Genomic DNA, 72,089 nt, shown 5'->3' on the forward strand with positions numbered 1-72,089 from the left:
AAGCAGTAGAATTCAAGTTCAGTTATCGATTTTTGAATTTTTAGCTGGCTTTGATGCCTTGACATGAGCTAGGACCTTTCGATCTTGCATGAAGGGAGGAATAGCAGCCACGTTGCACGGGAGAATGTGAAAAGTGTTCATATGTACTAAAATCCTGAGAAATTTGCTAGTTTTCGTCATTTGCTATCGAATCGATTTAATGTCAGATCGTCACATTCGCCGCTCTTCTCTCTGAAACGGTTACATTTATCGTGTGCAAAGCTATGTCGCGTGCTGCGGAATGCGGAGACACTAAAAGCACCATATTAGAACACAGAAGAAGCTTCTAAGTTAATGTAATAGCCAGTAAGTAGCAGTACAATTCAAGTTTAGTTATCGATTTTTGACTTTTTAGCCGCCTTTGATGCCTTGGACATGAGCTAGGACCTTTTTAATTTTGCATGAAGGGAGGAATATCAGCCACGTTGCTCGGGAGAATGATAAAAGTGTTCATATGTAGTAAAAAGCTAAGAAATCCGCCCCTTTTCTTCACTTGCTATCGAATCGACCTTATGTCAGTTGGTCACACTGGCCGCTCTTCTCTCTGAAACGGTTACATTTATTGTGTGTAAAACGATGTCGCGCGGTGCGGAATGCGGAGACACTAAAAGCACCATAGTAGAACACAGAAGAAGCTTCCAAGTTGATGTATTAGCCAGTAAGATGCAGTACAATTCAAGTTTTAGTTATCGATTATTGACTTATTAGCTAGTTTTGGTGCCTTGTCCATGAGCTGGGACCTTAAGATTTTGCATGAAAGGAGGTCTAGCAGCCGCGTTGCACTGGATAATGTGGAAAGTGTTTATATGTAGTAAAAACCAGAGAAATCCGTTCGTTTTCGTCATTTGCTATCGATTCTACTTTATGCCAGATCGTCACATTGGCTGCTCTTCTCTCTGAAACGGTTACATTTATCGTGTGCAAAGCTATGTCGCGTTCTGAGGTATGCGGAGACACTAAAGGCACCATAGTAGAACACAGAAGAAGCTTCTAAGTTGATGTAGTAGCCAGCAAGAAGCAATACAATTCAAGTTTTAATTACCGATAATTGAATTTTTTGCCGACTTTGGTGCCTTGTACATGAGTTAGTACCTTAAGATTTTGCATGAGGGGAGGTCTAGCAGACGCGTTGCATATGAAAATGTGAAAAGTGTTCATATGTAGTAAAAACCTGGGAAATACCCCCGTTTGCGTCATTTGCTATCGAATCGACTTAATGGCTGATCGCCACATTGGCCGCTCTTCTCTCTGAAACGGTTACATTCATCGTCTGCAAAGATAGGTCGCTTGCCGCGGTATGTGGCGACACAAAAGCAACATAGTATAACACAGAAGCACATTCTAAGAAGATGTAATCGCCAATAAGAAGCAGTACTATTCAAGATTTAGTAGTCGGTTATTCACTTATTTGCCACCTTTGGTACAATGGACATGACCGAAGACCTAAAGATTTTGCATGAAACGACGTCTGGAAACCACATTGCACGGGGGAATGTGGAAACTGTTCATATGTAGTAAAAACTTGAGAAAACCGCCCGCGTTCGTCATTTGCTACTGAATCTATTTTATTGCAACATCTTCACATTGGCCGCTTTTGTTTCTGAAACGGTTACATTTATCATCTGCAAAATTATGAAGTGTTTTCCGGTATGCTGAAAAAACTGAAAACATCATATTAGAACACAGTAAAAGCTTCTAAGAAGATGTAATCGCAAGTAAGAAGCAGTACTATTCAAGTTTTAGCTATCGGTTATTCACTTATTTTCCGCCTTTGGTACATTGGACATGTCCGACGACCTAAAGTTTTGCATGAAACGACGTCTGGAAACCACTTTGCACGGGGGAGTGTGGAAACTGTTCATATGTAGTAAAAACTACAGAAAACCGCCAGCTTTCGTCATTTGCTACCGAATCTATTTTATTGCCAGATCTTCACATTGGCCGCTTTTCTCTCTGACACAATTACATTTATCGTCTGAAAATTTATGTCGCGTATTGCAATATGAGGAAAAAACTGAAAAAATCATATTAGATCACAAAAAAGCTTCTAAGAAGATGTAATCGAAAGTACCAAGCAGAAATATACTGTTGACTTATTTGCCGGCTTTGGTGCAATGGGCATGAGCTAGGACCTTAAGATTTTTCATAATATTACGTCCGTACGCATCGTTGCACGCGAGAATGTCGAAAGTGTTCATATGTAGTAAAAACCTCAGAAATCCGCCCTCTTTCGTCATTTGCTATCGAATCTAATTAATTGCCAGATTTTCACATTGGCCGCTTTTCTTTCTGAAACGGTTACATTTATCGTCTGGAAATTTGTGCCACGTGTTTGCAATATGCGGAAAAATCTGAAAACATCATGATAGAACACAGAAAAAGCTTCTAAGAAGATGTAATCGAAAGTAGGAAGCAGTACTATTCACGTTTTAGCTATTGGTTATTTACTAATTTGCCGGCTTTGGTGCATTGGACATCAGTTTAAATGGCTCTGAGCACAATGGGACTCAACTGCTGAGATCATTAGTCCCCTACAACTTAGAACTACTTAAACCTAACTCACCTAAGGAGATCACACACATCCATGCCCCAGGCAGGATTCGAACCTGCGACCTTAGCAGTCGCACGGTTGGACATGAGCTAGGACCTTAAGATTTTGCATAAAAGTGCGTCTGTAGGCCACGTTGCACGGGAGAATGTGGAAAGTGTTCATATGTAGTAAAAACCTGAGGAATCCAATCGCTTTCGTCGTTTGCTATCGAATCGAAAGTATTACCAGATCTTCACATTGGCCGCTTTTCTCTCTGAAACAGTTACATTTATCGTCTGGAAATTTATGTCGCGTATTGCAATATGCGGAAAAAACTGAAAACATCTTATTAGAACACAAAAAAAGCTTCTAAGAAGATGTAATCGAAAGTAGCAAGCAGTACTATACTATTGACCTATTTGCCGGCTTTGGTGCATATGGCATGAGCTAGGACCTTAAGATTTTGCATAAAAGTACGTCCGTACGCCACGTTGCACGGGAGAATGTGGAAAGTGTTCATATGAATTAAAAACCTCAGAAATCCGCCCGCTTTCGTCATTTGCTATCGAATCGAATTATTTGCCAGATCTTCATATTGGCCGCTTTTATCTCTGAAACGGTTACTTTTATCGTCTGGAAATTTGTGTCACGTGTTTGCAATATGTGGAAAAAACTAAAAACATCATAATAGAACACAGAAAAAGCTTCCAAGAAGATGTAATCGAAAGTAGGAAGCAGTACTATTCAAGTTTAAGCGATCGGTTATTCACTTATTTGCGGCTTTGTTGCATTGGACATGAGCTAGGACCTTAGGATTTTGCATGAAATTACGTCTGTACGCCACGTTGCACGGGAGAATGTAGAAAGTGTTCATATGTAGTAAAAACCTGAGAAATCCGATCGCTTTCGTAATTTGCTATCGAATCGAATGTATTGCCAAATCTTCACATTGGCCGCTTTTCTCTTTGAAACAGTTACAGTTATCGTCTGGAAATTTATGTCGCGTATTGCAATATGCGGAAAAAACTGAAAACATCATATCAGAACACAAAAAAGCTTCTAAGAAGACGTAATCGAAAGTAGGAAGCAGTACTATTCAAGTTTTTGCTATCGGTTATTCACTTATTTGCAAGCTTTGGTGCATTGGACGTGAGCTATAACATTAAGATTTTGCATGAAAGTACGTCTGTACGCCACGTTGCACGGGAGAATGAGAAAGGTGTACATAATAGTAACAACATGAGAAATCCGCCAGTTTTCGTCATTTGCGTTCGAATCGACTTAATGCCAGATCGTAACATTGGCCGCTTTTCTCTCTGAAACGGTTACATTTATCGTATGCAAAATTATGTCGCGTGTAGCGGTATGCGGAAAAAACTGAAAACATTATATTAGAATACAGAAAAAGCTTCAAAAAAGATGTATTTGCCAGTAAGAAGCAGTACTATTCAAGTTTCAGTTATCGGTTTATTCACTTATTTTCCGGCTTTTGTGCATTGGACATGAGCTAGGACCTTAGGATTTTGCAAGAAAGTACGTCTGTACGAAACGTTGCACGGGAGAATGTGGAAAGTGTTCATATGTAGTAAAAACCTGAGAGATCCGCTCGCTTTCGTCATTTGCCATCGAATCGACTTGATGCCAGATCGTCACATTGGCCGCTTTTCTCTCTGAAACAGTTACATTTATCGTCTGGAAATGTATGTCGCGTATTGCAATATGCGGAAGAAACTGAAAACATCATATTAGAACACAAAAAAAGCTTCTAAGAAGATGTAATCGAAAGCAGCAAGCAGAACTAAACTATTGACTTATTTGCCGGCTTTGGTGCATTGAACATCAGTTCAAATGGCTCTGAGCACAATGGGACTCAACTGCTGAGGTCGTTAGTCCCCTAGAACTTAGAACTACTTAAACCTAACTCACCCAAGGAGATGACACACATCCATGCCCCATTCAGGATTCGAACCTGCGACCTTAGCAGTCGCACGGTTGGACATGAGCTAGGACCTTAAGATTTTGCATGAAAGTACGTCTGTACGCCACGTTGCACGGGAGAATGTGAAAAGTGTTCATATGTACTAACAACATGGGAAATCCGCCCGTTTTCGACATTTGCCATTGAATCGACTTATTGCCAGATCGTCATATTGGTTACTTTTCTCTCTGAAACGGTTACATTTATCGTTTGTAAAGTTATGTCGCGTGTTGGGGTGTGCGGAAAAAACTGAAAACATTATATTAGAAGACAGAAAAAGCTTCAAAGAAGATATAATCGAAAGTAGGAAGCAGTAATATACATGCTTTAGTTATCGGTTATTCACTTATTTGCCGCCTTGGTGCATTGGACATGAGCTAGGACCTTAAGATTATGCATGAGAGTACGTCTGTACGCCACGTTGCACGGGAGAATATAAAAAATGTTCATATGTAGTAACAACATGAGAAATCCGCCCGTTTTCGACATTTTCCATCGAATCGACTTAATGTCAGACCGTCATATTGGCCGCTTTTCTCTCTGAAACGGTACATTGGACATGAGCTAAGATCTTAAGATTTTGCATGAAAGTACGTCTGTACGCCACGTTGCACGGGAGAATGAGAAAAGCTTTCATATGTAGTAACACCATGAGAAATCCGCCCGTTTTCGTCATTTGCATAAGAATCGACTTAATGACAGATCGTCACACTGGTGGCTTTTCTCTCTGAAACGGTTACATTCATCGTATACAAAGTTATGTCGCTTGCCGCGGTATGCGCAGTCACTAAAAGCACTATAGTAGTCACAGAAGAAGCTTCTAAGAAGATGTTATCGGCTAGTAACAAGCAGTAGTAGTCAAGTTTTAGTTATCGGTTATTCACTTATTTGCCGGCTTTGGTACATTGGACTTGACCGACGACCTAAAGATTCAGCATGAAACGACGTCTGGAAACCACGTTGCACGGGAGAATGTGGAAACTGTTCATACGTAGTAAAAACTTCAGAAATCCGCCCGCTTTCGTCATTTGCTATCGAATCGACTTTATTGCCACATCTTCACATTGGCCGCTTTTCTCTCTGAAACGGTTACATTTATCGTCTGCAAAATTATGTCGCGTGTTGCGGTATGCGGAAAAAAATGAAAACATCCTATTAGAACACAGAAATATCTTCTAAGAAGATGTAATAGCCAGTAAGAAGCAGTACTATTCAAGTTTTAGTTATCGGTTATTCCCTTATTTGTCGGCTTTGGTGCATTGGACAAGAGCTAGGACCTTACGATTTTGCATAAAAGTACGTCTGTACGCCAGAATACATCATTTTCAGTTGTCAAACGGCTTCTAAAACCGAACTGTTCATTTGACAGCAAATTGTGTGATATCAAATGATCAATTAACCTTACATGCACAGCCTTTTCGGTAACTTTTGCAAACACTGATGGCATAGAAGTAGGTCTAAAATTAGCTACATTATCCCTTTCTCCCTTTTCATAAAGCGGCTTTACTGATGAGTACTTTAATCGGTCAGGAAACTGACCAGTTCTAAAGGAAAAATTGCAAATATGGCTAAATACAGGGCTAACATGTGCAGCACAGTACTTTAATATGCTGCTAGGCACTCCATCATATCCATGAGAGTCCTTAGTCTTCAGTGATATAGTTATTGACTCAATCTCTCTCTTGTTTGTATCACAGAGGAGTATTTCAGACGTCAATCTCAGAAAGGTATTTGCTAAGAAATTTGTATGATTTCCTGTTGGAACTAAATTTTTATTTAGCTTGATTGTGACTACTTCGAACATTTTGATATAATTCGCCCTATGTTTTACATGAAATCATTATCCCACTAGTCAGCCAACTGTGCTGTCTATTACTGCTAGTACCCCATTCAGAATGTTTTAATGGAAAACAACTCTCAAAGAGCATGAGAAATGTGCCATGGAAAGCATTGTATTTATCATCTGTATTATTGGCACTATAAACATCTTGCCACTCTTGTTCCTTGACAAGTTTTAAAAAACACTCTATTGCTTTTGGATTGACTTTCCTACGTTCTTTGTAACTAAATATGACATTGAGTTGAGTACAAAAACCTTTTAGTGTTAAAATTTGTGCATTATGGTCTGAAAGGCCATTCGCACTTTTACTAACAGGATGCCCATCTAGTATTGAGGAACGAATAAAAATATTGTCTATGACCGTGCAACTATTCGCCTGCACCCTAGTTTGAAAAAAAAACACAGTTGGCATCAGATCATATGAATTTAGGTGATCTACCAACATCATTTTTCTTGGGACCGAGTGAGGTGGCGCAGTGGTTAAGGCACTGGACTCACATTCGGGAGGACGACGGTTCAGTCCCGCGTTCAGCCATCTTGATTCAGGTTTTCCGTGATTTCCCTAAATCACTCCCGGCAAATTCTGGGTTAGTTCCTCTCAAAGGGCATGGCCGACTTCCTTCCCCATCCTTCCCTAATCCGATGAGACCAATGACATCGCTGTCTGGTCTCCTTCCCCAAACAACCCAACCCCCCTTTTTCTTGCACAATCATATACAAAATTAATATTGAAGTCCCCCACATATAACTACTTGCTGGTACTTCCTACAAAGTGAATCAAGAACCCTCTCTAGCTTAAGCAAAAATGCTCTGAAGTTGGAGTTAGAGGCCCTATAAACACAAGCAATTAGAAGTTGAGTTTCACTAAATTCAACAAATGCTGCACAACTTTCAAATATCTGTTCAGTGCAGTGTCGTGATAAGTCTATGGACTCAAATAACGTACTGTTTTTTATGTGCGGTGACACCTCCCCACCCCGCAAGAAACTCCTTGAGAAACAGCCAGCTAATATGTAGCCTGGTAAAGGAAGCCTATAAATTATCAATTTATTGAAGTGGTGCTCTGATATACAAATAATTTCAGCGTTAACATCTGTTAGCAGTTCACTAACTTTATCCCTAATAACTCTTATATTCTGATGAAATATGCCAATTCCTTCTCTACTTGGAAACATTACATCCTCTGGAGGAGAGCCCTTAGAGGCACGCCGGCCGCGGTGGTCTTGCGGTTCTAGGCGCTCAGTTCGGAACCGCGCGACTGCTACGGTCGCACGTTCGAATCCTGCCTCGGGCATGGATGTGTGTGATGTCCTTAGGTTAGTTAGGTTTAATTAGTTCTAAGTTCTAGGCGACTGATGACCCCATATGTTAATTTGCATAGTGCTCAGAGCCATTAGAACCATTTTTGAAACTTAGAAGCACTTCCTTTAAGCAGGTATACCAATCAGCTGACTTCAGTATTAAAAAGGTGCAGCTCTAACACCAACTACTACAGGAATTTTTCCATGAGTGACACCACTACCGCCACCACCACCCACTACACTGTCACCTATAAGCTTAGGTAGCCTCTCCTTCGCATACCTATTGAGGGGAAGGCCATGCCTAGTGAAACCCCATCTACTGATAGACCCAACTGGCACCACTGAGATGTGATCCATGCCCTCTCCCATCAGTGCACTCCCCAGCCCCACAATTACGCGCCCAACAGCCGCATTAAGGTGTGCCCGATCATTATGCTGAAACAGTTGCACGAAAAGCACATTAGTGCCACCAGTTTGAGTAGCTATCTTAACCAAGTCACCACTGACATCATACCCCCTGTCCCTATTGTGACTGCTCCCAGCACCACCCACTATCACTACCTGATCCTCCTTTGTAAAATTCTTACATAACTCCCCTATGCTTTCAGCCACCTGAGCCAACCCTGCATTAGGCTTCACAATGCTTGTGACCTGGTACTCACTCCACAAAACTTCTTGCAAATGCTGGCCCACACCTCTACCCGGTAACTACCTAGCAGCAGAACCTAGGCCTCCTAATTGCTGAGGACGGCTGCAAGTTACCTCCATATACAGCTACACGAGGCTCCTCTCCGCTCAACTTTGACAGTTTGTCGTATCTATTGCATGTATGCAAAGTAAAACTGTCTGACTACCTCCTTTTCCTATCTATCTTCTTGTCACCTGCCAGTTCTCATTCCCCAGCACCCTTCACCCTCCTCAACTTATCTAGTTCCTCCTTTGCGCATTGTAACTGCACCTGAAGGGCACAGATCTTACGCTCCTGCTCCTCTATTAACTTGTTTCTACTACAGATTCTACATTCCCAGGACAGGATCACCCTCAAATGACCACTGGCTTCCACACTGCATTCCCCCCAATGAAAATACTTTGAACAAATCCCACAGCGTAATCCACTACTCACAAACCTACGACATAGCCATCACTTCTCACTCACGATAAAATTTTACAGTTACTAAAAAAAACTATACGTCTACGTTACCAAAGTTCAGTTACAAAAGCAGCACTATTTAAGAACTAACAACTATGGTCTCGAAATTCTCTGTCTACTAAGAAAGCAGCTTCTTGTATTAACACTACTACAACACAGCCGATACCAATACCAGCAAAACTTCACAAAATTATTGGCTAAAACCAAAAAATTTAAACTAAACGCCAGTTGAAAACTAAAGCACGAAATTTACTAAACGACTTCAACACACTGAAAACTCTATAAAACACAGCGAGCGAACGATTACAAGAGTTTATTAAGTCATTATTTCGCCAAAAATGGCAAGCAACACCACTGCAATCTATTCAGTTTAATAACTGTATTACAGAGCACAAACAAGTTCGTCAGTACTTAACTTATAACCGCTACACATGCAGTGCACGCCGCAAAATGTAAACACACTGATGAGGCGCGAGGCTTAGACGAACCATGAAAGCACACTCACAAATAATAGACCGCTCGAGTCAATACCACAGGAAGAAAGACTGAGATAAATGAATATCCACAAATAATTTGCTTTTACGGCAAAAATAATAACACAAAAAAACTTTAAAATACGTAAATGAAGTCTAAAATTTATAAAACATTAACAAGCTATTTCAACAGCAGTGCAGCTCACGTGACGTCACACACATGATGATCTGCCCCCCCCCCCCTTTGGAAGGTGCCTATCTACCCCACCTTCGAAATATGCCTATCTATCCCCCTCAGAAGATATCTACCGAGCTACCCATCCATGGAAGATCTCTGTCAACCTGCACCTCCCCTCCCCCCTCAGATGATGTCTGTATACCTACACACACCCTTGGAATATGTCTGTCTACCTAAACCCCCTCCCCTTAGAATATGTATGACTACCTACCCCTCCCCACAGAATATGAATGTCTACCTACCCCACCCCTCGGGAGATGTCTGTGTACCTACCCCTCTCAGAAGATATCTACCTACACCTCCCACATCGGAAGATTTCATACTACCTCTACCCCATCGAAAGCTGTCTGTCTCTCATCGCCCCACCACATAATATGTAATTCTACCTACTTGCCTCCTTAGAAAATGTCAGTCTACGTGACTCTCCACAGGAGATGTCTATCTACCTGCCCCCTCAGCAGATGTCTGCCTACGTCACCCCCCTAAGGAAGATGTTTGTCCACCTACCTCACCCTGTGAAGATGTCTATCTACACCCCCACAAAAACTCTCTCACCACCTCGTAAGATGTCTATCACCCTGAAAGATGTCTCTCAACCCCCCCCCCCCCACACTAAGGAGATGTCGATCTACCTACCTGCCCTCTCGGAATTTGTCTGTCGACCTATCCCAACCCCTATTCAGCCCCCCACTCGGAAGTTGTTTACCCCTAAGATGTCTAGCGACCCCCAAACTTTGGAAGGTGTCTTCCAGCCCCTCAGGCGATGTCTGTCTACCCCCCCCCCCCCCTCAGAAGATGTCTGTCAGCATACCAACCACCCTGAAATTAGTCTGTCTACCTACCAACTGCCTCGGAATATATCTGTCTACCTCCCACCTCGGGAAATGTCTTCCAAACACAGTCTCAGAAGAGCCCAGTCTACCAACTGCCAAATTTCAACCCCCGGAAGATTTCTATCCAACCCCCCCCCCACTTGGAATATGTCTATCTACCTCCAGTCTCGGTAGCTATCTACACCCCCCTCTCAGAGAATCTCTAACACCACTCTCATAGGATGTCTGTCTACCTACCCTCACCACCATTCGAAGATGTCTACCCCTTGGAGGATGTCTACTCCACCTGGAATATGTCTGTCTACCCACGTTGGATGATGTCTGTCTATCTACTCAGCCCCCCTGGGAAGATGTCTGTTAAACTACCACCCCTTGGAATTTGTTTATCTATCATTACCTGCACAAAATATGTCCATCAACCTACAATCTCCTTCTGAAGATGTCTGTCTACCTACAGCTCCCGCTTGGAAGATGTCTGTCTACCTACAACCCCTCAGAAGACGTCTGTCTACCTATCTCCACATCAGAAAATGTCTGTCTCTCATCTCCCCACCCTTGGAATATGTCTGTCTACCTACACTCCCCATCGGAAATGTCTGTCTACCTAAGCTCCCTCAAACCATGTCCGATTAGCTATCCACCCCGGAAGATGTCTGTCTACCTACCCAACCATCAGAAGATGTCTGTCTACCTACCCCTCCCCCTCGGAAAATGTCTGTCTCTCATCCCCCTACCCTGAGTATATGTCTGTCTACTTACCTGCCCCCCTTGGAAAGATCTCTATATACCTAAACCCAGCCCTCAGAAGATGTATGACTACCTACCCCTCCCATTGGAAGATATATGTTTTCCAACCCTCCCTTCAGAATATTTCTGCCTACCTACCATCTATCACAAAGGTTGTCTGTCAGCCTACAATTCCTTACAGGTGTCTGTCTACATACCCACCCACACTCGGAAAAAGTTTGTCTACCTGCCACTCCTTAGGAAATGTCGGTTACCAAACCCCTTAGAAGATGTCTGTCTACCTATACACCTCTGATGACGACTGTCTACCTAACCCCACTCTGTAGATGCCTGTCAACCTACCCCCTTGGAATATGTCCGTCCTCCTACAACTCTTCAGAATATGTCTGCCTACCTACCCCCCTCTCGTAAGATATCTGTCTACATATCCCCCCCCCCCCCGCATGATCTGTCTACCTACCCCTTCCCCTGTCATAAGATGAATGTCTACCTAAACCCCTCAGAAGATGTATGCCTATCTACCCCCTTCAAATGATTCGATTTTATCCCTCCTGTGGGAGATATCTGTCTCCCTACCCCTACCTCTGAGGATATCTGTCTGCCTACCCCCCCTCCCGGAAGTTGTTAAACTACCACTCCTCTGGGAAGATATCTACTCCCACATCAGAGAATGTCCACACCCCTCTTGGAGGATGTCTGTATACCAAAACGCATACTTTGGAAGATGTCTCACCCCCTTTGAAAGATGTCTGTCTACAATGAACACCCCGCAGAAGATGTCTGTGTACTGAACTCACCCTCAGAATATATCTCCTCCTTACCTACCCCCCCCCCCCTCCCTTGGAATATGTCTGTCTACCTATCCATTTCCCATAAGAAGATGACTGTCTACCTTATTCCCCTCAGAAGGTGTATGTCTACATGCCACGCCTCGGAACATGTCTGCCTACCTAAAACCCTCGGAAGAGGTCCATCTACCTCGCATCTTGGAAGATATTTATTTACACCCCTCTAGGAAGATATCTACCCCTGTCTTGGAGGATGACTACCTCCCTCTCGGATGATGTCTACCCTCTCTCTGAAGATGTCTGTCTACATACCCTCCTCTCGAAAGATATTTCTTCTCCCTCAGATGATGTAAGTCTATCAACCCTCAAATGGAAAATGTCTGTCCTCCTAATCCCCCTCAGAAGATGTCAGTATACCTACCCACCTGTCTGTCTATGTACCCCCACTCCCATGATGTCTGTCTACCTCCCCCTTAGGTATATGTCTGTATACCTACACCCATTCGGAAGATGTCTGTATACCAAACACCCCTCTGAAGATGACTATCTACCTACCCTGCCTCAGAAGGTGTCAGTTTACCTAACCCTTCGTCGGAAGATGTCTGTCTACAAAACTTCACTGGGAGATGTCTGCCTACCTAACCCTGTCCATCATAATTGTCTGTTTACCAACACCTCTGCTTCGGAAGAGGTCTGTCTACCTACTTACACCCCTTGGAAGATGTCTCTCTACATCCCTCCAGTCATAAAGTATTGTCTACCAACCCATACTTCTGAATATGTCTGTCTACCTACCCCAGAAGATGATTGTCTAATTACCCCCTCATCTGAAGATGTCTGTCTACCTAGACCCCACTTGGAAAATGTATGTCTATGTACACCCCTCGGAAAATGTCTCCCTACACCCCCTCAGAAGATGTGTGTCTACCTACATGAACTTTTGTATGATATCTATCTATGACGCCCGCACTTGGAAGATGTTTGTCTACCTACCGCACCCATTGGAATATGTCTGTCTATGTACCCACCAACCATCGGAAGATGTATGTCCATCTACACATCCCCCTCAGAAGATGTCTGTCTACCTACACTCATCAGAAGATGTTGTCTACTTTCCACCATCGGAAAACGTCTCTCTACCTACTGCTCTTGGCAAATGTCATTCTACACCACCCCACTGAAGAGGTCAGTTTACCTACAACCCCCCAGAAGAAGTCTGTCTAACTCCCCCCCTCTCAAAAAATGTCTATAGTCACCCTGCCTCGGACAATGTCTCTCTGCCTACGCCCCATCATGGAAGATGTCAGTCTACCCACCCACCCATCAGAAGAAGGCTGTCTACAACCATCCCCTCACGTGATATGTCTGCCTACCAACCTCCTATTGGAAGATGTCTGGCTACCTACCCCACCCCACATCTGAAGATGTCTGTCTACCAACCCTCCACTTGGAAGATGTCTGTCCTCCTACAACCCCTCAGAAGATGTCAGTCTTCATAACCCCTCTCAGACGTTATCTGCCTAAATACCCCTCCTCGGATGGTTTCTGTCTACCTACACCCACAACCCGTCATAATATGAATGTTTACCTAAACCCCTCAGAATCTGTATATTTATCTACCACACCTTGAATGATTTGTCTCTATCTTATCCCTGTCTCGGAAGATGTCTGTCTCCCAACCCACCCCCTCTGAGGATGTCTGTATACCTACCCCCCCTTTCTCAAAAGTTGTCTGTCTACATTCACCACACATTTAAACATGTCTATCTATGTACTCCTCTGGGAAGATATGTATCTATTGCCGCCATGGAAGAAAAGTATCTCCCCCCTCTCGGAAGATGTCAATCTACCACTCCTCTCAGAAGATATACACTCCCCATCTGAGAATGTCTACATCCTCTCTCGTAGGATGTCTGTCTACCAAACTGCATCCTTTAGAAGGTGCTTCCCACCCCTTGGAAGATGTCTGTCTTCCAACACCCCCTCCCCCCCTTGGAAGATGTCTTTCTACCGCACCCAGACTCAGAAGATGTCTCCATACCTAACACTCCTCGGAAGATGTCTTTCTACCTACCCACCCCCATCAGAAGATGACTGTCGACGTTATCCCCCTCACAGAATGTCTAGGCCCCTCTCGGAGGATACTGTCTACCAAACTGCATCCTTTAGAAGATGTTTCCCACCCCTTGAAAGATATCTGTCTTCCAACACCCCCCCCTTGGAAGATGCCTGTCTACCGAATCCAGCCTCAGAAGATGTCTCCATACCTACCACCACTCGGAAGATGTCTGTCTACCCACCCACCCCGATCAGAAGATGACTGTCGACGTTATCCCCCTCAGAAGATGTCTGTCTACATACCCTCCCTCAGAAGATGTCTGCCTAGCTAAGACCAGTGGAAGATGTACAACTGCCTCCCATCTTGGAAGACATCTACTCCCCCTCTCGGAGGATGACTATCTCCCTCTCGGAGGATGACTACCTCCTCTCTGAAGATGTCCGTCTATGTACCCTCCCCTCAAAAGATGTCTCTCCCCCCTCAGATGATTTATGTCTACCAACCCCCACATGGAAAATGTCTGTCCTTCTAACCCCCTTGGATGATGTCTGTGTACCTACCCAACTGGAAGATGGCTGTCTACCTACCACCACTCGGGACATGTCTGTCTACCTTCCCCCTAGGTATATGTCTGTATACCTACACCCCTTCGGAAAATGTCTGTCTACCTACCCCATCACTTCAGAAGATGTAATTCTACTTACCACACATCGGAAAGTGTCAGTCTACCTATGCCCCACCCTCAGAAACTATCTGTCTACCTTGCCCCTTTGGAAGATGTCAGTTTACCAACCCCACTCAAAAGATGTCTGCTTACCTACTCTCCCATCCAAAGATGTCTTTCTACCTACCCCCTCTCGGAAGATTTTGTCTACCCTCTCTCTGAGATGTCATTCTACACCCACTTGGAAGATGCCTATCTAAACCCCTGGGATGAAATCCCTCCCTCTAAAAATGCCTACCTAAACCCTTCCACATCGGAAGATGCCAATCTAGCTCCCTTCAGCTGATGCCTACCAACACCCACCTCATAAGATTATCTATCCATACCTTCCTCGGAAGAGGTGTATCTACCCACACCTCAGAAGATGTCTATCCCCCAGGCGGATGTCTATAACTCACCTCATGAAAGATGCCTGTCTATCAACCCCCTCCTCTCAGAATATGTATGTCTACCTACCCCACCCCGTTAAGATTTCCATCTAGCCCCTCCTCTCAGAGAACATTTATCCTAGACTCAGAAGATTTCTACAGCCTTCCTTCATTTGGAATGTGTCTACTGCCCATTCTGTATATGTTTGTCTACCTCCAAATTCTAGGAAGATGTTTGTATGTCTGTCTACCTCACAAACTCGGGACAAGTCTATCTATCCCCACTATGGAAGAAATATATCTAAACCCCTCTCGGATTATGTCTATCTACCCTCCTTGCCAAAGATATCTACACCCCATCTTCGAGGAGCTCTATCCCCCCTTCATGAAAGATGCCTGTTTATCTACCCGAACCCATCAGAAGACGTAAGTGTACATACCATCACTCCCCACAGAAGATGTCTGTCTACTTACCGACATTTCTTGGAAGATGTCTGTCTACCGACCCCCCCCCCCAAACTTTGAAGATGTCTGACTACTCACCACCCCCCATGGAAGAATACTATCTCCCCCCTCCCAGAAGATGTCAATCTACTCTCCCCCTCGAAAATATCTCCCCCCCCCCAGAAAATGTCTACCTCCCCTATCTGGCCCCAATCGAAAAATGTCTCCCCCCTTGGAAAATGTCGGTCTACCAAGCCTCCCCCTTGAAGACGTATGACTAAGAAACAACCCCTCAGAAGATGTCTGTCTTACTACCCCTCCTTGGAATTGTTTGTCTACCATTATCACCACAGAAGCTGTCTCTCCCCCCTCTTGGAAGATGTCTGTCTACCTACCACCATTCAGAAGATGTCTGACCATGTACCCTGCTTTGGAATATGTCTGTCTACCTACCCCTCGTGGAAGATGTGTGTCTTCCTACCTCCCCACAGAAGATGTAGGTAAACAGATATCTTTCAAGAGGGAGTAGGTAGACAGACATCTTGCAAGGGAGTGGTATGTAGACAGAAATTACCAAGGGGTGGGGAATAATTAGACAGACTTCTTCCGAGGGGGGGGTAGGTATACATACATTTTCTGAGTGTTCGTAGGTAGACAATCTTCTGAGGGGGTAGGCAGAAAGGCACCTTTCGAGGGGGTTGGTAGACAGACATCTCCCATTGGTGGGTTGGTAGACAGCCATCTTCTGAGGGGTGTACTTAGACAGACATCATCTAGAGGGGTAAGTAGACCAACATCTTCCAAGGGGGGTAGGTAGACAGACATCTTCTGAGGGTGTAGGTAGACAGACATCCTCGGAGGATGGGGGCAGGGGGTAGGTAGATAGACATCATCTGTGGAGGTGTGGATAAACAGATATCTTCTGAGGGGTAGGTAGACAGACATTTACCGAGTTGTGTTGTAGGTAGACAGATATCTCCCAAAGGGGTGGGGGGGAGAAAGGTAGACAGAGACTTTCCTGGTGGGTGGTTTGAGAATCTCCTGATGGGGGGTTGGTAAACAGACTTCTTCTTAAGGGGGTAGGTACACAGACGTCTACTGTTGGTGCGGGACAAATAGACATAATTCTTCTGAGGCTGGGAATGATAGACATCTTCCGAAGGAGGGCACGTAGACAGACATGTTCCAAGTTGGGCAGACTGACAGACATCTTCCGGGGAGTAGAAAGACATAGATGTTCCAAGGGTGGTAGGTAGACAGACATCTTCTGTGGGGGAGTAGGTTGGCAGACGTCATCTTAGTTTGGGTATGTAGACAGACATCTTCCAAGGGGAGGGAGTATATAGGAAGATACCTTCTGAGGGGGATGATAGACATCTTATGGGAGTAGGTAAACAGACATAGTTGACAGACATATACATTCAGAGGGGGTAGTTAGGCAGACATCTTCTGAGTGGTGGAAAATAGACCACTTCCAAGGGGGAGGTAGGCATCTTCCTAAGTGAGTGGGCAGGTTGCCTGACATCTTCCATGGGGTAGGTAGCCAATCATCTTCCAAAGATGGGTTGGGTAGGCAGATATATTCAATGGGGGGTAGGTAGACAGACATCTTCTGAGATGGTGGTAGATAGACATTTCTGAGTTGGGGTAGAAAGGCATCGTCCAAGATGGGTAGATAGGAATCTTCCGTGCGTGGATGGGGTAGGTAGACAGACATTTTCGGAGAGGGGTGTAAGTAGACTGGCATCTTCTGTACGGGGGTAGGTAGACAATCATCTTCTGAGGGGGATGGGTACACAGACCTCTTCCGGGGGTGGGTAGACAGACATCATCTGAGGGGGGGTTGATAGACATGTTCTGCCAGTATTAGAAAGGCATCTTTGTGGGTGGAGCGGGCAGTTAGACAGACATCTTCCAAAGGGAGGCAGGTAGAGGGACATCTAGCACATGGGAGTAGGTAGACAATCATCTTCTGAGGGGGAAGATGGGTACACCAACGTTTTTGAGGGCGGGAGGTAGACAGTCATCTTTGGAGGTTGGGTATGTAGACAGACACCTTAGATAGGGGGTATAGGTAGACAGACTTCTAGTTAGGGGTTAGATAGAAATTCCTCCGAGGGGGGGGGGGGGGGGTAGATAGACAGACTTTTCCTTAGGGGGGATGGTTGGTAGTAAGACATCTTCTGAGGGGATGTAGGTAGACAGACATATTCTGAGGGCTGATAGGTAATCTTCCTATAGCAGAAGGGCAGGTAGACAAACATCTTCTGATTGTGGTTGGGAAAAGTGCCATCTTCTGGGGGTATGTTGACAGACATCTTCTGATGGGGTGGTAGATGGACATCTGATGAGGGAGGTTGATAGACTTTTTCCAAGGGGGGAGGGGGGGTAAGACTGACATCTTCTGATGGGTGTGTTGGTAACAGACTTCTTCTAAGGGAGGCAGTAGATAGACAGAAATCTTCTGGGGGGTGGTTAGGTAGACAGACATCTTCTGAGGATGGTAGGTAGACATACGTCTTCTGAGGATGAGGGGGGGGGGGGTAGGTAGATAGACATCATCTGAGGAGGTGTAGGTAGACAGAAACCTTCTGAGGGGGTAGGTAGACAGACATTTTCTGAGGGGTTTTGTAGGTAGAGAGGTATCTTCCAAGAGGGGGTAGGGAGACAGAGACCTTCCTAGGGGGTAGTTGGACAGACTTCTCCTGATGTAAAGTTGGTAAACATACTTCTTCTGAGATGGGCTGGAAATACAGACATCTTCCGAGGGTGTGGGACAGATAGACACACATCTACTGAGTTTGGTGATGTTAGACATTTTCCAAAGGGGGGCACATTGACGGACATTTTCCGAGTTGGGCAGGTAGACATATATCTTTGAAGGGGTAGACAGACATACATCTTCCAAGGGTGGTAGATAGACATTTTCTGAAGGGGTGGTACACTGGCCGACATCTTCTGAGGAGGGGGTAGATAAACAATTTCTGAGCTGGGGTGATTAGATAAGCATCTTCCATGAGTGGATGGGGTAGATAGACAGACATTTCCCGAAGGGGTGGGGTAGGTAGTGAGACATCTTACATACAGGGGTAGGTAGACAATCATTTTCTGAGGGGAAGATGGGTACAGAGATGTTTTACTGGGGGTAGGTAGACAGACATCTTCAAGGGGGTAGGTAGACAGACAACTGAGGGGGGGGGGTTGTTAGACAGACATGTTCTGAGGGTTTTTTAAGTAGACAGATATCTTCTGAGCAGGGGTAGTAGACATACAGCTTCAGAGGATGAGGGATATGTAGACAGACATCTTCTAAGGTAGGGTAGGTAGAGAGACAATTAGTGAGGGGGTAGGTAGACAGACATTATCCGAGGCTGGGTTGTAGGTAGACAGAAATAATCTGAGGGGGTGTAGTTAGACAAGTATTTTCTGAGGCTATGGGTATGTAGACAGACATTGTCCATGGGGATAGTTAGACACACCTTCTGAGGTATGGGGAGTAGGAAGACTGACATTTCCTGAGGATGGTAGGTAGGGTGTCACTTTCGAAGGAGGGAGGGGGTGGGGGTAGTGAGAGAGACTTCATAGGAGGTGGGGGATGTTGGTAGATAGACATGTTCTGAGGGAGGGAGGGAGATAGACATGTTCAGAGGGAGGGGTGGTAGAAAGCAATATTCCGAATGAGTGTAGGTAGACATACATATTCCGAGACATATTCCGAGGGGTGGTTGGTAGGCAGACATCTTCTGAGGTGGGGTAGGTAGGCAGTCGTTTTCTGAATTTGGGTATGTTGACAGACATCTTCCAACAGAAGTGGGTATGAAGGCAGATATCTTCGTAGGGGGAGCTAGGTAGCCAGACGTCTTCCGAGGGTGTTGGGTATGTAGGCATACATCTTCAAGGGCGGTTGGTAGACCGATATTTTCCAATGGGGGTAGGTAGACACACATACTACGAGTGGTGGTAGGTAAACACATCTTCCATGGGTTAGGTAGACAAACATCTTCCGAGGTGGGGTTGGTAGACATTCATTATCTGGGGTGTAGGTAGACTAACATTTTCGAGAGGGGTAGGACAGATATCTTCTGAGGGTGGTGTATTGGACAGACATCTTCCGAGCGGGTGTAGATAGACAACTTATGTAGGTGGTAGACAGACATCTGCTGACTGGGGGGGGGGGGTTGGTAGGTAGACAGACATGTTTCAAGGGTAGGGTAGATAGATATACTACTTCTGAGGGGGTGGTAGGTAGAGAGACATCTTCTGAGAGGGGGCTGGTAGACAGATATTTTCCGTGAGGTGTTATAGGTAGACAGAAATCTTCCAAGGGGGGTAGGTCGACTGACATTTTCTGAGGGGGCAGGTAGACAGACAACTTCTGGGGGGTAGATAGACATACATGTTCAGTTTGGGTGCATAAACAGAGACCTTCTCAGGTGGGTTAGGTTGGCAGCTATCTTATTATTAGTTTTGGCATGTAGAGGAGTATTGGTAGACAGGTATCTTCCGAGGGGGGTATGTAGACTGACATTGTCTAAGGTAGTTAGGTAGACATACACATTCCACAGGCAGATAGATGGACAGACATCTTCTGAGGGGGGTTAGGTAGCCATACATCTTCCGACAGGAGAGTTGGTGGACAGACACCTTCCAAGGATGGGGGGTAGGCAGACAGATATTTTCCAAGCGAGATTTAGGTAGACAGGCATTTTCCAAGGAGGGGTAGGTAGACATACATCTTCCGAGGATGGTTGGGGTAGGAAGACAGACAGTGTGGGGTAGGTAGACAGACATCTTATTAGAGGGTGTATGTAGACAGACAGTTTCCGAGGGCAGGTTGTAGGTAGACAGATATCTTACAGGGGGTGGAGTAGGTAGGCACGTATTTTCCAAGGCTGAGAGTATGTAGATAGACATAGTCCCGGTGGGCAATTAGACCTATATCTCCTGAGGGAGGGTAGGTACACAGACATCTTCAGAGTGGGAGGATAGGTAGACAGACACCTTCTAAGAGTGGGATGATAGACATCTTTCCAACTGGGAAAGATAGACATTTTACGAGGGGGGGAGAAGACATACATCCTCCAGGAGGTGGTAGACACAGATATTACGAAGGGGGGGGGGGTAGGTAGAAAGATTTCTTATAAGGTGGGGTAGGTTGGTAGACATCTTCTGAGGTTGAGTATGTAGGCACCAAGGGTAGAGGATATGAAGACATATATCTTCCGAAGGGGGAGGGGGCAAGGTAGACAGAAAATCTCCAACAGAGGGATGATAAACTTCTTCCGAGGGGGGTAGGTATGCAGACATCGTATGAGGTGGTGTAGGAAGACATACATATACCAAGGCAGGGTAGGTAGACAAAAATCGTCTGAGGGGGGTTGGAAGATAGACATCTTCTGAGGGGCGAATGGAATACATACATCTTCCGAGGGGGTAGGAAGACAAAGTCCTCCAAGGGGGGGGGGAAATTAACAGACATCCACCAAGGGGGTTAGATGTATGGTCATCTTCTGTTGTAGTGGGAGGGGGCAGGTAGGCTTCCATCTTCTGGGTGGTCAGTAGACAATCATCTTCTGAGTTGTGGTTCAGTAGGCAATCATGTTCAGAGGGGGGTAGGTAGACAGACATCTTCCGAGGTGGGATGATAGACATCTTCCAAAGGGGTGGAAAGTAGACAGGCATTTTACAAAGTGGGGTGCAGGTGGACTGACATCTCCCATGCAGTAGGTGGAAAATCATATTCCGAAGTCGGGTTAGATATACAGACATATTCCGAGGGAGGTGGTAGGTAGACAGCCATCTTCTGAGTGGGGATAGGTAGACATACTTTTCCCGAGAGGGGGTTGGGTAGACAGGCATTTACCGAGGGGGTGGAGGGTAGGTAGATAGACATCTTCTGAAGGGGGGTAGGTAGACAGACATCTCCAGAGGAGGGGTGATAGACATACAACTTTCGAGGGGCAGTAGGTAGACAGACATTTTCTGTTGGAGGGGTTGATTGACAGGCATCTTTCAGAAGTGAGGGTGTGCAGGTAGACTGATATCTTCCGGGGGTAGGTAGACAATCATCTTCTGAGGGGGGTGTTGGCTAGACAGACATCCTCCGGGTTTTGGTAGACATAAATATTCCAAGGTGGGCAGGTAGACAGACATTTTCTGAGGGAGGGCCAGGTTGACAGACATCTTCAAATGGCGGGTTGGTAGACACACAACTTATGAGTGGGGGCGTAGGTAGAGAGACATGTCCGGAAGTGGGGTAGGTAGACACACATGTTCCGAGGGGAGTGGTGGCTAATCATACATATTCCGAGTGTGTGTTTATGTGGGCAGACATCTTCCAAGAGGGGCTAGGTAGACAAACATCTTCCCAGGGGGGGGGGGGGTAAGTAGACAGACATCTTCCATGTGGGGTATGTAGACAGATATATTCTGACAGGGTGAGGCAGGCATATACCGTGGTTCGGTAGATAGACAGGCATCTTCGAGGGTGTGCTAGGTAGACATACACCTTCCGAGGGTAGTGGTAGGAAGTCATACATCTTCCAAAGCGGTTTTTTCGGTTGTCAAATGTCTTCCAAGAGGGGGGTCTGCACACATACATCCTCCAGGGATGGGAGGAGGGTTTGACAGAGATCGTCGGAGGTGGGGTAGTCAGTTACACATCTTTTGAAGTGGGTGTAGGTAGGCAGACACCATCTAAATGGCGGTACCTAGGCAGATAGGCAAACATCTTCGGGGGGGGGGGGGGAGGTAGGTAGACAGACAGTTTCTGATTGTGAGAATGGTGGTGGTGGTGGTTAGTGTTTAACGTCCCGTCGACAACGAGGTCATTAGAGATGGAGCGCAAGCTCGGGTTAGGGAAGGATTGGGAAAGAAATTGGCCGTGCCCTTTCAAAGGAACCATCCCGGCATTTGCCTGAAACGATTTAGGGTAATCACGGAAAACCTAAATCAGTATGGCCGGAGACGGGATTGAACCGTCGTCCTCCCGAATGCGAGTCCAGTGTGCTAACCACTGTACCACCTCTCTCGATGTGTGAGAATGGTAGACAGACAGATAGGGTGGGAGATCAGAGAGAGTCATATTCTGAGGGTGGGGTATGTAGACAGCCATCTTCTGAGGGGGTAGATAAGAGTCTTCTGAAGGTGATGGAGAGATAGTCATCTTCCAAGTGCAGGTAGATAGGAATCTTCTGAGTTGGGGTAGCTTCCGAGCTAGGCGATAGATAGGCATCTTCACAGGGGGGGATGTTAGATTGGCATCTTATGGGGTGGGGGGGGGGGGGGCGAGTAGACAAACATCACCCGATAGGTGGTATGTATAGAGACATCTTCCATGGAGTAGTAGGTAGGCAAACATCTTCTGAAGGGTGGGTTAGGGAGACAGACATCATCCACGTGCGGAGTAGGTAGAGAGTGATCTTCTGAGGGGGGTGGGGGATGTAGATAGAAAGACATATTTTGAGAGGCTGGTAGGTAGGCAGACATGTTCCAAACGAGGGGGGGGGGGGTTAGGTAGACAGGTATCTTCCGAGGGTGTGTAGGTAGACAGTCATCTTCTGAGGGGGGGGAGGGGGTGGGAAAACTGACGTTTTCCGGTTGGGGGGATAAGTAGAGAGTCATCTTCTGAGGGGGAAGTGGGTAGACACACATTTTCGGAAGGCGTGAGTAGGTAGACAGACATATTACGAGGGGGGGGGGGGTGGCGGGTGTACGTAGACAGTCATCTTACGAGGGCGGAGGGGGGTAAAAAGACAGACATGTTCCAAGGTCCTCTATCAACTGCAAGACACCAGAACCGGCCTACAGTTGAATTTTCGATACCTAAAACTTGAGTAGTACTACTTCTTACCTGCCGATTGCATCAAATGAGAAGCTCCTATTTTGTTGTTTGTGGTGCGACCGCATACCACAGCACATGACGTAAGTTTCCAGATGTATATGTAAACAGTTCCGTGAGCAAAGCTGCCACTACGACGATCTGGCATTACGATTAGGCGCGTGAGTGCGTGTGAAATCGCTCTCTAAGTTTTCATACATTTATAGGTTTCAGATACATATTTTAACGGTTTTTGTGATAATATTTACTATATAAGATACTTATTAGTGGTTTCTTCATTCACCTCCGCCTTTCTTGGGTTGTGACCTGATATTTGCGAGTGTTTCGTATCGAGCAACTTAACTTCTTACCTGTGTTTACATTCCGCGCTGACCAGTTGCAGCTGTAGCGGGGCATCCAAAGCTAAGTACTAATTAGTTGTTTGTGTATAGTGGTTTATTTTGGAACTTTAGTAGTCTTCAATCGCTGTTCTTGTTGTTTCCTGGTGAAATAATTTCAGAAGAAATTGTCGCGAACTGTTTTCAGTTTCGTTACTGTTGCCATTAGACGTTTGATAATTTTTCTGTTTTACCTTTTGTTTTATTTGCTGTTAATAAATACTGCTAATAATAATAGTAGCTACTTCCCTTGTACAGCAAGATTATGATTATTGTAGTCAGTTTTTTAACAGATTCTTATTGTACTAATGGGACTTAAATAAATGCGAAAGGTTTTCTTAGGTTTTTACTACATATTAACACGTTTCACATTTCCCCGTGCAACGTGGCGTTCAGACCTCGTTTGATGCAAAAGCTTGAGGTCCTCGATCATGTCCAAGGCACCAAAGCCGGCTAATAAGTCAGTAATCGATAACTAAAACTTGAATTGTACTGCTTCTTACTGGCCAAATACATCTTCTTAACACCTTCTTCTGTCTTCTACTGTGGTGCTTTTAGTGTCTCCGCAAACCGCAGCAGGCGACATAAGTTTGCAGACTATAAATTTAACCGTCTCAGAGCGTAAAGCGGCCGATGTGACGATCTGCCAATAAGTCGATTCGACAGCAAATGAAGAAAACGGTCGGATTTCTTAGGTTTTTACTACAAATGGACACTTTTCACATCATCCCGTGCAACGTGGCGTCCAGACCGCGTTTCATGCAAAATCTTAAGGCCCTAGCTCATGTCCAAGGTACCAAAGCAGGCTAATAAGTCAATAAATGATAACTAAAATTTAAATTGTACTGCTTATTACTGGTTCTTTCTCGCTGATTACACCAACAGAGAAGCTTCATCTGTGTTCTACTGTGATGCTTTGACTGTCTCCGCATAACGCAGCACGCGACATAAGATGGCAGACGATATATGTAACAGTTTCAGAGAGAAAAGCGGCCAATGTGACGATCTGGCAGTAAGTCGATTAAATAGAAAATGACGAAAACGGGAGGATTTCTCAGGTTTTTACTACATATGAACACTTTTCACATTCTCAGGCGCAACGTGGCAGACAGACCTCGTTTCATGAACAATCTCAAGGTCATAGCTCATGTCCAAATAACCAAAGACGGTTAATAAGTCAATAATAGATAAGTAAAATGTGAATTGTAATGCTTCGTACTAGAAGATTGCATCTTCTGAGAGTCTTCTTCTGTGTTCTACTATGGTGCTTTTATTGTCTACGTATACCGCAGCACGCGACGTAGCTTTGCAGACGATAAATGTAACCGTTTCAGAGTGAAGAGTGGCCAATGTGACGATCTCACATTAAGACGATTTGATAACAAATGACGAAAACGGACGGATTTCACAGGTTTTTACTACTTTTGAACACTTTTCACATTCTCCCTTGTGCTAGTTCTTCTTTCGTGCAAAATTGTAAGGTCCTAGCTCATGTCGAAGGCACCAAAACCGTCTAAAAATTCAATAATCGATATCTAAAACTTGAATTGTACTGCTACGTACTAGCTATCACATCAACTTAGATGCTTCTTCTGTGATCCATTATGGTGCTTTTAGTGTCTCCGCATACCGCAGCACGCGACATAGCTTTGCACATGATAAATGTAACCGTTTCAGAGAGAAGTACGGCCAATATGACGATCTGGCATTAAGTCGATTCGATAGCAAATGAAGAAAACGGGCGGGTTTATCAGATTTTCACTACATATGAACACTTTTCACATTCCCCCGTGCAACGCAGCTGCTAGATCTCCCTTCATGCAAAATTTTAAGGTCCTAGCTCATGTCCAAGGCACCAAAGCCGTCTAAAAAGTCAATAATCGATAGCTAAAATTTGAATTGTACTGCTTCGTTTTGGCTATCACATCAACTTAGAAGCTTCTTCTGTGTTCTATTGTGGTGCTTTTAGTGTCTCCGCATACCGCAGCACGTGACATAGCTTTGCACACGATAAATGTAACCGTTTCAGAGAGAAGAGCCGCCAATATGACGATCTGGCAAATGTCGATTCGATAGCAAATGAGGAGAACGGGCGGATTTTCCAGGTTTTCACTACATATGAACACCTCTCACATTCCCCCGTCAAATGCGGCTGCTAGACCTCCCTCATGCAAAATCTTAAGGACCTACCTCATGTCCAAGCCACGAAAGCCGTCTAAAAAGTCAGTAAGCGATAGTTAAAACTTGAATTGGACTGCTTCGAAACGGATATCACATCAACTTAGAAGCTTGTTCTTTGATCTATTATGGTGCTTTTAGTGACTCCGCATACTGCAGCACGTGACATAGCTTTCCTCACGATAAATGTAACCTTCTCAGGGAGAATACCGGCCAATATGACGATCTGGCATTAAGTCGATTCGATAGCAAATGACGAAAACGGGTGGATTTCTCAGGTTTTCACTACATAAGAACACTTTTCACATTCCCCCGTGCAACGCGGTTGCTAGACCTCCCTTCATGCAAAATCGTAATGTCCTAGCTCATGTCCAAGACACCGAATCCGGCTAAAAATTCAATAATCGATAACTAAGACTTGAATTGTACTGTTTCGTACTAACTATCACATCAACTTAGAAGCTTCTTCTGTGTTCTATAATGGAGCTTTTAACGTCTAGGCATTCCGCAGCACGCGACATAGCTTTGCACACGAAAAATGTAACCGTTTCTGAGATAAGAGCGGCCATTTAAACGATCTGGCATTAATTCGACTTGATAGAAAATGACGAAAACGAGCGGATTTCTCAGTATTTCACTACATATGAACACTTCTCACAATCTCGAGTGCAACGTGGCTGCTAGACCTCGGTTCATGCAAAATCTTAAGTGCCTGGATCAGGTCCAAGACACCGAAGCCGTCTAAAAAGTTAATAATCGATAACTAAAACTTGAATTGTACTGCATCGTACTGACTATCACATTAACTTAGAAGCTTCATCTGTGTTCTATTATGGTGCTTTTAGTGTCTCCACATACCGCAGCACGCCATATGGCTTTGCACACGATAAATGTAACAGTTTCAGATTGATGAGCGGCCAATATGAAGATCTGGCATTAAGTCGATTCTATAGCAAATGACGAAAACGGGCGGATTTCTCCGGTTTCCACTACATATGAACACTTTTCACATTCCTCTGTGCAACGCGGCTGCTAGACCTCCCTTCATGGAAAATCTTAAGGTCCTAGCTCATGTCCAATGCATCAAAGCCGTCAAAAAGGTCAACAATCGATAACTAAAACTTGAATTGTACTGCTTCGTTTTGGCTATCACACCAACTTAGAAGCTTCTTCTGCTTTCTATTATCGTGATTTTAGTGTCTCCGCATACCGCAGCATTCGACGAAGCTTTGCACACGATAAATGTAACCGTTTCAGAGAAAAGAGTGGCCAATATGACGATCTGGCAAAAGTCGATTCGATAGCAAATGACGAAAACGGGTGGATTTCTCAGGTTTTCACAATATATGAACACTTTTCACATTCCTCCGTGCAACGCGGCTGCTAGACCTCCCTTCATGCAAAATCTTAAGGTCCTAGCTCATGTCCAAGGCAACAAAGCCGTCTAAGAAGTCAAAAATCGATAACTAAAACCTGAATTGCACTGTTTCTTACTGGCTATCACATCAACTTAGAAGCATCTTCTGTGATCTATTATGGTGCTTTTAGTCTCTCTTCATACCGCAGCGCGCGACATAGCTTGGCACACGCTAAATGTAACGGTTTCAGAGAGAATAGCGGGCAATATGACAATCTGTAATTAAGTCGATTCGATAGCAAATGACGAAAACGCTCGGATATCTCAGGTTTTTTCTACATATGAACAATTTTCACATTCGCCCGTGCATCGCTTCTCTTAGACATCCCTTTATGCAATATCTTAAGGTCCTAGCTCATGTCAAAGGAACCAAAGCCGTCTAAAAAGTCAATAATCGACAACTGAAACCTGAATTGTACTGCTGCGTATTGGCTATCACATCAACTTAGAAGCTTCTTCTGTGTTCTACTATGGTGCTTTTAGTGTTTCGTCATACCGCAGCACGCGACATAGCTTTGCAGACGATAAGTGTAACCGTTTCAGAGAGAAGTACGGCCAATATGACGATCTGGCATTAAGTCGATTCGATAGCAAATGACCAAAACGGGCGGGTTTATCAGGTTTTCACAACATATGAACACTTTTCACATTCACCTGTGCAACGCGGTTGCTAGACCTCTCTTCATGCAAAATCGTTATGTCTTAGCTCATGTCCAAGGCAATAAAACCGTCTAAAAATTCAATAATCGATATCTAAAATTTAATTGTACTGCTTCGTACTAGCTATCACATCAACTTAGAAGTTTCTTCTGTGTTCTATTATGGTGCTTTTAGTATCTCCGCATACCGCAGCACGCGACATCCCTTTCCTCACGATAAATATAACCTTTTCAGGGAGAATACCGGCCAATATGACGATCTGGCAAAAGTCGATTCGATAGCAAATGACGAAAACGGGCGGATTTCTCAGGTTTTCACTACATAAGAACACTTTTGACATTCCCCCGTGCAACGCTGCTGCCAGATTTCCCTTCATGCAAAACTTTCAGTTCTTAGCTCATGTCCAAGGCACCAAAGCCGGCTAAAAAGTCAATAAACGATAACTGAAACTTGAATTGTACTGCTTCGTACTGGCAATCACATCAACTTAGAAGCTTTTTTCTGTGATCCATTATGGTGCTCTTAGTGTCTCCGCGTACCGCAGCACGCGACATAGCTTTGCACACGATAAATGTAACCGTTTCAAAGAGAGAAGCCGCCAATATGACGATCTGACAAATGTCGATTCGATAGCAAATGAGGAAAGCGGGCGGATTTCCAAGGTTTTCACTACATATGAACACCTTTCACATTCCCCCGTCCAACGCGGCTGCTAGACCTCCCTCATGCAAAATCTTAAGGACCTACCTCATGACCAAGACACGAAAGCCGTCTAAAAAGTCAATAATCGATAGTTAAAACTTGGATTGGACTGCTTCGTACTGGTTATCACGTCAAGTTAGAACCTTCTTCTGTGATCCATTATGGTGCTTTTAGTGTCTCCGCATACCGCAGCACGCGACATAGCTTTGCACACGATAAATGTATCCGTTTCAGAAAGAAGAGCGGGAAATATGACGATCTTGCATTAGGTCGATTCGATGGCAAATGACGAAAACGGTCGGATTTCTCAGGTTTTCACTTCATATGAACACTTTTCACATTCCCCAGTGCAACACGGCTGCTAGACCGCCCTTCATGCTAAATCCTAAGGTCCTAGCTCGCGTCCAAGGCAACAAAGCCGTCTAAAAAGTCAATACTCGATAACTAAAACTTGAATTGTACTGCTTCGTACTGGCTATCACATCAACTTAGAAGCTTCTCCTTTGATCTATTACGGTGCTTTTAGTGACTACGCATACCGCAGCATGTGACATAGCTTTGCACACGATAAATGTAACTGTTTCAGAGAGACGTACGGCCAATATGACGATCTGGCATTAAGTCGATTCGATACCAAATGAAGAAAACGGGCGGGTTTCTCAGGTTTTCACTACATATGAACACCTTTCACATTCCTCCGTGCAACGCGGCTGCTAGATCTCCATTCATGCTAAATTTTTAGGTCCTAGCTCATGCCCAAGGCACAAATGCCGTCTAAAAAGTCAATAAACGATAACTGAAACTTGAATTATACTGCATCGTACTGACTATCACATCAACTTAGAAGCTTCTTCTGTGTTCTATTATGGAGCTCTTAGTGTCTCCGCATTCCGCAGCACGCGACATAGCTTTGCACACGATAAATGTAACCATTTCAGAGACAAGAGTGGCCAATATGACGATCTGGCATTAAGTCGATTCAATAGCAAATGACGAAAACGAGCGGATTTCTCAGGTATTCACTACATACGATCACTTTTCACACTCCCCCGTGCAACGCGGCTGCTATTCTCCTTTCATGCAAGGTCGTAAGTCGTAGCGCATTTCCATGGTACCAAAATCGTCTAAAAAGTCAGTAATCGATAACTAAATCTTGAATTGTACTGCTTCGTACTGGCTATGACATCAACCTAGAAACTTCTTCTGTGTTCTATTATGGTGCTTCTAGTGTCTCCGCATACCACAGCACGCGACATAGCTTTGCACACGATAAATGTATCCTTTTCAGAGAGAAGAGCGGCCAATATGACGATCTCGCATTAAGTCGAATCGATAGCAAATGACGAAAACGGGAGTGTTTCTCAGGTTTTCACTACATATGAACACTTTTCACATTCCCCCGTGAAACACGGCTGCTAGACCGCCCTTCATGCTAAATCCTAAGGTCCTAGCTCATGTCCAAGGCACCAAAGCCGTCTAAAAAGTCAATAATCGATAACTAAAACTTGAATTGTACTGCTTCTTACTGGCTATCACAACAGCTTAGAAACTTCATCTGTGTTGTATTATGGTGCTTTTAGTGTCTCCGCATACTGCAGCACGAGACCTACCTTTGCACACGATAAATGTAACCGTTTCAGAGAGAAGGGCGGCCAATATGACGATCTGGCATTAAGTCGATTCGATACCAAATGACGAAAACGGGCGGATCTCTCAGGTTTTCACTACATATGAACACTTTTCACATTCCCTCGTGCAACGCGGCTGCTAGACCTCCCTTCATGCAAGGTCGTAAGGTCCTACCTCATGTCCAAGGCACCAAAATAGTCTAAAAATTCAATAATCGATAACTAAAACTTGAATTGTACTGCTTCGTACAGGCTATCACTTCAACTTAGAGGCTTCTTCTGTGATCCATTATGGTGCTTTTCGTGTCTCCGCATACTGCAGCACGAGACCTAGCTTTGCACACGATAAATGTAACCGTTTCAGAGAGAAGAGCGGCCAATATGACGATCTGGCATTAAGTCGATTCGATAGCAAATGACGAAAACGAGCGGATCTCTCAGGTTTTCACTACATATGAACATATTTCACATTCCCCCGTGCAACGAGGCTGCTAGACCTCCCTTCATGCAAGGTCGTAAGGTCCTACCTCATGTCGAAGGCACCAAAATAGTCTTAAAATTCAATAATCGATAACTAAAACTTGAATTGTACTGCTTCGTACAGGCTATCACATCAACTTAGAAGCTTCATCTGTGTTCTGTTATGGTGCTTTTAGTGTCTCCGCATACCGCAGCACGCGACATAGCTTTGAAAACGATAAATGTAACCGTTTCAGAGAGAAGAGCGGCCAATATGACCATCTGGCAAAAGTCTATTCGATAGCAAATGACGAAAACGGACGGATTTCTCAGGTTTTCACTACATATGAACACTTTCCACATTCCCCCGTGCAACGCGGCTGCTAGATCTCCATTTTGGAAAATCTTAAGGTCCTAGCTCATGTACAAGGCACCAAAGCCGTGTAAAAATTCAATAATCGATATCTAAAACTTGGATTGTACTGCTTTGTACTAGCTATCAGATTAACTTAGAAGCTTCTTCTATGTTCTATTATGGTGCTTTTACGTCTCCGCATACCACAGCACGCGACATAGCTTTGAACACGATAAATGTAACCGTTTCAGAGAAAATACCGGTCATTATGACGATCTGCCATTTAGTCGATTCGATAGCAAATGACGAAAATGGGCGGATTTCTCAGGTTTTGTCTACATATGAACACTTTTCTCATTCCCCCGTGCAACGCAGCTCATAGATCTCCCTTCATGCAATATCTTAAGGTCCTAGCTCATATCTAAGGCACCAAAGCCGTCAAAAAAGTCAATAATAGATAACGAAAACTTGAATTGTACTGCTTCGTACTGGCTTTCACATCAACTTAAAAGCTTCTTCTGTGTTCTATTATGGTGCTTTTAGTGTCTCCGCATACCGCAGCACGCGACATAGCTTTGAACACGATAAATGTAACCGTTTCAGAGAGAACACCGGCCAATATGACGATCTGGCATTAAGTCGATTCGATAGCAAATGACGAAAACGGGCGGATTTCTCAGGTTTTCACTACATATGAACACTTTTCACATTCCCCAGTGCAACGCGGCTGCTAGATATACCTTAATGGAAAATCTCAAGGTCTTAGCTCAAGTCCAAGGCACAAAAGCCATCTAAAAAGTCAATAATCGAAAACTAAAACTTGAATTATACTGCTTCGTACTGGCTATCACATCAACTTAGTACCTTCTTCTGTGTTATATTATGGAGCTTTTACTGTATCCTGCATTCCACAGCACGCGACATAATTTGCACACGATAAATGTAACCGTTTCAGAGAGAAGGGCGGCCAATATGACGATCTGGCATTAAGTCGATTCGATAGCAAATGACGAAAACGGGCGGATTTCACAGGTTTTCACTACATATGAGCACTTTTCACACTCTCCCGTGTAACGCGGCTGCTAGACCTCCCTTCATGCAAAATAGTAAGGTCATAGCTCATGTCCAAGGCACCAAAGCCGTGTAAAAATTCAATAATCGATATCTAAAACTTGGATTGTACTGCTTTGTACTAGCTATCACATTAACTTAGAAGCTTCTTCTATGTTCTATTATAGTGCTTTTAGTGTCTCCGCATACCGCAGCACGCGACATAGCTTTGCACACGATAAACGTTATCATTTCAGAGAGACTAGTGGGCAATATGACGATCTGGCATTAAGTCGATTCGATAGCAAATGGCGAAAACGGGCGGATTTCTCAGATTTTTACCACACATGAACACTTTTCACATTCTCCCGTGCAACGCGGCTGCTAGACCTGAGAAGCTTCTTCTGTGATCCATTATGGTGCTTTTAGTGTCTCCGCATACCGCAGAACGCGACATAGCTTTGAACACGATAAATGTAACCGTTTCAGAGAGAAGAGCGGCCAATATGACCATCAGGCAAAAGTCGATTCGATAGCAAATGACGAAAACGGGCGGATTTCTCATGTTTTCGCTGCATATGGACCTTTTTCACATTCCCCCGTGCAAAGCGGTTGCTAGACCTCACTTTATGCCAAATCGTAATGTCCTAGCTCATGTCCAAGGAACCAAAGCCGTGTAAGAATTCAATAATCGATATCTAAAACTTGTATTGTACTGCTTTGTACTAGCTATCACATCAACTTAGAAGCGTCTTCTCTGTTCTATTATGGAGCTTTTACTGTCTCCACATACCACAGCACGCAACATAGCTTTGAACACGATAAATGTAACCGTTTCAGAGAAAATACCCGTCATTATGACGATCTGCCATTTAGTCGATTCGATAGCAAATGACGAAAATGGGCGGATTTCTCAGGTTTTCTCTGCATATGACCACTTTTCACACTCCCCCTTGCAACGCGGTAGCTAGACCTCCCTTTATGCAAAATCGTAGTGTCCTAGCGCATGTCCAAGGCACCAAAGCCGTCTAAAAATTCAATAATCGATATCTAAAACTTGAATTCTACTGCTACGAACTAGCTATCACATCAACAAGAAGCTTCTTCTGTGTTCTATTATGGTGCTTTTAGTGTCTCCGCATACCGCAGCACGCGACATTGCTTTGCACACGATAAATGTAACCGTTTCAGAGAGAACACCGGCCAATATGACGATCTGGCATTAAGTCGATTCGATAGCAAATGACGAAAACGGGCGGATTTCTCAGGTTTTCACTACATATGAACACTTTTCACATTCCCCAGTGCAACGCGGCTGCTAGATATCCCTTAATGGAAAATCTCAAGGTCCTAGCTCAAGTCCAAGGCACAAAAGCCATCTAAAAAGTCAATAATCGAAAACTAAAACTTGAATTGTACTGCTTCGTACTGGCTATCACATCAACTTAGTACCTTCTTCTGTGTTATATTATGGAGCTTTTACTGTCTCCTGCATTCCACAGCACGCGACATAATTTGCACACGATAAATGTAACCGTTTCAGAGAGAAGGGCGGCCAATATGACGATCTGGCATTAAGTCGATTCGATAGCAAATGACGAAAACGGGCGGATTTCTCAGGTTTTCACTACATATGAGCACTTTTCACACTCTCCCGTGTAACGCGGCTGCTAGACCTCCCTTCATGCAAAATAGTAAGGTCATAGCTCATGTCCAAGGCACCAAAGCCGTGTAAAAATTCAATAATCGATATCTAAAACTTGGATTGTACTGCTTTGTACTCGCTATCACATTAACTTAGAAGCTTCTTTTGTGTTCTACTATGGTGCTTTTAGTGTTTCCGCATACCGCAGCACGCGACATAGCTTTGCAGACGATATATGTAACCGTTTCAGAGAGAAGAGCGGCCAATGTGACGATCTGGCTTTAAGTCGATTCGATAACAAATGACGAAAACGGACGGATTTCTCAGGTTCTTACTACATATGAACACTTTTCACATTCTCCCGTGCAACGCGGCTGCTAGTCCTCCTTTCAAGCAAAATCTTAAGGTCCTAGGTCATGTCCAAGCCACCAAAGCCGGCAAAAACGTGAATAATCGATATCTAAAACTTGGATTGTACTGCTTTGTACTCGCTATCACATTAACTTAGAAGCTTCTTTTGTGTTCTACTATGGTGCTTTTAGTGTTTCCGCATACCGCAGCACGCGACATAGCTTTGCAGACGATAAATGTAACCGTCTCAGAGAGAAAAGCGGCCAATATAACGATCTGGCTTTAAGTCGATTCGATAACAAATGACGAAAACGGACGGATTTCTCAGGTTTTCACTACATATGAACACTTTTCACATTCTCGCGTGCAACGCGGCTGCTAGTCCTCCTTTCATGCAAAATCTTAAGGTCCTAGGTCACGTCCAAGCCACCAAAGCCGGCTAAAAAGTGAATAATCGACAACTAAACCTTGAATTGTACTACTTCTTACTGGCTATTACTTCAACTTAGAAGCTTCTTCTGTGTTCTACTATGGTGCTTTTAGTGTCTCCACATACCGCAGCACGCGACATAGCTTTGCAGACGATAAATGTAACCGTCTCAGAGAGAAAAGCGGCCAATGTGACGATCTGGCTTTAAGTCGATTCGATAACAAAGACGAAAACGGACGGATTTCTCAGGTTTCTACTACATATGAACACTTTTCACATTCTCCCATGCAACGCGGCTGCTACTCCTCCTTTCATGCAAAATCTTAAGGTTCTAGGTCATGTCCAAGCCACCAAAGCCGGCTAAAAAGTGAATAATCGACAACTAAAACTTGAATTGTACTACTTCTTACTGGCTATTACTTCAACTTAGAAGCTTCTTCTGTGTTTTACTATGGTGCTTTTAGTGTCTCCGCTTACCGCAGCACGCGACATAGCTTTGCAGACGATATATGTAACCGTTTCAGAGAGAAGAGCGGCCAATGTGACGATCTGGCTTTAAGTCGATTCGATAACAAATGACGAAAACGGACGGATTTCTCAGGTTTTTACTACATATGAACACTTTTCACATTCTCCCGTGCAACGCGGCTGCTAGTCCTACTTTCATGCAAAATCTTAAGGTTCCACCTCATGTCCAAGCCACCAAAGCCGGCTAAAAAGTGAATAATCAATAACTAAAACATGAATTCTACTACTTCTTACTGGCTATTACTTCAACTTAGAAGCTTCTTCTGTGTTCTACTATGGTGCTTTTAGTGTCTCCGCATATCGCAGCACGTGACATAGCTTTGCAGACGATAAATGTAACTGTTTCAGAGAGAAAAGCGGCCAATGTGACGATCTGGCTTTAAGTCGACTCGATAACAAATGACGAAAACGGACGGATTACTCAGGTTTTTACTACATATGAACACTTTTCACATTCTCCCGTGGAACGCGGCTGCTAGTCCTCCGTTCATGCAAAATCCTAAGGTACTAGGTCATGTCCAAGCCACCAAAGCCGGCTAAAATGTGAATAATCGACAACTAAAACTTGAATTGTACTACTTCTTACTGGCTATTACTTCAACATAGAAGCTTCTTCTGTGTTCTACTGTGGTGCTTTTAGTGTTTTCGCATACGGCAGCACGCGAAATAGCTTTGCAGATGATAAATGTAACCGTCTCAGAGAGAAAAGCGGCCAATGTGACCACCTGGCTTCAAGTCGATTCGATAACAAAGACGAAAACGGACGGATTTCTCAGGTTTCTACTACATATGAAAACTTTTCACATTCTCCCATGCAACGCGGCTGCTAGTCTCCCTTTCATGCAAAATCTTAAGGTCCTAGGTCATGTCCAAGCCACCAAAGCCGGCTAAAAAGTGATTAATCGACAACTAAAACTTAAATAGTACTACTTCTTACTGGCATTACTTCAATTTAGAACCTTCTTCTGTGTTTTAATATGGTGCTTTTATTGTCTCCGCATACCGCAGCACGCGACATAGCTTTGCAGACGATAAATGTAACCGTCTCAGAGAGAAAAGCTGCCAATGTGACGATCTGGCTTTAAGTCGAATCGATAACAAATGACGAAAGCGGACGGATTTCTGAGGTTTTTACTACATATGAACACTTTTCACATTCTCGCGGGCAACGCGGCTGCTACTCCTCCTTTCATGCTAAATGTTAAGGTCCTAGGTCATACCCAAGCCACCAAAGCCGGCTAAAAAGTAAATAATCGACAACTATAACTTGAATTGTAGTACTTCTTACTGGCTATTACTTCAACATAGAAGCTTCTTTTGTGTTCTACTATGGTGCTTTTAGTGTTTCCGCATACCGCAGCACGCGACATAGCTTTGCAGACGATATATGTAACCGTTTCAGAGAGAAGAGCGGCCAATGTGACGATCTGGCTTTAAGTCGATTCGATAACAAATGACGAAAAGGGACGGATTTCTCAGGTTCTTACTACATATGAACACTTTTCACATTCTCCCGTGCAACGCGGCTGCTAGTCCTCCTTTCAAGCAATATCTTATGGTCCTACGTCATGTCCAAGCCGCCAAAGCCGGCAAAAACGTGAATAATCGACAACTAAAACTTGAATTTTACTACTTCTTACTGGCTATTACTTCAACTTAGAAGCTTCTTCTGTGTTCTACCATGGTGCTTTTAGTGTTTCGGCATACCGCAGCACGCGACATAGCTTTGCAGACGATAAGTGTAACCGTTTCAGAGAGAAGAGCGGCCAATGTGACGATCTGGCTTTAAGTCGATTCGATAACAAATGACGAAAACGGACGGATTTCTCAGGTTTTTACTACATATGAACACTTTTCACACTCTCTCGTGCAACGCGGCTGCTAGTCTTCCTTTCATGCAAAATCTTAAGGTTCCACCACATGTCCAAGCCATCAAAGCCGGCTAATAAGTGAATAATCGACAACTAAAACTTGAATTGTACTACTTCTTACTGGCTATTACTTCAATTTAGAAGCTTCTTCTGTGTTTTACTATGGTGCTTTTAGTGCCTCCGCATACTCAGCACGCGACATAGCTTTGCAGACGACAATTGTAACCGTCTCAGAAAGAAAAGCGGCCAATGTGACGATCTGTCTTTAAGTCGATTCGATAACAAATGACGAAAGCGGACGGATTTCTCAGGTTTTTACTACATATGAACACTTTTCACATTCTCACGTGCAACGCGGCTGCTACTCCTCCTTTCATGCAAAATATTAAGGTTCCACCTAATGTCAAAGCCACCAAAACCGGCTAAATAGTGTATAATCGACAACTAAAACTTGAATTGTACTACTTCTTACTGGCTATTACTTCAACATAGAAGCTTCTTTTGTGTCCTACTATGGTGCTTTTAGTGTTTCCGCATACCGCAGCACGCGACATAGCTTTGCAGACGATAAGTGTAACCGTTTCAGAGAGAAGAGCGGCCAATGTGACGATCTGGCTTTAAGTCGATTCGATAACAAATGACGAAAACGGACGGATTTCTCAGGTTCTTACTACATATGAACACTTTTCACATTCTCCCGTGCAACGCGGCTGCTAGTCCTCCTTTCAAGCAAAATCTTATGGTCCTACGTCATGTCCAAGCCACCAAAGCCGGCAAAAACGTGAATAATCGACAACTAAAACTTGAATTGTTCTACTTCTTACTGGCTATTACTTCAACTTAGAAGCTTCTTCTGTGTTCTACTATGGTGCTTTTAGTGTTTCGGCATACCGCAGCACGCGACATAGCTTTGCAGACGATAAGTGTAACCGTTTCAGAGAGAAGAGCGGCCAATGTGACGATCTGGCTTTAAGTCGATTCGATAACAAATGACGAAAACGGACGGATTTCTCAGGTTTTTACTACATATGAACACTTTTCACACTCTCTCGTGCAACGCGGCTGCTAGTCTTCCTTTCATGCAAAATCTTAAGGTTCCACCTCATGTCCAAGCCATCAAAGCCGGCTAAAAAGTGAATAATCGACAACTAAAGCTTGAATTGTACTACTTCTTACTGGCTATTACTTCAACTTAGAAGCTTCTTCTGTGTTTTACTATGGTGCGTTTAGTGTCTCCGCATACCTCAGCACGCGACATAGCTTTGCAGACGATAATTGTAACCGTCTCAGAAAGAAAAGCGGCCAATGTGACGATCTGTCTTTATGTCGATTCGATAACAAATGACGAAAGCGGACGGATTTCTCAGGTTTTTACTACATATGAACACTTTTCACATTCTCGCGTGCAACGCGGCTGCTACTCCTCCTTTCATGCAAAATATTAAGGTTCCACCTAATGTCAAAGCCACCAAAGCCGGCTAAATAGTGTATAATCGACAACTAAAACTTGAATTGTACTACTTCTTACTGGCTATTACTTCAACTTGGAAGCTTCTTCTGTGTTTTACTATGGTGCTTTTAGTGTCTCCGCTTACCGCAGCACGCGACATAGCTTTGCAGACGATATATGTAACCGTTTCAGAGAGAAGAGCGGCCAATGTGACGATCTGGCTTTAAGTCGATTCGATAACAAATGACGAAAACGGACGGATTTCTCAGGTTCTTACTACATATGAACACTTTTCACATTCTCCCGTGCTACGCGGCTGCTAGTCCTCCTTTCAAGCAAAATCTTATGGTCCTACGTCATGTCCAAGCCACCAAAGCCGGCAAAAACGTGAATAATCGACAACTAAAAGTTGAATTGTACTACTTCTTACTGGCTATTACTTCAACTTAGAAGCTTCTTCTGTGTTCTACTATGGTGCTCTTAGTGTTTCGGCATACCGCAGCACGCGACATAGCTTTGCAGACGATAAGTGTAACCGTTTCAGAGAGAGGAGCGGCCAATGTGACATCTGGCTTTAAGTCGATTCGATAACAAATGACGAAAACGGACGGATTTCTCAGGTTTTTACTACATATGAACACTTTTCACACTCTCTCGTGCAACGCGGCTGCTAGTCTTCCTTTCATGCAAAATCTTAAGGTTCCACCTCATGTCCAAGCCATCAAAGCCGGCTAAAAAGTGAATAATCGACAACTAAAACTTGAATTGTACTACTTCTTACTGGCTATTACTTCAACTTAGAAGCTTCTTCTGTGTTTTACTATGGTGCTTTTAGTGTCTCCGCATACCTCAGCACGCGACATAGCTTTGCAGACGATAATTGTAACCGTCTCAGAAAGAAAAGCGGCCAATGTGACGATCTGTCTTTATGTCGATTCGATAACAAATGACGAATGCGGACGGATTTCTCAGGTTTTTACTACATATGAACACTTTTCACATTCTCGCGTGCAATGCGGCTGCTACTCCTCCTTTCATGCTAAATATTAAGGTTCCACCAAATGTCAAAGCCACCAAAGCCGGCTAAATAGTGTATAATCGACAACTAAAACTTGAATTGTACTACTTCTTACTGGCTATTACTTCAACTTAGAAGCTTCTTCTGTGTTTTACTATGGTGCTTTTAGTGTCTCCGCTTACCGCAGCACGCGACATAGCTTTGCAGACGATAAATGTAACCGTCTCAGAGAGAAAAGCGGCCAATGTGACGATCGGGCTTTAAGTCGATTCGATAACAAATGACGAAAACGGAGGGATTTCTCAGGTTTTTACTACATATGAACCCTTTTCACATTCTCCCATTCAACGCGGCTGCTAGTCCTCCTTTCATGCAAAATCTTAAGGTCCGAGGTCATGTCCAAGCCACGAAAGCAGGCTAAAAGTGAATAATCGACAACTAAAACTTCAATTGTACTACTTCTTACTGGCTATTACTTCAACATAGAAGCTTCTTCTGTGTTCTACTATGGTGCTTTTAGTGTTTCCGCATACCGCAGCACGCGACATAGCTATGCAGACGATAAATGTAACCGTTTCACAGAGAAGAGCGGCCAATGTGACGATCTGGCTTTAAGTCGATTCGATAACAAATGACGAAAACGGACGGATTTATCAGGTTTTTATTACATATGAACACTTTTCACATTCCCCCGTGCAACGCGGCTGCTAGTCCTCCTTTCATGCAAAATCTTAAGGTCCTAGGTCATGTCCAAGCCACCAAAGCAGGCTAAAAAGTGAATAATCGACAACTAAAACTTCAATTGTACTACTTCTTACTGGCCATTGTTTCAACTTAGAAGCTTCTTCTGTGTTCTACTATGGTGCTTTTAGTGTCTCCGCATACCGCAGCACGCGACATAGCTTTGCAGACGATAAATGTAACCGTTTCAGAGAGAAAAGCGGCCAATGTGACGATCTGGCTTTAAGTCAATTCGATAACAAATGACGAAAACGGACGGATTTCTCAGGTTTTTACTACATATGAACACTTTTCATATTCTGCCTTGCAACGCGGCTGCAAGTCCTCCTTTCACGCAAAATCTTAAGGTCCTAGGTGATGTCCAAGCCACCAAAGCCGGCTAAAAAGTGAATAATCGACAACTAAAACTTGAATTGTACTACTTCTTACTGTCTATTACTTCAACATAGAAGCTTCTTCTGTGTTCTACTATGGTGATTTTAGTGTTTCCGCATACCGCAGCACGCGACATAGCTTTGCAGACGATAAGTGTAACCGTTTCAGAGAGAAGAGCGGCCAATGTGACATCTGGCTTTAAGTCGATTCGATAACAAATGACGAAAACGGACGGATTTCTCAGGTTTTTACTACATATGAACACTTTTCACACTCTCTCGTGCAACGCGGCTGCTAGTCTTCCTTTCATGCAAAATCTTAAGGTTCCACCTCATGTCCAAGCCATCAAAGCCGGCTAAAAAGTGAATAATCGACAACTAAAACTTGAATTGTACTACTTCTTACTGGCTATTACTTCAACTTAGAAGCTTCTTCTGTGTTTTACTATGGTGCTTTTAGTGTCTCCGCATACCTCAGCACGCGACATAGCTTTGCAGACGATAATTGTAACCGTCTCAGAAAGAAAAGCGGCCAATGTTACGATCTGTCTTTATGTCGATTCGATAACAAATGACGAAAGCGGACGGATTTCTCAGGTTTTTACTACATATGAACACTTTTCACATTCTCGCGTGCAACGCGGCTGCTACTCCTCCTTTCATGCAAAATATTAAGGTTCCACCAAATGTCAAAGCCACCAAAGCCGGCTAAATAGTGTATAATCGACAACTAAAACTTGAATTGTACTACTTCTTACTGGCTATTACTTCAACTTAGAAGCTTCTTCTGTGTTTTACTATGGTGCTTTTAGTGTCTCCGCTTACCGCAGCACGCGACATAGCTTTGCAGACGATAAATGTAACCGTCTCAGAGAGAAAAGCGGCCAATGTGACGATCTGGCTTTAAGTCGATTCGATAACAAATGACGAAAACGGACTGATTTCTCAGGTTTTTACTACATATGAACACTTTTCACATTCTCCCATGCAACGCGGCTGCTAGTCCTCCTTTCATGCAACATCTTAAAGTCCTAGGTCACGTCCAATCCACCAAAGCCGGCTAAAAAGTGAATAATCGACAACTAAAACTTGAATTGTACTACTTCTTACTGGCTATTACTTCAACATAGAAGCTTCTTCTGTGTTCTACTATGGTGCTTTTAGTGTTTCGGTATACTGCAGCACGCGACATAGCTTTGCAGACGATAAATGTAACCGTTTCAGAGAGAAGAACGGCCAATGTGACGATCTGGCTTTAAGTCGATTCGATAACAAATGACGAAAACGGACGGATTTATCAGGTTTTTATTACATATGAACACTTTTCACATTCCCCCGTGCAACGCGGCTGCTAGTCCTCCTTTCATGCAAAATCTTAAGGTCCTAGGTCATGTCCAAGCCACCAAAGCAGGCTAAATAGTGAATAATCGACAACTAAAACTTCAATTGTACTACTTCTTACTGGCCATTGTTTCAACTTAGAAGCTTCTTCTGTGTTCTACTATGGTGCTTTTAGTGTCTCCGCATACCGCAGCACGCGACATAGCTTTGCAGACGATAAATGTAACCGTTTCAGAGAGAAAAGCGGCCAATGTGACGATCTGGCTTTAAGTCAAATCGATAACAAATGACGAAAACGGACGGATTTCTCAGGTTTTTACTACATATGAACACTTTTCATATTCTGCCTTGCAACGCGGCTGCAAGTCCTCCTTTCACGCAAAATCTTAAGGTCCTAGGTGATGTCCAAGCCACCAAAGCCGGCTAAAAAGTGAATAATCGACAACTAAAACTTGAATTGTACTACTTCTTACTGTCTATTACTTCAACATAGAAGCTTCTTCTGTGTTCTACTATGGTGATTTTAGTGTTTCCGCATACCGCAGCACGCGACATAGCTTTGCAGACGATAAATGTAACCGTTTCAGAGAGAAGAGCGGCCAATGTGACGATCTGGCTTTAAGTCGATTCGATAACAAATGACGAAAACGGACGGATTTCTCAGGTTCTTACTACATATGAACACTTTTCACATTTTCCCGTGCTACGCGGCTGCTAGTCCTCCTTTCAAGCAAAATCTTATGGTCCTACGTCATGTCCAAGCCACCAAAGCCGGCAAAAACGTGAATAATCGACAACTAAAAGTTGAATTGTACTACTTCTTACTGGCTATTACTTCAACTTAGAAGCTTCTTCTGTGTTCTACTATGGTGCTTTTAGTGTTTCGGCATACCGCAGCACGCGACATAGCTTTGCAGACGATAAGTGTAACCGTTTCAGAGAGAAGAGCGGCCAATGTGACATCTGGCTTTAAGTCGATTCGATAACAAATGACGAAAACGGACGGATTTCTCAGGTTTTTACTACATATGAACACTTTTCACACTCTCTCGTGCAACGCGGCTGCTAGTCTTCCTTTCATGCAAAATCTTAAGGTTCCACCTCATGTCCAAGCCATCAAAGCCGGCTAAAAAGTGAATAATCGACAACTAAAACTTGAATTGTACTACTTCTTACTGGCTATTACTTCAACATAGAAGCTTCTTCTGTGTTTTACTATGGTGCTTTTAGTGTCTCCGCATACCTCAGCACGCGACATAGCTTTGCAGACGATAATTGTAACCGTCTCAGAAAGAAAAGCGGCCAATGTGACGATCTGTCTCTATGTCGATTCGATAACAAATGACGAAAGCGGACGGATTTCTCAGGTTTTTACTACATATGAACACTTTTCACATTCTCGCGTGCAACGCGGCTGCTACTCCTCCTTTCATGCAAAATATTAAGGTTCCACCAAATGTCAAAGCCACCAAAGCCGGCTAAATAGTGTATAATCGACAACTAAAACTTGAATTGTACTACTTCTTACTGGCTATTACTTCAACTTAGAAGCTTCTTCTGTGTTTTACTATGGTGCTTTTAGTGTCTCCGCATACCGCAGCACGCGACATAGCTTTGCAGACGATAAATGTAACCGTCTCAGAGAGAAAAGCGGCCAATGTGACGATCGGGCTTTAAGTCGATTCGATAACAAATGACGAAAACGGAGGGATTTCTCAGGTTTTTACTACATATGAACCCTTTTCACATTCTCCCATGCAACGCGGCTGCTAGTCCTCCTTTCATGCAAAATCTTAAGGTCCGAGGTCATGTCCAAGCCACGAAAGCAGGCTAAAAGTGAATAATCGACAACTAAAACTTCAATTGTACTACTTCTTACTGGCTATTACTTCAACATAGAAGCTTCTTCTGTGTTCTACTATGGTGCTTTTAGTGTTTCCGCATACCGCAGCACGCGACATAGCTATGCAGACGATAAATGTAACCGTTTCACAGAGAAGAGCGGCCAATGTGACGATCTGGCTTTAAGTCGATTCGACAACAATTGACGAAAACGGACGGATTTCTCAGGTTTTTACTACATATGAACACTTTTCACATTCTCCCATGCAACGCGGCTGCTACTCCTCCTTTCATGCAACATCTTAAGGTCCTAGGTGATGTCCAAGCCACCAAAGCCGGCTAAAAAGTGAATAATCGACAACTAAAACTTCAATTGTACTACTTCTTACTGGCTATTGCTTCAACGTAGAAGCTTCTTCTGTGTTCTACTATGGTGCTTTTAGTGTTTCCGCATACCGCAGCACGCGACATAGCTTTGCATACGATAAATGTAACCGTCTCAGAGAGAAAAGCGGCCAATGTGACGATCTGGCTTTAAGTCGATTCGATAACAAATGACGAAAACGGACTGATTTCTCAGGTTTTTACTACATATGAACACTTGTCACATTCTCCCATGCAACGCGGCTGCTAGTCCTCCTTTCATGCAACATCTTAAAGTCCTAGGTCACGTCCAATCCACCAAAGCCGGCTAAAAAGTGAATAATCGACAACTAAAACTTGAATTGTACTACTTCTTACTGGCTATTACTTCAACATAGAAGCTTCTTCTGTGTTCTACTATGGTGCTTTTAGTGTTTCGGTATACTGCAGCACGCGACATAGCTTTGCAGACGATAAATGTAACCGTTTCAGAGAGAAGAACGGCCAATGTGACGATCTGGCTTTAAGTCGATTCGATAACAAATGACGAAAACGGACGGATTTATCAGGTTTTTATTACATATGAACACTTTTCACATTCCCCCGTGCAACGCGGCTGCTAGTCCTCCTTTCATGCAAAATCTTAAGGTCCTAGGTCATGTCCAAGCCACCAAAGCAGGCTAAAAAGTGAATAATCGACAACTAAAACTTCAATTGTACTACTTCTTACTGGCCATTGTTTCAACTTAGAAGCTTCTTCTGTGTTCTACTATGGTGCTTTTAGTGTCTCCGCATACCGCAGCACGCGACATAGCTTTGCAGACGATAAATGTAACCGTTTCAGAGAGAAAAGCGGCCAATGTGACGATCTGGCTTTAAGTCAATTCGATAACAAATGACGAAAACGGACGGATTTCTCAGGTTTTTACTACATATGAACACTTTTCATATTCTGCCTTGCAACGCGGCTGCAAGTCCTCCTTTCACGCAAAATCTTAAGGTCCTAGGTGATGTCCAAGCCACCAAAGCCGGCTAAAAAGTGAATAATCGACAACTAAAACTTGAATTGTACTACTTCTTACTGTCTATTACTTCAACATAGAAGCTTCTTCTGTGTTCTACTATGGTGATTTTAGTGTTTCCGCATACCGCAGCACGCGACATAGCTTTGCAGACGATAAGTGTAACCGTTTCAGAGAGAAGAGCGGCCAATGTGACATCTGGCTTTAAGTTGATTCGATAACAAATGACGAAAACGGACGGATTTCTCAGGTTTTTACTACATATGAACACTTTTCACACTCTCTCGTGCAACGCGGCTGCTAGTCTTCCTTTCATGCAAAATCTTAAGGTTCCACCTGATGTCCAAGCCATCAAAGCCGGCTAAAAAGTGAATAATCGACAACTAAAACTTGAATTGTACTACTTCTTACTGGCTATTACTTCAACTTAGAAGCTTCTTCTGTGTTTTACTATGGTGCTTTTAGTGTCTCCGCATACCTCAGCACGCGACATAGCTTTGCAGACGATAATTGTAACCGTCTCAGAAAGAAAAGCGGCCAATGTGACGATCTGTCTTTATGTCGATTCGATAACAAATGACGAAAGCGGACGGATTTCTCAGGTTTTTACTACATATGAACACTTTTCACATTCTCGCGTGCAACGCGGCTGCTACTCCTCCTTTCATGCAAAATATTAAGGTTCCACCAAATGTCAAAGCCACCAAAGCCGGCTAAATAGTGTATAATCGACAACTAAAACTTGAATTGTACTACTTCTTACTGGCTATTACTTCAACTTAGAAGCTTCTTCTGTGTTTTACTATGGTGCTTTTAGTGTCTCCGCTTACCGCAGCACGCGACATAGCTTTGCAGACGATAAATGTAACCGTCTCAGAGAGAAAAGCGGCCAATGTGACGATCTGGCTTTAAGTCGATTCTAAAACAAATGACGAAAACGGACTGATTTCTCAGGTTTTTACTACATATGAACACTTTTCACATTCTCCCATGCAACGCGGCTGCTAGTCCTCCTTTCATGCAACATCTTAAAGTCCTAGGTCACGTCCAATCCACCAAAGCCGGCTAAAAAGTGAATAATCGACAACTAAAACTTGAATTGTACTACTTCTTACTGGCTATTACTTCAACATAGAAGCTTCTTCTGTGTTCTACTATGGTGCTTTTAGTGTTTCGGTATACTGAAGCACGCGACATAGCTTTGCAGACGATAAATGTAACCGTTTCAGAGAGAAGAACGGCCAATGTGACGATCTGGCTTTAAGTCGATTCGATAACAAATGACGAAAACGGACGGATTTATCAGGTTTTTATTACATATGAACACTTTTCACATTCCCCCGTGCAACGCGGCTGCTAGTCCTCCTTTCATGCAAAATCTTAAGGTCCTAGGTCATGTCCAAGAAACCAAAGCAGGCTAAAAAGTGAATAATCGACAACTAAAACTTCAATTGTACTACTTCTTACTGGCCATTGTTTCAACTTAGAAGCTTCTTCTGTGTTCTACTATGGTGCTTTTAGTGTCTCCGCATACCGCAGCACGCGACATAGCTTTGCAGACGATAAATGTAACCGTTTCAGAGAGAAAAGCGGCCAATGTGACGATCTGGCTTTAAGTCAATTCGATAACAAATGACGAAAACGGACGGATTTCTCAGGTTTTTACTACATATGAACACTTTTCATTTTCTGCCTTGCAACGCGGCTGCAAGTCCTCCTTTCACGCAAAATCTTAAGGTCCTAGGTGATGTCCAAGCCACCAAAGCCGGCTAAAAAGTGAATAATCGACAACTAAAACTTGAATTGTACTACTTCTTACTGTCTATTACTTCAACATAGAAGCTTCTTCTGTGTTCTACTATGGTGATTTTAGTGTTTCCGCATACCGCAGCACGCGACATAGCTTTGCAGACGATAAGTGTAACCGTTTCAGAGAGAAGAGCGGCCAATGTGACATCTGGCTTTAAGTTGATTCGATAACAAATGACGAAAACGGACGGATTTCTCAGGTTTTTACTACATATGAACACTTTTCACACTCTCTCGTGCAACGCGGCTGCTAGTCTTCCTTTCATGCAAAATCTTAAGGTTCCACCTGATGTCCAAGCCATCAAAGCCGGCTAAAAAGTGAATAATCGACAACTAAAACTTGAATTGTACTACTTCTTACTGGCTATTACTTCAACTTAGAAGCTTCTTCTGTGTTTTACTATGGTGCTTTTAGTGTCTCCGCATACCTCAGCACGCGACATAGCTTTGCAGACGATAATTGTAACCGTCTCAGAAAGAAAAGCGGCCAATGTGACGATCTGTCTTTATGTCGATTCGATAACAAATGACGAAAGCGGACGGATTTCTCAGGTTTTTACTACATATGAACACTTTTCACATTCTCGCGTGCAACGCGGCTGCTACTCCTCCTTTCATGCAAAATATTAAGGTTCCACCAAATGTCAAAGCCACCAAAGCCGGCTAAATAGTGTATAATCGACAACTAAAACTTGAATTGTACTACTTCTTACTGGCTATTACTTCAACTTAGAAGCTTCTTCTGTGTTTTACTATGGTGCTTTTAGTGTCTCCGCTTACCGCAGCACGCGACATAGCTTTGCAGACGATAAATGTAACCGTCTCAGAGAGAAAAGCGGCCAATGTGACGATCTGGCTTTAAGTCGATTCGATAACAAATGACGAAAACGGACTGATTTCTCAGGTTTTTACTACATATGAACACTTTTCACATTCTCCCATGCAACGCGGCTGCTAGTCCTCCTTTCATGCAACATCTTAAAGTCCTAGGTCACGTCCAATCCACCAAAGCCGGCTAAAAAGTGAATAATCGACAACTAAAACTTGAATTGTACTACTTCTTACTGGCTATTACTTCAACATAGAAGCTTCTTCTGTGTTCTACTATGGTGCTTTTAGTGTTTCGGTATACTGCAGCACGCGACATAGCTTTGCAGACGATAAATGTAACCGTTTCAGAGAGAAGAACGGCCAATGTGACGATCTGGCTTTAAGTCGATTCGATAACAAATGACGAAAACGGACGGATTTATCAGGTTTTTATTACATATGAACACTTTTCACATTCCCCCGTGCAACGCGGCTGCTAGTCCTCCTTTCATGCAAAATCTTAAGGTCCTAGGTCATGTCCAAGAAACCAAAGCAGGCTAAAAAGTGAATAATCGACAACTAAAACTTCAATTGTACTACTTCTTACTGGCCATTGTTTCAACTTAGAAGCTTCTTCTGTGTTCTACTATGGTGCTTTTAGTGTCTCCGCATACCGCAGCACGCGACATAGCTTTGCAGACGATAAATGTAACCGTTTCAGAGAGAAAAGCGGCCAATGTGACGATCTGGCTTTAAGTCAATTCGATAACAAATGACGAAAACGGACGGATTTCTCAGGTTTTTACTACATATGAACACTTTTCATATTCTGCCTTGCAACGCGGCTGCAAGTCCTCCTTTCACGCAAAATCTTAAGGTCCTAGGTGATGTCCAAGCCACCAAAGCCGGCTAAAAAGTGAATAATCGACAACTAAAACTTGAATTGTACTACTTCTTACTGTCTATTACTTCAACATAGAAGCTTCTTCTGTGTTCTACTATGGTGATTTTAGTGTTTCCGCATACCGCAGCACGCGACATAGCTTTGCAGACGATAAATGTAACCGTTTCAGAGAGAAGAGCGGCCAATGTGACGATCTGGCTTTAAGTCGATTCGATAACAAATGACGAAAACGGACGGATTTCTCAGGTTCTTACTACATATGAACACTTTTCACATTTTCCCGTGCTACGCGGCTGCTAGTCCTCCTTTCAAGCAAAATCTTATGGTCCTACGTCATGTCCAAGCCACCAAAGCCGGCAAAAACGTGAATAATCGACAACTAAAAGTTGAATTGTACTACTTCTTACTGGCTATTACTTCAACTTAGAAGCTTCTTCTGTGTTCTACTATGGTGCTTTTAGTGTTTCGGCATACCGCAGCACGCGACATAGCTTTGCAGACGATAAGTGTAACCGTTTCAGAGAGAAGAGCGGCCAATGTGACATCTGGCTTTAAGTCGATTCGATAACAAATGACGAAAACGGAGGGATTTCTCAGGTTTTCACTACATATGAACCCTTTTCACATTCTCCCATGCAACGCGGCTGCTAGTCCTCCTTTCATGCAAAATCTTAAGGTCCGAGGTCATGTCCAAGCCACGAAAGCAGGCTAAAAGTGAATAATCGACAACTAAAACTTCAATTGTACTACTTCATACTGGCTATTACTTCAACATAGAAGCTTCTTCTGTGTTCTACTATGGTGCTTTTAGTGTTTCCGCATACCGCAGCACGCGACATAGCTATGCAGACGATAAATGTAACCGTTTCACAGAGAAGAGCGGCCAATGTGACGATCTGGCTTTAAGTCGATTCGACAACAATTGACGAAAACGGACGGATTTCTCAGGTTTTTACTACATATGAACACTTTTCACATTCTCCCATGCAACGCGGCTGCTACTCCTCCTTTCATGCAACATCTTAAGGTCCTAGGTCATGTCCAAGCCACCAAAGCAGGCTAAAAAGTGAATAATCGACAACTAAAACTTCAATTGTACTACTTCTTACTGGCTATTACTTCAACATAGAAGCTTCTTCTGTGTTCTACTATGGTGGTTTTAGTGTTTCCGCATACCGCAGCACGCGACATAGCTTTGCAGACGATAAATGTAACCGTTTCAGAGAGAAGAGCGGCCAATGTGACGATCTCGCTTTAAGTCGATTCGATAACAAATGACGAAAACGGACGGATTTCTCAGGTTTTTACTACATATGAACACTTTTCACATTCTCCCTTGCAACGCGGCTGCAAGTCCTCCTTTCACGCAAAATCTTAAGGTCCTAGGTGATGTCCAAGCCACCAAAGCCGGCTAAAAAGTGAATAATCGACAACTAAAACTTGAATTGTACTACTTCTTACTGGCTATTGCTTCAACGTAGAAGCTTCTTCTGTGTTCTACTATGGTGCTTTTAGTGTTTCCGCATACCGCAGCACGCGACATAGCTTTGCATACGATAAATGTAACCGTCTCAGAGAGAAAAGCGGCCAATGTGACGATCTGGCTTTAAGTCGATTCGATAGCAAATGACGAAAACGGACTGATTTCTCAGGTTTTTACTACATATGAACACTTTTCACATTCTCCCGTGCTACGCGGCTGCTAGTCCTCCTTTCAAGCAAAATATTATGGTCCTACGTCATGTCCAAGCCACCAAAGCCGGCAAAAACGTGAATAATCGACAACTAAAAGTTGAATTGTACTACTTCTTACTGGCTATTACTTCAACTTACAAGCTTCTTCTGTGTTCTACTACGGTGCTTTTAGTGTTTCGGCATACCGCAGCACGCGACATAGCTTTGCAGACGATAAGTGTAACCGTTTCAGAGAGAAGAGCGGCCAATGTGACATCTGGCTTTAAGTCGATTCGATAACAAATGACGAAAACGGACGGATTTCTCAGGTTTTTACTACATATGAACACTTTTCACACTCTCTCGTGCAACGCGGCTGCTAGTCTTCCTTTCATGCAAAATCTTAAGGTTCCACCTCATGTCCAAGCCATCAAAGCCGGCTAAAAAGTGAATAATCGACAACTAAAACTTGAATTGTACTACTTCTTACTGGCTATTACTTCAACTTAGAAGCTTCTTCTGTGTTTTACTATGGTGCTTTTAGTGTCTCCGCATACCTCAGCACGCGACATAGCTTTGCAGACGATAATTGTAACCGTCTCAGAAAGAAAAGCGGCCAATGTGACGATCTGTCTTTATGTCGATTCGATAACAAATGACGAAAGCGGACGGATTTCTCAGGTTTTTACTACATATGAACACTTTTCACATTCTCGCGTGCAACGCGGCTGCTACTCCTCCTTTCATGCAAAATATTAAGGTTCCACCAAATGTCAAAGCCACCAAAGCCGGCTAAATAGTGTATAATCGACAACTAAAACTTGAATTGTACTACTTCTTACTGGCTATTACTTCAACTTAGAAGCTTCTTCTGTGTTTTACTATGGTGCTTTTAGTGTCTCCGCTTACCGCAGCACGCGACATAGCTTTGCAGACGATAAATGTAACCGTCTCAGAGAGAAAAGCGGCCAATGTGACGATCTGGCTTTAAGTCGATTCGATAACAAATGACGAAAACGGACTGATTTCTCAGGTTTTTACTACATATGAACACTTTTCACATTCTCCCATGCAACGCGGCTGCTAGTCCTCCTTTCATGCAACATCTTAAAGTCCTAGGTCACGTCCAATCCACCAAAGCCGGCTAAAAAGTGAATAATCGACAACTAAAACTTGAATTGTACTACTTCTTACTGGCTATTACTTCAACATAGAAGCTTCTTCTGTGTTCTACTATGGTGCTTTTAGTGTTTCGGTATACTGCAGCACGCGACATAGCTTTGCAGACGATAAATGTAACCGTTTCAGAGAGAAGAACGGCCAATGTGACGATCTGGCTTTAAGTCGATTCGATAACAAATGACGAAAACGGACGGATTTATCAGGTTTTTATTACATATGAACACTTTTCACATTCCCCCGTGCAACGCGGCTGCTAGTCCTCCTTTCATGCAAAATCTTAAGGTCCTAGGTCATGTCCAAGAAACCAAAGCAGGCTAAAAAGTGAATAATCGACAACTAAAACTTCAATTGTACTACTTCTTACTGGCCATTGTTTCAACTTAGAAGCTTCTTCTGTGTTCTACTATGGTGCTTTTAGTGTCTCCGCATACCGCAGCACGCGACATAGCTTTGCAGACGATAAATGTAACCGTTTCAGAGAGAAAAGCGGCCAATGTGACGATCTGGCTTTAAGTCAATTCGATAACAAATGACGAAAACGGACGGATTTCTCAGGTTTTTACTACATATGAACACTTTTCATATTCTGCCTTGCAACGCGGCTGCAAGTCCTCCTTTCACGCAAAATCTTAAGGTCCTAGGTGATGTCCAAGCCACCAAAGCCGGCTAAAAAGTGAATAATCGACAACTAAAACTTGAATTGTACTACTTCTTACTGTCTATTACTTCAACATAGAAGCTTCTTCTGTGTTCTACTATGGTGATTTTAGTGTTTCCGCATACCGCAGCACGCGACATAGCTTTGCAGACGATAAATGTAACCGTTTCAGAGAGAAGAGCGGCCAATGTGACGATCTGGCTTTAAGTCGATTCGATAACAAATGACGAAAACGGACGGATTTCTCAGGTTCTTACTACATATGAACACTTTTCACATTCTCCCGTGCTACGCGGCTGCTAGTCCTCCTTTCAAGCAAAATCTTATGGTCCTACGTCATGTCCAAGCCACCAAAGCCGGCAAAAACGTGAATAATCGACAACTAAAAGTTGAATTGTACTACTTCTTACTGGCTATTACTTCAACTTAGAAGCTTCTTCTGTGTTCTACTATGGTGCTTTTAGTGTTTCGGCATACCGCAGCACGCGACATAGCTTTGCAGACGATAAGTGTAACCGTTTCAGAGAGAAGAGCGGCCAATGTGACATCTGACTTTAAGTCGATTCGATAACAAATGACGAAAACGGACGGATTTCTCAGGTTTTTACTACATATGAACACTTTTCACACTCTCTCGTGCAACGCGGCTGCTAGTCTTCCTTTCATGCAAAATCTTAAGGTTCCACCTCATGTCCAAGCCATCAAAGCCGGCTAAAAAGTGAATAATCGACAACTAAAACTTGAATTGTACTACTTCTTACTGGCTATTACTTCAACTTAGAAGCTTCTTCTGTGTTTTACTATGGTGCTTTTAGTGTCTCCGCTTACCGCAGCACGCGACATAGCTTTGCAGACGATAAATGTAACCGTTTCAGAGAGAAGAGCGGCCAATGTGACATCTGGCTTTAAGTCGATTCGATAACAAATGACGAAAACGGAGGGATTTCTCAGGTTTTTACTACATATGAACCCTTTTCACATTCTCCCATGCAACGCGGCTGCTAGTCCTCCTTTCATGCAAAATCTTAAGGTCCGAGGTCATGTCCAAGCCACGAAAGCAGGCTAAAAGTGAATAATCGACAACTAAAACTTCAATTGTACTACTTCTTACTGGCTATTACTTCAACATAGAAGCTTCTTCTGTGTTCTACTATGGTGCTTTTAGTGTTTCCGCATACCGCAGCACGCGACATAGCTATGCAGACGATAAATGTAACCGTTTCACAGAGAAGAGCGGCCAATGTGACGATCTGGCTTTAAGTCGATTCGACAACAATTGACGAAAACGGACGGATTTCTCAGGTTTTTACTACATATGAACACTTTTCACATTCTCCCATGCAACGCGGCTGCTACTCCTCCTTTCATGCAACATCTTAAGGTCCTAGGTCATGTCCAAGCCACTAAAGCAGGCTAAAAAGTGAATAATCGACAACTAAAACTTCAATTGTACTACTTTTTACTGGCTATTACTTCAACATAGAAGCTTCTTCTGTGTTCTACTATGGTGGTTTTAGTGTTTCCGCATACCGCAGCACGCGACATAGCTTTGCAGACGATAAATGTAACCGTTTCAGAGAGAAGAGCGGCCAATGTGACGATCTCGCTTTAAGTCGATTCGATAACAAATGACGAAAACGGACGGATTTCTCAGGTTTTTACTACATATGAACACTTTTCACATTCTCCCTTGCAACGCGGCTGCAAGTCCTCCTTTCACGCAAAATCTTAAGGTCCTAGGTGATGTCCAAGCCACCAAAGCCGGCTAAAAAGTGAATAATCGACAACTAAAACTTGAATTGTACTACTTCTTACTGGCTATTGCTTCAACGTAGAAGCTTCTTCTGTGTTCTACTATGGTGCTTTTAGTGTTTCCGCATACCGCAGCACGCGACATAGCTTTGCATACGATAAATGTAACCGTCTCAGAGAGAAAAGCGGCCAATGTGACGATCTGGCTTTAAGTCGATTCGATAACAAATGACGAAAACGGACTGATTTCTCAGGTTTTTACTACATATGAACACTTTTCACATTCTCCCATGCAACGCGGCTGCTAGTCCTCCTTTCATGCAACATCTTAAAGTCCTAGGTCACGTCCAATCCACCAAAGCCGGCTAAAAAGTGAATAATCGACAACTAAAACTTGAATTGTACTACTTCTTACTGGCTATTACTTCAACATAGAAGCTTCTTCTGTGTTCTACTATGGTGCTTTTAGTGTTTCGGTATACTGCAGCACGCGACATAGCTTTGCAGACGATAAATGTAACCGTTTCAGAGAGAAGAACGGCCAATGTGACGATCTGGCTTTAAGTCGATTCGATAACAAATGACGAAAACGGACGGATTTATCAGGTTTTTATTACATATGAACACTTTTCACATTCCCCCGTGCAACGCGGCTGCTAGTCCTCCTTTCATGCAACATCTTAAGGTCCTAGGTCATGTCCAAGCCACCAAAGCAGGCTAAAAAGTGAATAATCGACAACTGAAACTTCAATTGTACTACTTCTTACTGGCCATTGTTTCAACTTAGAAGCTTCTTCTGTGTTCTACTATGGTGCTTTTAGTGTCTCCGCATACCGCAGCACGCGACATAGCTTTGCAGACGATAAATGTAACCGTTTCAGAGAGAAAAGCGGCCAATGTGACGATCTGGCTTTAAGTCAATTCGATAACAAATGACGAAAACGGACGGATTTCTCAGGTTTTTACTACATATGAACACTTTTCATATTCTGCCTTGCAACGCGGATGCAAGTCCTCCTTTCACGCAAAATCTTAAGGTCCTAGGTGATGTCCAAGCCACCAAAGCCGGCTAAAAAGTGAATAATCGACAACTAAAACTTGAATTGTACTACTTCTTACTGTCTATTACTTCAACATAGAAGCTTCTTCTGTGTTCTACTATGGTGATTTTAGTGTTTCCGCATACCGCAGCACGCGACATAGCTTTGCAGACGATAAATGTAACCGTTTCAGAGAGAAGAGCGGCCAATGTGACGATCTGGCTTTAAGTCGATTCGATAACAAATGACGAAAACGGACGGATTTCTCAGGTTCTTACTACATATGAACACTTTTCACATTTTCCCGTGCTACGCGGCTGCTAGTCCTCCTTTCAAGCAAAATCTTATGGTCCTACGTCATGTCCAAGCCACCAAAGCCGGCAAAAACGTGAATAATCGACAACTAAAAGTTGAATTGTACTACTTCTTACTGGCTATTACTTCAACTTACAAGCTTCTTCTGTGTTCTACTACGGTGCTTTTAGTGTTTCGGCATACCGCAGCACGCGACATAGCTTTGCAGACGATAAGTGTAACCGTTTCAGAGAGAAGAGCGGCCAATGTGACATCTGGCTTTAAGTCGATTCGATAACAAATGACGAAAACGGACGGATTTCTCAGGTTTTTACTACATATGAACACTTTTCACACTCTCTCGTGCAACGCGGCTGCTAGTCTTCCTTTCATGCAAAATCTTAAGGTTCCACCTCATGTCCAAGCCATCAAAGCCGGCTAAAAAGTGAATAATCGACAACTAAAACTTGAATTGTACTACTTCTTACTGGCTATTACTTCAACTTAGAAGCTTCTTCTGTGTTTTACTATGGTGCTTTTAGTGTCTCCGCATACCTCAGCACGCGACATAGCTTTGCAGACGATAATTGTAACCGTCTCAGAAAGAAAAGCGGCCAATGTGACGATCTGTCTTTATGTCGATTCGATAACAAATGACGAAAGCGGACGGATTTCTCAGGTTTTTACTACATATGAACACTTTTCACATTCTCGCGTGCAACGCGGCTGCTACTCCTCCTTTCATGCAAAATATTAAGGTTCCACCAAATGTCAAAGCCACCAAAGCCGGCTAAATAGTGTATAATCGACAACTAAAACTTGAATTGTACTACTTCTTACTGGCTATTACTTCAACTTAGAAGCTTCTTCTGTGTTTTACTATGGTGCTTTTAGTGTCTCCGCTTACCGCAGCACGCGACATAGCTTTGCAGACGATAAATGTAACCGTCTCAGAGAGAAAAGCGGCCAATGTGACGATCTGGCTTTAAGTCGATTCGATAACAAATGACGAAAACGGACTGATTTCTCAGGTTTTTACTACATATGAACACTTTTCACATTCTCCCATGCAACGCGGCTGCTAGTCCTCCTTTCATGCAACATCTTAAAGTCCTAGGTCACGTCCAATCCACCAAAGCCGGCTAAAAAGTGAATAATCGACAACTAAAACTTGAATTGTACTACTTCTTACTGGCTATTACTTCAACATAGAAGCTTCTTCTGTGTTCTACTATGGTGCTTTTAGTGTTTCGGTATACTGCAGCACGCGACATAGCTTTGCAGACGATAAATGTAACCGTTTCAGAGAGAAGAACGGCCAATGTGACGATCTGGCTTTAAGTCGATTCGATAACAAATGACGAAAACGGACGGATTTATCAGGTTTTTATTACATATGAACACTTTTCACATTCCCCCGTGCAACGCGGCTGCTAGTCCTCCTTTCATGCAAAATCTTAAGGTCCTAGGTCATGTCCAAGAAACCAAAGCAGGCTAAAAAGTGAATAATCGACAACTAAAACTTCAATTGTACTACTTCTTACTGGCCATTGTTTCAACTTAGAAGCTTCTTCTGTGTTCTACTATGGTGCTTTTAGTGTCTCCGCATACCGCAGCACGCGACATAGCTTTGCAGACGATAAATGTAACCGTTTCAGAGAGAAAAGCGGCCAATGTGACGATCTGGCTTTAAGTCAATTCGATAACAAATGACGAAAACGGACGGATTTCTCAGGTTTTTACTACATATGAACACTTTTCATATTCTGCCTTGCAACGCGGCTGCAAGTCCTCCTTTCACGCAAAATCTTAAGGTCCTAGGTGATGTCCAAGCCACCAAAGCCGGCTAAAAAGTGAATAATCGACAACTAAAACTTGAATTGTACTACTTCTTACTGTCTATTACTTCAACATAGAAGCTTCTTCTGTGTTCTACTATGGTGATTTTAGTGTTTCCGCATACCGCAGCACGCGACATAGCTTTGCAGACGATAAATGTAACCGTTTCAGAGAGAAGAGCGGCCAATGTGACGATCTGGCTTTAAGTCGATTCGATAACAAATGACGAAAACGGACGGATTTCTCAGGTTCTTACTACATATGAACACTTTTCACATTTTCCCGTGCTACGCGGCTGCTAGTCCTCCTTTCAAGCAAAATCTTATGGTCCTACGTCATGTCCAAGCCACCAAAGCCGGCAAAAACGTGAATAATCGACAACTAAAAGTTGAATTGTACTACTTCTTACTGGCTATTACTTCAACTTAGAAGCTTCTTCTGTGTTCTACTATGGTGCTTTTAGTGTTTCGGCATACCGCAGCACGCGACATAGCTTTGCAGACGATAAGTGTAACCGTTTCAGAGAGAAGAGCGGCCAATGTGACATCTGGCTTTAAGTCGATTCGATAACAAATGACGAAAACGGACGGATTTCTCAGGTTTTTACTACATATGAACACTTTTCACACTCTCTCGTGCAACGCGGCTGCTAGTCTTCCTTTCATGCAAAATCTTAAGGTTCCACCTCATGTCCAAGCCATCAAAGCCGGCTAAAAAGTGAATAATCGACAACTAAAACTTGAATTGTACTACTTCTTACTGGCTATTACTTCAACATAGAAGCTTCTTCTGTGTTTTACTATGGTGCTTTTAGTGTCTCCGCATACCTCAGCACGCGACATAGCTTTGCAGACGATAATTGTAACCGTCTCAGAAAGAAAAGCGGCCAATGTGACGATCGGGCTTTAAGTCGATTCGATAACAAATGACGAAAACGGAGGGATTTCCCAGGTTTTTACTACATATGAACCCTTTTCACATTCTCCCATGCAACGCGGCTGCTAGTCCTCCTTTCATGCAAAATCTTAAGGTCCGAGGTCATGTCCAAGCCACGAAAGCAGGCTAAAAGTGAATAATCGACAACTAAAACTTCAATTGTACTACTTCTTACTCTCTATTACTTCAACATAGAAGCTTCTTCTGTGTTCTACTATGGTGCTTTTAGTGTTTCCGCATACCGCAGCACGCGACATAGCTATGCAGACGATAAATGTAACCGTTTCACAGAGAAGAGCGGCCAATGTGACGATCTGGCTTTAAGTCGATTCGACAACAATTGACGAAAACGGACGGATTTCTCAGGTTTTTACTACATATGAACACTTTTCACATTCTCCCATGCAACGCGGCTGCTACTCCTCCTTTCATGCAACATCTTAAGGTCCTAGGTGATGTCCAAGCCACCAAAGCCGGCTAAAAAGTGAATAATCGACAACTAAAACTTGAATTGTACTACTTCTTACTGGCTATTGCTTCAACGTAGAAGCTTCTTCTGTGTTCTACTATGGTGCTTTTAGTGTTTCCGCATACCGCAGCACGCGACATAGCTTTGCATACGATAAATGTAACCGTCTCAGAGAGAAAAGCGGCCAATGTGACGATCTGGCTTTAAGTCGATTCGATAACAAATGACGAAAACGGACTGATTTCTCAGGTTTTTACTACATATGAACACTTGTCACATTCTCCCATGCAACGCGGCTGCTAGTCCTCCTTTCATGCAACATCTTAAAGTCCTAGGTCACGTCCAATCCACCAAAGCCGGCTAAAAAGTGAATAATCGACAACTAAAACTTGAATTGTACTACTTCTTACTGGCTATTACTTCAACATAGAAGCTTCTTCTGTGTTCTACTATGGTGCTTTTAGTGTTTCGGTATACTGCAGCACGCGACATAGCTTTGCAGACGATAAATGTAACCGTTTCAGAGAGAAGAACGGCCAAAGTGACGATCTGGCTTTAAGTCGATTCGATAACAAATGACGAAAACGGACGGATTTATCAGGTTTTTATTACATATGAACACTTTTCACATTCCCCCGTGCAACGCGGCTGCTAGTCCTCCTTTCATGCAAAATCTTAAGGTCCTAGGTCATGTCCAAGCCACCAAAGCAGGCTAAAAAGTGAATAATCGACAACTAAAACTTCAATTGTACTACTTCTTACTGGCCATTGTTTCAACTTAGAAGCTTCTTCTGTGTTCTACTATGGTGCTTTTAGTGTCTCCGCATACCGCAGCACGCGACATAGCTTTGCAGACGATAAATGTAACCGTTTCAGAGAGAAAAGCGGCCAATGTGACGATCTGGCTTTAAGTCAATTCGATAACAAATGACGAAAACGGACGGATTTCTCAGGTTTTTACTACATATGAACACTTTTCATATTCTGCCTTGCAACGCGGCTGCAAGTCCTCCTTTCACGCAAAATCTTAAGGTCCTAGGTGATGTCCAAGCCACCAAAGCCGGCTAAAAAGTGAATAATCGACAACTAAAACTTGAATTGTACTACTTCTTACTGTCTATTACTTCAACATAGAAGCTTCTTCTGTGTTCTACTTTGGTGATTTTAGTGTTTCCGCATACCGCAGCACGCGACATAGCTTTGCAGACGATAAGTGTAACCGTTTCAGAGAGAAGAGCGGCCAATGTGACATCTGGCTTTAAGTTGATTCGATAACAAATGACGAAAACGGACGGATTTCTCAGGTTTTTACTACATATGAACACTTTTCACACTCTCTCGTGCAACGCGGCTGCTAGTCTTCCTTTCATGCAAAATCTTAAGGTTCCACCTCATGTCCAAGCCATCAAAGCCGGCTAAAAAGTGAATAATCGACAACTAAAACTTGAATTGTACTACTTCTTACTGGCTATTACTTCAACTTAGAAGCTTCTTCTGTGTTTTACTATGGTGCTTTTAGTGTCTCCGCATACCTCAGCACGCGACATAGCTTTGCAGACGATAATTGTAACCGTCTCAGAAAGAAAAGCGGCCAATGTGACGATCTGTCTTTATGTCGATTCGATAACAAATGACGAAAGCGGACGGATTTCTCAGGTTTTTACTACATATGAACACTTTTCACATTCTCGCGTGCAACGCGGCTGCTACTCCTCCTTTCATGCAAAATATTAAGGTTCCACCAAATGTCAAAGCCACCAAAGCCGGCTAAATAGTGTATAATCGACAACTAAAACTTGAATTGTACTACTTCTTACTGGCTATTACTTCAACTTAGAAGCTTCTTCTGTGTTTTACTATGGTGCTTTTAGTGTCTCCGCTTACCGCAGCACGCGACATAGCTTTGCAGACGATAAATGTAACCGTCTCAGAGAGAAAAGCGGCCAATGTGACGATCTGGCTTTAAGTCGATTCGATAACAAATGACGAAAACGGACTGATTTCTCAGGTTTTTACTACATATGAACACTTTTCACATTCTCCCATGCAACGCGGCTGCTAGTCCTCCTTTCATGCAACATCTTAAAGTCCTAGGTCACGTCCAATCCACCAAAGCCGGCTAAAAAGTGAATAATCGACAACTAAAACTTGAATTGTACTACTTCTTACTGGCTATTACTTCAACATAGAAGCTTCTTCTGTGTTCTACTATGGTGCTTTTAGTGTTTCGGTATACTGCAGCACGCGACATAGCTTTGCAGACGATAAATGTAACCGTTTCAGAGAGAAGAACGGCCAATGTGACGATCTGGCTTTAAGTCGATTCGATAACAAATGACGAAAACGGACGGATTTATCAGGTTTTTATTACATATGAACACTTTTCACATTCCCCCGTGCAACGCGGCTGCTAGTCCTCCTTTCATGCAAAATCTTAAGGTCCTAGGTCATGTCCAAGAAACCAAAGCAGGCTAAAAAGTGAATAATCGACAACTAAAACTTCAATTGTACTACTTCTTACTGGCCATTGTTTCAACTTAGAAGCTTCTTCTGTGTTCTACTATGGTGCTTTTAGTGTCTCCGCATACCGCAGCACGCGACATAGCTTTGCAGACGATAAATGTAACCGTTTCAGAGAGAAAAGCGGCCAATGTGACGATCTGGCTTTAAGTCAATTCGATAACAAATGACGAAAACGGACGGATTTCTCAGGTTTTTACTACATATGAACACTTTTCATATTCTGCCTTGCAACGCGGCTGCAAGTCCTCCTTTCACGCAAAATCTTAAGGTCCTAGGTGATGTCCAAGCCACCAAAGCCGGATAAAAAGTGAATAATCGACAACTAAAACTTGAATTGTACTACTTCTTACTGTCTATTACTTCAACATAGAAGCTTCTTCTGTGTTCTACTATGGTGATTTTAGTGTTTCCGCATACCGCAGCACGCGACATAGCTTTGCAGACGATAAATGTAACCGTTTCAGAGAGAAGAGCGGCCAATGTGACGATCTGGCTTTAAGTCGATTCGATAACAAATGACGAAAACGGACGGATTTCTCAGGTTCTTACTACATATGAACACTTTTCACATTTTCCCGTGCTACGCGGCTGCTAGTCCTCCTTTCAAGCAAAATCTTATGGTCCTACGTCATGTCCAAGCCACCAAAGCCGGCAAAAACGTGAATAATCGACAACTAAAAGTTGAATTGTACTACTTCTTACTGGCTATTACTTCAACTTAGAAGCTTCTTCTGTGTTCTACTATGGTGCTTTTAGTGTTTCGGCATACCGCAGCACGCGACATAGCTTTGCAGACGATAAGTGTAACCGTTTCAGAGAGAAGAGCGGCCAATGTGACATCTGGCTTTAAGTCGATTCGATAACAAATGACGAAAACGGAGGGATTTCTCAGGTTTTTACTACATATGAACCCTTTTCACATTCTCCCATGCAATGCGGCTGCTAGTCCTCCTTTCATGCAAAATCTTAAGGTCCGAGGTCATGTCCAAGCCACGAAAGCAGGCTAAAAGTGAATAATCGACAACTAAAACTTCAATTGTACTACTTCTTACTGGCTATTACTTCAACATAGAAGCTTCTTCTGTGTTCTACTATGGTGCTTTTAGTGTTTCCGCATACCGCAGCACGCGACATAGCTATGCAGACGATAAATGTAACCGTTTCACAGAGAAGAGCGGCCAATGTGACGATCTGGCTTTAAGTCGATTCGACAACAATTGACGAAAACGGACGGATTTCTCAGGTTTTTACTACATATGAACACTTTTCACATTCTCCCATGCAACGCGGCTGCTACTCCTCCTTTCATGCAACATCTTAAGGTCCTAGGTCATGTCCAAGCCACCAAAGCAGGCTAAAAAGTGAATAATCGACAACTAAAACTTCAATTGTACTACTTTTTACTGGCTATTACTTCAACATAGAAGCTTCTTCTGTGTTCTACTATGGTGGTTTTAGTGTTTCCGCATACCGCAGCACGCGACATAGCTTTGCAGACGATAAATGTAACCGTTTCAGAGAGAAGAGCGGCCAATGTGACGATCTCGCTTTAAGTCGATTCGATAACAAATGACGAAAACGGACGGATTTCTCAGGTTTTTACTACATATGAACACTTTTCACATTCTCCCTTGCAACGCGGCTGCAAGTCCTCCTTTCACGCAAAATCTTAAGGTCCTAGGTGATGTCCAAGCCACCAAAGCCGGCTAAAAAGTGAATAATCGACAACTAAAACTTGAATTGTACTACTTCTTACTGGCTATTGCTTCAACGTGGAAGCTTCTTCTGTGTTCTACTATGGTGCTTTTAGTGTTTCCGCATACCGCAGCACGCGACATAGCTTTGCATACGATAAATGTAACCGTCTCAGAGAGAAAAGCGGCCAATGTGACGATCTGGCTTTAAGTCGATTCGATAACAAATGACGAAAACGGACTGATTTCTCAGGTTTTTACTACATATGAACACTTTTCACATTCTCCCATGCAACGCGGCTGCTAGTCCTCCTTTCATGCAACATCTTAAAGTCCTAGGTCACGTCCAATCCACCAAAGCCGGCTAAAAAGTGAATAATCGACAACTAAAACTTGAATTGTACTACTTCTTACTGGCTATTACTTCAACATAGAAGCTTCTTCTGTGTTCTACTATGGTGCTTTTAGTGTTTCGGTATACTGCAGCACGCGACATAGCTTTGCAGACGATAAATGTAACCGTTTCAGAGAGAAGAACGGCCAATGTGACGATCTGGCCTTAAGTCGATTCGATAACAAATGACGAAAACGGACGGATTTATCAGGTTTTTATTACATATGAACACTTTTCACATTCCCCCGTGCAACGCGGCTGCTAGTCCTCCTTTCATGCAAAATCTTAAGGTCCTAGGTCATGTCCAAGCCACCAAAGCAGGCTAAAAAGTGAATAATCGACAACTGAAACTTCAATTGTACTACTTCTTACTGGCCATTGTTTCAACTTAGAAGCTTCTTCTGTGTTCTACTATGGTGCTTTTAGTGTCTCCGCATACCGCAGCACGCGACATAGCTTTGCAGACGATAAATGTAACCGTTTCAGAGAGAAAAGCGGCCAATGTGACGATCTGGCTTTAAGTCAATTCGATAACAATTGACGAAAACGGACGGATTTCTCAGGTTTTTACTACATATGAACACTTTTCATATTCTGCCTTGCAACGCGGATGCAAGTCCTCCTTTCACGCAAAATCTTAAGGTCCTAGGTGATGTCCAAGCCACCAAAGCCGGCTAAAAAGTGAATAATCGACAACTAAAACTTGAATTGTACTACTTCTTACTGTCTATTACTTCAACATAGAAGCTTCTTCTGTGTTCTACTATGGTGATTTTAGTGTTTCCGCATACCGCAGCACGCGACATAGCTTTGCAGACGATAAATGTAACCGTTTCAGAGAGAAGAGCGGCCAATGTGACGATCTGGCTTTAAGTCGATTCGATAACAAATGACGAAAACGGACGGATTTCTCAGGTTCTTACTACATATGAACACTTTTCACATTCTCCCGTGCTACGCGGCTGCTAGTCCTCCTTTCAAGCAAAATCTTATGGTCCTACGTCATGTCCAAGCCACCAAAGCCGGCAAAAACGTGAATAATCGACAACTAAAAGTTGAATTGTACTACTTCTTACTGGCTATTACTTCAACTTACAAGCTTCTTCTGTGTTCTACTACGGTGCTTTTAGTGTTTCGGCATACCGCAGCACGCGACATAGCTTTGCAGACGATAAGTGTAACCGTTTCAGAGAGAAGAGCGGCCAATGTGACATCTGGCTTTAAGTCGATTCGATAACAAATGACGAAAACGGACGGATTTCTCAGGTTTTTACTACATATGAACACTTTTCACACTCTCTCGTGCAACGCGGCTGCTAGTCTTCCTTTCATGCAAAATCTTAAGGTTCCACCTCATGTCCAAGCCATCAAAGCCGGCTAAAAAGTGAATAATCGACAACTAAAACTTGAATTGTACTACTTCTTACTGGCTATTACTTCAACTTAGAAGCTTCTCCTGTGTTTTACTATGGTGCTTTTAGTGTCTCCGCATACCTCAGCACGCGACATAGCTTTGCAGACGATAATTGTAACCGTCTCAGAAAGAAAAGCGGCCAATGTGACGATCTGTCTTTATGTCGATTCGATAACAAATGACGAAAGCGGACGGACTTCTCAGGTTTTTACTACATATGAACACTTTTCACATCCTCGCGTGCAACGCGGCTGCTACTCCTCCTTTCATGCAAAATATTAAGGTTCCACCAAATGTCAAAGCCACCAAAGCCGGCTAAATAGTGTAGAATCGACAACTAAAACTTGAATTGTACTACTTCTTACTGGCTATTACTTCAACTTAGAAGCTTCTTCTGTGTTTTACTATGGTGCTTTTAGTGTCTCCGCTTACCGCAGCACGCGACATAGCTTTGCAGACGATAAATGTAACCGTCTCAGAGAGAAAAGCGGCCAATGTGACGATCTGGCTTTAAGTCGATTCGATAACAAATGACGAAAACGGACTGATTTCTCAGGTTTTTACTACATATGAACACTTTTCACATTCTCCCATGCAACGCGGCTGCTAGTCCTCCTTTCATGCAACATCTTAAAGTCCTAGGTCACGTCCAATCCACCAAAGCCGGCTAAAAAGTGAATAATCGACAACTAAAACTTGAATTGTACTACTTCTTACTGGCTATTACTTCAACATAGAAGCTTCTTCTGTGTTCTACTATGGTGCTTTTAGTGTTTCGGTATACTGCAGCACGCGACATAGCTTTGCAGACGATAAATGTAACCGTTTCAGAGAGAAGAACGGCCAATGTGACGATCTGGCTTTAAGTCGATTCGATAACAAATGACGAAAACGGACGGATTTATCAGGTTTTTATTACATATGAACACTTTTCACATTCCCCCGTGCAACGCGGCTGCTAGTCCTCCTTTCATGCAAAATCTTAAGGTCCTAGGTCATGTCCAAGCCACCAAAGCAGGCTAAAAAGTGAATAATCGACAACTAAAACTTCAATTGTACTACTTCTTACTGGCCATTGTTTCAACTTAGAAGCTTCTTCTGTGTTCTACTATGGTGCTTTTAGTGTCTCCGCATACCGCAGCACGCGACATAGCTTTGCAGACGATAAATGTAACCGTTTCAGAGAGAAAAGCGGCCAATGTGACGATCTGGCTTTAAGTCAATTCGATAACAAATGACGAAAACGGACGGATTTCTCAGGTTTTTACTACATATGAACACTTTTCATATTCTGCCTTGCAACGCGGCTGCAAGTTCTCCTTTCACGCAAAATCTTAAGGTCCTAGGTGATGTCCAAGCCACCAAAGCCGGCTAAAAAGTGAATAATCGACAACTAAAACTTGAATTGTACTACTTCTTACTGTCTATTACTTCAACATAGAAGCTTCTTCTGTGTTCTACTATGGTGATTTTAGTGTTTCCGCATACCGCAGCACGCGACATAGCTTTGCAGACGATAAATGTAACCGTTTCAGAGAGAAGAGCGGCCAATGTGACGATCTGGCTTTAAGTCGATTCGATAACAAATGACGAAAACGGACGGATTTCTCAGGTTCTTACTACATATGAACACTTTTCACATTCTCCCGTGCTACGCGGCTGCTAGTCCTCCTTTCAAGCAAAATCTTATGGTCCTACGTCATGTCCAAGCCACCAAAGCCGGCAAAAACGTGAATAATCGACAACTAAAAGTTGAATTGTACTACTTCTTACTGGCTATTACTTCAACTTAGAAGCTTCTTCTGTGTTCTACTATGGTGCTTTTAGTGTTTCGGCATACCGCAGCACGCGACATAGCTTTGCAGACGATAAGTGTAACCGTTTCAGAGAGAAGAGCGGCCAATGTGACATCTGGCTTTAAGTCGATTCGATAACAAATGACGAAAACGGACGGATTTCTCAGGTTTTTACTACATATGAACACTTTTCACACTCTCTCGTGCAACGCGGCTGCTAGTCTTCCTTTCATGCAAAATCTTAAGGTTCCACCTCATGTCCAAGCCATCAAAGCCGGCTAAAAAGTGAATAATCGACAACTAAAACTTGAATTGTACTACTTCTTACTGGCTATTACTTCAACTTAGAAGCTTCTTCTGTGTTTTACTATGGTGCTTTTAGTGTCTCCGCATACCTCAGCACGCGACATAGCTTTGCAGACGATAATTGTAACCGTCTCAGAAAGAAAAGCGGCCAATGTGACGATCTGTCTTTATGTCGATTCGATAACAAATGACGAAAGCGGACGGATTTCTCAGGTTTTTACTACATATGAACACTTTTCACATTCTCGCGTGCAACGCGGCTGCTACTCCTCCTTTCATGCAAAATATTAAGGTTCCACCAAATGTCAAAGCCACCAAAGCCGGCTAAATAGTGTAGAATCGACAACTAAAACTTGAATTGTACTACTTCTTACTGGCTATTACTTCAACTTAGAAGCTTCTTCTGTGTTTTACTATGGTGCTTTTAGTGTCTCCGCTTACCGCAGCACGCGACATAGCTTTGCAGACGATAAATGTAACCGTCTCAGAGAGAAAAGCGGCCAATGTGACGATCGGGCTTTAAGTCGATTCGATAACAGATGACGAAAACGGAGGGATTTCTCAGGTTTTTACTACATATGAACCCTTTTCACATTCTCCCATGCAACGCGGCTGCTAGTCCTCCTTTCATGCAAAATCTTAAGGTCCTAGGTCATGTCCAAGCCACCAAAGCAGGCTAAAAGTGAATAATCGACAACTAAAACTTGAATTGTACTACTTCTTACTGGCTATTACTTCAACTTAGAAGCTTCTTCTGTGTTTTACTATGGTGCTTTTAGTGTCTCCGCTTACCGCAGCACGCGACATAGCTTTGCAGACGATAAATGTAACCGTCTCAGAGAGAAAAGCGGCCAATGTGACGATCTGGCTTTAAGTCGATTCGATAACAAATGACGAAAACGGACTGATTTCTCAGGTTTTTACTACATATGAACACTTTTCACATTCTCCCATGCAACGCGGCTGCTAGTCCTCCTTTCATGCAACATCTTAAAGTCCTAGGTCACGTCCAATCCACCAAAGCCGGCTAAAAAGTGAATAATCGACAACTAAAACTTGAATTGTACTACTTCTTACTGGCTATTACTTCAACATAGAAGCTTCTTCTGTGTTCTACTATGGTGCTTTTAGTGTTTCGGTATACTGCAGCACGCGACATAGCTTTGCAGACGATAAATGTAACCGTTTCAGAGAGAAGAACGGCCAATGTGACGATCTGGCTTTAAGTCGATTCGATAACAAATGACGAAAACGGACGGATTTATCAGGTTTTTATTACATATGAACACTTTTCACATTCCCCCGTGCAACGCGGCTGCTAGTCCTCCTTTCATGCAAAATCTTAAGGTCCTAGGTCATGTCCAAGCCACCAAAGCAGGCTAAAAAGTGAATAATCGACAACTAAAACTTCAATTGTACTACTTCTTACTGGCCATTGTTTCAACTTAGAAGCTTCTTCTGTGTTCTACTATGGTGCTTTTAGTGTCTCCGCATACCGCAGCACGCGACATAGCTTTGCAGACGATAAATGTAACCGTTTCAGAGAGAAAAGCGGCCAATGTGACGATCTGGCTTTAAGTCAATTCGATAACAAATGACGAAAACGGACGGATTTCTCAGGTTTTTACTACATATGAACACTTTTCATATTCTGCCTTGCAACGCGGCTGCAAGTCCTCCTTTCACGCAAAATCTTAAGGTCCTAGGTGATGTCCAAGCCACCAAAGCCGGCTAAAAAGTGAATAATCGACAACTAAAACTTGAATTGTACTACTTCTTACTGTCTATTACTTCAACATAGAAGCTTCTTCTGTGTTCTTCTATGGTGATTTTAGTGTTTCCGCATACCGCAGCACGCGACATAGCTTTGCAGACGATAAATGTAACCGTTTCAGAGAGAAGAGCGGCCAATGTGACGATCTGGCTTTAAGTCGATTCGATAACAAATGACGAAAACGGACGGATTTCTCAGGTTCTTACTACATATGAACACTTTTCACATTCTCCCGTGCTACGCGGCTGCTAGTCCTCCTTTCAAGCAAAATCTTATGGTCCTACGTCATGTCCAAGCCACCAAAGCCGGCAAAAACGTGAATAATCGACAACTAAAAGTTGAATTGTACTACTTCTTACTGGCTATTACTTCAACTTAGAAGCTTCTTCTGTGTTCTACTATGGTGCTTTTAGTGTTTCGGCATACCGCAGCACGCGACATAGCTTTGCAGACGATAAGTGTAACCGTTTCAGAGAGAAGAGCGGCCAATGTGACATCTGGCTTTAAGTCGATTCGATAACAAATGACGAAAACGGACGGATTTCTCAGGTTTTTACTACATATGAACACTTTTCACACTCTCTCGTGCAACGCGGCTGCTAGTCTTCCTTTCATGCAAAATCTTAAGGTTCCACCTCATGTCCAAGCCATCAAAGCCGGCTAAAAAGTGAATAATCGACAACTAAAACTTGAATTGTACTACTTCTTACTGGCTATTACTTCAACTTAGAAGCTTCTTCTGTGTTTTACTATGGTGCTTTTAGTGTCTCCGCATACCTCAGCACGCGACATAGCTTTGCAGACGATAATTGTAACCGTCTCAGAAAGAAAAGCGGCCAATGTGACGATCTGTCTTTATGTCGATTCGATAACAAATGACGAAAGCGGACGGATTTCTCAGGTTTTTACTACATATGAACACTTTTCACATTCTCGCGTGCAACGCGGCTGCTACTCCTCCTTTCATGCAAAATATTAAGGTTCCACCAAAATTCAAAGCCACCAAAGCCGGCTAAATAGTGTAGAATCGACAACTAAAACTTGAATTGTACTACTTCTTACTGGCTATTACTTCAACTTAGAAGCTTCTTCTGTGTTTTACTATGGTGCTTTTAGTGTCTCCGCTTACCGCAGCACGCGACATAGCTTTGCAGACGATAAATGTAACCGTCTCAGAGAGAAAAGCGGCCAATGTGACGATCGGGCTTTAAGTCGATTCGATAACAAATAACGAAAACGGAGGGATTTCTCAGGTTTTTACTACATATGAACCCTTTTCACATTCTCCCATGCAACGCGGCTGCTAGTCCTCCTTTCATGCAAAATCTTAAGGTCCTAGGTCATGTCCAAGCCACCAAAGCAGGCTAAAAGTGAATAATCGACAACTAAAACTTCAATTGTACTACTTCTTACTGGCTATTACTTCAACATAGAAGCTTCTTCTGTGTTCTACTATGGTGCTTTTAGTGTTTCCGCATACCGCAGCACGCGACATAGCTTTGCAGACGATAAATGTAACCGTTTCACAGAGAAGAGCGGCCAATGTGACGATCTGGCTTTAAGTCGATTCGATAACAATTGACGAAAACGGACGGATTTCTCAGGTTTTTACTACATATGAACACTTTTCACATTCTCCCATGCAACGCGGCTGCTACTCCTCCTTTCATGCAACATCTTAAGGTCCTAGGTCATGTCCAAGCCACCAAAGCAGGCTAAAAAGTGAATAATCGACAACTAAAACTTCAATTGTACTACTTTTACTGGCTATTACTTCAACATAGGAGCTTCTTCTGTGTTCTACTATGGTGGTTTTAGTGTTTCCGCATACCGCAGCACGCGACATAGCTTTGCAGACGATAAATGTAACCGTTTCAGAGAGAAGAGCGGCCAATGTGACGATCTGGCTTTAAGTCGATTCGATAACAAATGACGAAAACGAACGGATTTCTCAGGTTTTTACTACATATGAACACTTTTCACATTCTCCCTTGCAACGCGGCTGCAAGTCCTCCTTTCACGCAAAATCTTAAGGTCCTAGGTGATGTCCAAGCCACCAAAGCCGGCTAAAAAGTGAATAATCGACAACTAAAACTTGAATTGTACTACTTCTTACTGGCTATTGCTTCAACGTAGAAGCTTCTTCTGTGTTCTACTATGGTGCTTTTAGTGTCTCCGCATACCGCAGCACACGACATAGCTTTGCATACGATAAATGTAACCGTCTCAGAGAGAAAAGCGGCCAATGTGACGATCTGGCTTTAAGTCGATTCGATAACAAATGACGAAAACGGACTGATTTCTCAGGTTTTTACTACATATGAACACTTTTCACAATCTCCCATGCAACGCGGCTGCTAGTCCTCCTTTCATGCAACATCTTATAGTCCTAGGTCACGTCCAATCCAACAAAGCCGGCTAAAAAGTGAATAATCGACAACTAAAACTTGAATTGTACTACTTCTTACTGGCTATTACTTCAACATAGAAGCTTCTTCTGTGTTCTACTATGGTGCTTTTAGTGTTTCGGTATACTGCAGCACGCGACATAGCCTTGCAGACGATAAATGTAATCGTTTCAGAGAGAAGAACGGTCAATGTGACGATCTGGCTTTAAGTCGATTCGATAACAAATGACGAAAACGGACGGATTTATCAGGTTTTTATTACATATGAACACTTTTCACATTCTCCCGTGCAACGCGGCTGCTAGCCCTCCTTTCATGCAAAATGTTAAGGTCCTAGGTCATGTCCAAGCCACCAAAGCAGGCTAAAAAGTGAATAATCGACAACTAAAACTTCAATTGTACTACTTCTTACTGGCTATTACTTCAACATAGAAGCATCTTCTGTGTTCTACTATGGTGCTTTTAGTGTTTCCGCATACCGCAGCACGCGACATAGCTTTGCAGACGATAAATGTAACCGTTTCAGAGAGAAAAGCGGCCAATGTGACGATCTGGCTTTAAGTCGATTCGATAACAAATGACGAAAACGGACGGATTTCTCAGGTTTTTACTACATATGAACACTTTTCATATTCTGCCTTGCAACGCGGCTGCAAGTCCTCCTTTCACGCAAAATCTTAAGGTCCTAGGTGATGTCCAAGCCACCAAAGCCGGCTAAAAAGTGAATAATCGACAACTAAAACTTGAATTGTACTACTTCTTACTGTCTATTACTTCAACATAGAAGCTTCTTCTGTGTTCTACTATGGTGATTTTAGTGTTTCCGCATACCGCAGCACGCGACATAGCTTTGCAGACGATAAATGTAACCGTTTCAGAGAGAAGAGCGGCCAATGTGACGATCTGGCTTTAAGTCGATTTGATAACAAATGACGAAAACGGACGGATTTCTCAGGTTTTTACTGCATATGAACACTTTTCACATTCTCCCGTGCAACGCGGCTGCTAGTCCTCCTTTCATGCAAAATCTTAAGGTCCTAGGTCATGCCCAAGCCACCAAAGCCGGCTAAAAAGTGAATAATCGACAACTAAAACTTGAATTGTACTACTTCTTACTGGCTAATGCTTCAACTTAGAAGCTTCTTCTGTGTTCTACTATGGTGCTTTTAGTGTCTCCGCATACCGCAGCACGCGACATAGCTTTGCATACGATAAATGTAACCGTCTCAGAGAGAAAAGCGGCCAATGTGACGATCTGA

Source organism: Schistocerca gregaria, unplaced genomic scaffold (genome assembly GCF_023897955.1).
Source record: "Schistocerca gregaria isolate iqSchGreg1 unplaced genomic scaffold, iqSchGreg1.2 ptg000256l, whole genome shotgun sequence".
Classification (NCBI taxonomy): Eukaryota; Metazoa; Arthropoda; class Insecta; order Orthoptera; family Acrididae; genus Schistocerca; species Schistocerca gregaria.